The 71,937-nt window shown below is 41.2% G+C and overlaps 4 protein-coding genes across 5 annotated transcripts in view; 2 read left to right on the top strand and 2 right to left on the bottom strand.

The window, feature by feature from the left end:
• LOC118565343 (uncharacterized protein K02A2.6-like) overlaps positions 1-3,492 on the top strand; it is a 4,335-nt gene extending 843 nt beyond the window's left edge. Inside the window, exon 2 of the mRNA XM_036145605.1 lies at positions 1-3,492. This exon is cut by the window's left edge and continues 159 nt beyond it. Within this exon, the coding sequence (XP_036001498.1) occupies positions 1-3,345 (3,345 nt within the window). The 3' untranslated portion in view covers positions 3,346-3,492.
• Positions 3,493-23,783: 20,291 nt separating this feature from the next.
• Positions 23,784-47,386, bottom strand: glcci1a (glucocorticoid induced 1a). Of its 2 annotated transcripts, none has more exons than XM_021310448.2 (7): positions 47,090-47,386; positions 41,225-41,341; positions 27,718-27,884; positions 26,116-26,265; positions 25,813-26,023; positions 24,559-24,679; positions 23,784-24,471 (listed from the first exon to the last, which is right to left on the bottom strand). In XM_021310448.2, exons 4-7 carry the CDS (start codon positions 26,257-26,259, stop codon positions 24,174-24,176), a joined length of 774 nt encoding a protein of 257 aa, XP_021166123.1. In that variant the 5' UTR covers positions 26,260-26,265; positions 27,718-27,884; positions 41,225-41,341; positions 47,090-47,386; the 3' UTR covers positions 23,784-24,173. The 2 variants fall into 2 exon arrangements, with proteins under 2 accessions (XP_021166123.1, XP_012707708.1); XM_012852254.3 differs by having other exon boundaries at positions 26,116-26,268; positions 47,090-47,385.
• Positions 47,387-55,279: 7,893 nt separating this feature from the next.
• On the bottom strand, positions 55,280-62,476 carry umad1 (UBAP1-MVB12-associated (UMA) domain containing 1). Its single transcript, XM_012852257.3, has 4 exons — positions 62,179-62,476; positions 61,944-62,030; positions 58,648-58,733; positions 55,280-57,294 (listed from the first exon to the last, which is right to left on the bottom strand). Exons 2-4 carry the CDS (start codon positions 62,020-62,022, stop codon positions 57,019-57,021), a joined length of 441 nt encoding a protein of 146 aa, XP_012707711.2. The 5' UTR covers positions 62,023-62,030; positions 62,179-62,476; the 3' UTR covers positions 55,280-57,018.
• Positions 62,477-62,566: 90 nt separating this feature from the next.
• Positions 62,567-65,146, top strand: rpa3 (replication protein A3). The gene is made up of 4 exons (XM_012852258.3): positions 62,567-62,780; positions 62,862-62,936; positions 64,757-64,868; positions 64,956-65,146. Exons 1-4 carry the CDS (start codon positions 62,682-62,684, stop codon positions 65,036-65,038), a joined length of 369 nt encoding a protein of 122 aa, XP_012707712.2. The 5' UTR covers positions 62,567-62,681; the 3' UTR covers positions 65,039-65,146.
• The last annotated feature ends 6,791 nt before the right edge of the window (positions 65,147-71,937 follow it).

Here is a 71,937-nt window from a genome sequence, read left to right as displayed (position 1 = left end):
GTCGTGAATACGCAGCTCGACAGTGTGCACTCAAAGCCACAAGGGGGCGTCAGAGTCAAACAAAACAAATGGCAGCCGAATCAGACGTTTAAAAAAACCCGACCCTGCTCAAGGTGCGGAGACACAAAAGGTCACGCATTTCTCCAATGTCCAGCAAGAGAAGTCATATGCAACAACTGCAAAAAGAAAGGACATTTTGCAAGGGTGTGCAAATCAAAGAAAGTGCATGAAGTATGTGTGGCAGCAGTGTCAGAGGATGCATCTTCAGAGGAGATTGCATTTTTAGGAACATTGTCAAGTGATTCTGCAGACAGTCCATGGATGACAGAATTAAAAATTGACAATAACAGTGCAGTGTTTAAAATTGACACTGGTGCTGATGTGACTGCAGTCCCAACACATATGTATGAGAAGGGACAGTACAGTGACCTACAGAACACTAAAAAAGTGCTCATGGGGCCAGGTAGATCACAACTAAAGGTAAAAGGAAAATTCACAGCTACCTTGCAAAGAAAAGACAAACACGTAATGGAAGACATATATGTAGTTGAAGGACTAAATACACCTTTGCTGAGTAGGCAAGCAGCTACTGCACTTCAACTAGTTGCAAGGCTTGACGTAACTACTTTGGACTCTAAAGAGACTATTAAAAAGGAGTTTCCAGAGCTCTTTTCAGGACTAGGCACAATGAAAGGAGAATACAACATCGTTCTCAAACCTGGAGCACAACCATTTTCAGTTTCGACACCCAGGCGTATCTCTCTCCCTCTACTGCCAAAAGTAAAAGAGGAGCTGAATCGAATGGAGCAACAAGGAGTCATCTCCAAGGTGGAGCAACCTACAGAATGGTGTGCACCTATGGTGGTGGTTCCAAAGCGCACAAGTGAACGGGTGAGAATCTGCTCGGATCTCACTCAACTGAACAAATCAGTGTTAAGAGAGAGACATCAGCTTCCTTCAGTTGAAAATACTTTAGGTCAGCTCTCCGGTGCCAAGGTATTTTCAAAGCTAGATGCCAATGCTGGTTTCTGGCAAATTCCTCTAAGTAAGGAATCCTCCTTGCTCACGACTTTTATCACTCCCTTTGGTCGCTATTGTTACAATCGTCTTTGTTTTGGACTCTCTTCAGCCCCAGAACATTTCCAAAAACGCATGCAGCAAATTCTGGAGGGCTTGGAGGGAGTTGTTTGTCAAATGGACGATGTTCTAATTTGGGGATCAAACCAGGATGAGCATGATGAGCGGCTAAGAAGAGCGCTTGATCGTTTGAGGAATGCAGGTGTGACACTCAACGATAAATGTGAATTTTCCATGTCAAAAATCAAGTTTCTTGGTCAAGTCATTGAGGCTAACGGGGTCAGTCCAGACCCAGAGAAAGTGAGCGCGGTGAGAGCCATGAAAGAACCAAGTGACATTTCAGAGGTGAGACGTTTTCTAGGCATGGCAAATCACCTGGGAAAGTTTTTGCCTCATTTAGCGGAAAAGACAAGGCCGCTCAGAGAACTTTTGAAAAAGAGTAATATGTGGAATTGGGGACAACAGCAAATGCTGGCTTTTGAGAGCATCAAACAAGATTTGACAACACCCCCAGGACTAGCACTGTATGATCCTTCAGCAGACACGCTGGTCTCTGCTGATTCGTCTTCATATGGTCTCGGAGCCGTCCTACTGCAGAAAAAAGGCAATGCGGACTGGAAGCCAGTAGCGTATGCATCGCGAGCGCTGACCACCACAGAACAACGATATGCACAGATCGAGAAAGAAGCGCTGGCCACTACGTGGGCTTGTGAGAGATTTGCAGAGTTTTTGATCGGGAAAGACTTTCATATACAAACCGATCACAAACCACTTGTTCCACTGTTCGGCTCAAGAACTCTGGATGAACTTCCTCCACGTATTCAGCGTTTGAGAATGAGACTCATGAGATTTTCATTCACAATCTCACATGTAGCAGGCAAGGAAATAGCCACTGCGGATGTTCTTTCAAGAGCACCAGTTGCACATTCCGGGGATCATCTTCACGAGGAGGAGATTGACCTCTACGCAGATGCCGTAGTCGCAAGCATCCCGGCTACTGAGAAGAGACTCAAAGAAATACAAATGCACCAGGACAAGGATGAAGTTCTGCAACAACTGAAGCAGTTTTGCATAAGTGGTTGGCCAAACAAATTTGACATTGAAAAGACGTTTCAACCCTACTTACCTTTCGCAGGTGAGCTTACGGTTCAAAATGGTCTGTTGTTACTTGGGTGTAGATTAGTAATACCAAAGTCACTGAGACTTGATATTCTGAACAAGCTACACGAGGGCCACTTGGGCATCACAAAATGCAGGGAACGTGCTAAACAATCTGTGTGGTGGCCAGGTCTCAGCAAAGATCTGTCAAAACTAGTCGATAACTGTGACACTTGTGCATGTGAGAGAATTCAGAACAAAGAGACAATGTTAGCTTCAGACCTTCCTTCACGTCCATGGTGTAAAGTTGGTGCAGACTTGTTTCAACTTGGTAAGAATCAATACCTAGTACTGGTTGATTACTTTTCCAGGTTCTTTGAAATTGCAAAACTTTCATCTACCACGTCAGAGGCTGTTATTGACCACTGTAAATCTATTTTCGCCAGACATGGCATTCCAGAGATAGTGCGCTCAGACAATGGTCCACAATTTGCATCTGTGGCTTTCCAAGAGTTTGCACAAAATTGGGGCTTTTCACATGTTACATCTAGTCCTCACTTTCCACAAAGCAATGGTGAAGTAGAGCGTGCGATCAGGACGATCAAGAGTTTACTCAAAAAGTCCAGTGATCCGTATTTAGCTCTGATGGCTTATAGAGCATCACCCTTAGCCAATGGGTATAGTCCTACAGAACTACTCATGGGGCGTAAAATACGCACTACTGTCCCTGTGATTCCTTCACAGCTGGAACCAAACAGAGCTGACTTAGGAAAAGTGAGAAAGACAGAAAAGAGTTATAGATTGAGACAAACACAGAATTACAACAGGAGACACAGAGCTTTTGACATGCCTAGCTTGCAACCAGGAGACCATGTCTGGGTCAAGGACATACGACAGAGGGGAACGGTGGTGTCCACTGCAGGCACTCCCAGGTCTTACATCGTTGAGACACCAGGCGGCAGCCTCAGGAGAAACAGGTATCATCTATCTGAAACACCAGTAGCTCCACAGCTGCACGTTAATGTTCCATCGGCAGAAAACCATCTGACAGAGACTGAAACAACAACTGAGAGACTCCCTGACTCCAGTCAACAGTCTCCACAGCCTGAGAAACGCTATCCTACACGAGTCAGAAAACCACCAGGGTACTTGAAAGACTATGTTACTTGAGTTGGGTTATGGGGCAGAATAATCCTCATATTTGGTTCAGGGGTCTGGACCATCTTCTCCATCCCCTAATCGGTTCACAAAATGTTGGTGTAAAGAGGTTGTTATGCTGGTAAATAGTGAGTTCATCAAAAAAAAAAAAAAAAAAAAGAGAGAATTGTATTTGTATTTTGAGTTGTTATAAATAAAACTGTATTTTGAATACAGACGAAAAAGCAGAAACAATGGTTTACAATGCAAATTAAGACTCATTGTTGTGTAAGAGTCACCTGTGTGTAAAAAGGAATTGCTCTTGTTGAGAAAGGGGGATGTAGTGGTATCAAGGTAGGAACGAATGTGTGAATATGTTCCCAGGGGGAGGAATAAAGAATTGTTCCGTTCCGGCTTGAACTCGACTATGCTTCGTCTCTTTAAGAACCCACAAAAACATAACAGAACACTGTACACACATTCCCACATAACACTCACATCCAACACTGACCAAAGGGGGGGGGGTCACCCCAAATCGACTATACGACTGCTTGTGCCCGACCCCCGGCCCCGGCCCTAGACCAGACGCCCCCCGGACCGGGCCCCCCCAAGAGGGCGGGCCAACACGACCCGCACGAGCCACCCGGCCAGAGCCCCCCCTCCCCCTAAATACCTAATAAACCCCCTCCCTCCCTGTGAGCATCCTTTTCAGCACGATCAAAAAGCTGGTCAGAGTTGATGGTGTTGTGCCCTAATGCATGTATTAAGTTATTTAAATAACTTAATATCAGCCTAGACAGCTGATATTAGGACAATAGTTGAAAGCGTGATTCGAGCACTGGCAATCTTCTAACAGCAAACTCTGCACATGGAATGAGTGACAACTTCTCTTTAAGTATAAGAATTTATTAACAGAAATAAATAAACATCCAGAGAACATTACTATAGAATGCTGTTTATCTGAATTACCACTATATTTCAATCAACAAATCCTCTCTACTTGGCTGGTGAAAGTTAACTAAACCGCTTAAAGAAACTAAGGAGCTATGCACATACAAAAAAACAAAAGGACAAATAAGGATAGTTGAACACCATCATCATAAGAATAATTCAGTGAATCTGGGGTCTAGGACAACCAAAGTTCATCTTAAAGAATATGAAATGTGGGTAAATTAGCTTAACTAGTTTAGAACAACATCTGATATGTGTTCAATCCATTCACTTCAAGTTAGATAAAACATAATTTGAGTAAATCAAATTTTAAAGAATGATTTGCTAAAATTTTCAATTAACAACCTTTAGGACACTTGATTTTTATTAATGTGATTATTTCTCCTGGAAATAATTATTCTCCTGGAAATAATTAAGACTCAAATCAGTAACTTATGAGGCTATAGAGGGATGTGGAGGAGGATCGGTCATGTGGCCATCAGCTTGATGGGTTAATCTTATAGTTATACAAAACACCATTAAATGGACATTAATATTCCTTATTAATGCTGTACTAATGCTTTTAGCACTATAGAAACGATGGCGGGGCTAAACAGTCATAATGTTTAAACAAGCCATAGTCACGTTTACTAGGGTTGCTAGTAAATTATTAGGGAAGTTAATAGCAGCTAATGCTAGCGAACATTCGGAGTTCATTTAAAAAGACTTTTAAGCCAAATTCTGTTGTAATGAGTGGACTGGAATACACCAACATTAATGTCTCATCAGTGTTGAAAACCTTTATGGAAATAAAGTTTGTCATAACTGTAAAACACACCAAAAACACATTAGCATAGCATTGTTTTAAAATTGCTAGCATGACCTTAGCCTGGAAGCTCTAGGTCTTTTTACCTCGGTCAAACCTTAAAAACAAGACCGTAAAAACACATTCAAAGTAAACCATTTGACTTTCCCCTCCCATTTCTCTGCCGAACCGCTGCCTCTGTGTCCGTTCAGTTGACTCTGGGACATCCAGTTGGAACCAGCTGGTTTCACTCGTTGTGAAAACCTGGCTTGGGTGAGTTTTTTCCCCCGGATCTCAGGTGGGCTGTGCACGGGCTGTGGAGGCCGCAGCATGTGGATCTCTGCACGGTAGAGGTGTGGCTCAGCCCTCCGGGTCAGCTTTCTCCTGCACAGCTTAGGTTTGTTTGTCTCCAAACCCCCTTGTGGGTCCATGGTGGCCTTGTCTCCCCAGTGGAGACCTCCTCACGGTCCACAGAAAAAGAGGGAGATGAAGGGGGAGAGCCTGAATTCATAGCAGTGGCACCCTGCTGTGATAGGGCAGTTCCTGAGAAAATTTGCCTATAGCTTTTCACATTTCTTGTGGCTTCAGCCTTAGAGTCATACTGTTATTTCTTTCTAGTCTGATTTCACAACAATGGTTAGATGGATGGTGCTAAATACAGGGCAGCTGTGGGCCAAAGTTTAGGTTCTATGTGCAGTTCTTGTATAGACATTACAAAAGACTTGCAACTCTGTATGGGATGAAAGGTGGTTCTACAAAGCCAGTTTTACGAAGCCAAAATCCTACTACAAACGCATGCCCCACGTTTCTGATTTATTTAGAAAATTATTTGTTGGTCTAGACTCTAGTTCATGAAATCCCAGTAAAATTCATTGAAGTTTGTGGTTGTAATTTGATAAAGCGGGAACAAAGGCACAGTATTCATATCAGTCAAACACAGAGGCTAGCTGCTTGTGTTTTACACATTAAAAAGCCAGACGGTAAGGATACACTGGGTAGTACTGAAACAGGAGTCTTTAGGGAATGAGAGCCTGTCTCTCAAAGAAATCCCTATACAGGAAAAATATTAATAAAATGAGATTTGCAAAATAAAAACTATATTCCTTAACAGTAAGAGTATTTTGTTTAAATGAATAACCAGACTGCAGCTTATTTGGTTTCCAGCACGTCTCTCTGGGCTGTCACCAGGGAAAAACAGCCACTTAAGCATAACGCAGTGCTGAGGACAGATATTGATGCTCAGCCTGCTGCCTGGGTATAATATTGTAAAAGGTCGTTCTTCTTTTCCCAGCATTTTTAGTACAGTTCTATCTCTCACCTCCAGCTCTGCCGAGGGGAGATAGCACCAAGGTGTGCTGTAATTTTCCAGCGTTTTCTCATCTTTATCTCCCTGGCTGCTTCGGTTCTGTATGCGGGGAGCATGTCCGACACAACTCAAAGTGTAATCTCACATTGTGTAGCGGCTTCATTTAAATAGGGCCTTTCTTATGGGGTCGTCACCCCACTCTTCTGCTCAAGCATGGCGCTCAAAAGATGAACTCAGGGCTGTAACCTACCAGGCCCCTCACACATAGTCCACAGCTCCGGTGGGGATAATGCTGTCAGTCTATTCCCACACAGACAGCTTTGGTACTGGAGAGAAAGCGAAGTGGATGTTAAAAATTGTCAGCAAATTTACAGGATGATCCATCAGTCACAGTTTATTTCTAAATCGCTTCTTGTTTAACTGTGCTTCCTCTGGCTTGATTTCTAAATATGTCAGCGGTACTTTTTCCGAGTCTTCCCTCAGCATCGACGTTCACACCAAAGACTGTTGTATTTAGTGCTACATGAGTTGTTTGTTCACTGCTCTGGACACAATTAGAAGTTTTACAGGTCATCACTCAGTGCCGTTCAAGTGCCTGAAATCCACCCAATTCCAGTCAATAGCACATTTCTTGGTGTTGTTCTCTTCTTGGGAATTGTTAGGTCTCAAAAACACTAGCTTACAACAAACATTTCTATAGAATACCAAAAAGAATACAGTCTGGTTTTATTGCTGACATCAACAACCTGTTTGCAAAGTGAGCTGCAATCTTAAATGGAAACCAGAAGTCAGATTCCTTCAAGGAGACATTTGATTACATAAATTAAAAGGGTTTGTGGACCAGTAAATTTAAATTAAAACCTTATGCATCCATCCATCCATCCAGCCTCCCAGCCATCCTCTGAACTTTGTTGTTGATCAAGTCGGTGAAGGGCTGATCCTTCTTCTATTCAGCGACTGTTTGTGCACATGAAGGAAACTGTGATCATATATTCCTAACCTACAGACTGAAACTGTTAGTCTTATAGTTCCTCCCCTCCACACGTACGCATGAGGGATTAGCTGTAGGTGAGAGCGACGATAAACCAGTAAAAGAAGCTGCAGCAGTCGAGCATTAGAATGTGCTGGAGCTTTGTCAACTGGCTTTGGGCCCTCACTCGCAGCAGGGTCCCTCTGCTGGACGGCTCCATGCCACTGGAAGAAAAATCACTTTCACCCTGCATCTGAACCACAAATGATAAGGATTCATTACCATAAGTTTATTTTCTCCTGCTGAACTGGTTGCCGAAACAAAAGGGCAGTTGATTATTTTTTTTCTTGATCAGTGTAGCATTGAAGGGGTCTGGTCTAGGAAGGGGGAGGGGCCAGACAATGAAATCCCTTGCAGGGAGAAGGGGGAAGCTGACACGCACAGAAGGCAGGGAGGACGGCTGGATTCCCGAGGTGGGATCAGGCTGTCCAGCCTTCACAATGGCCCCACAAGATGAGATGGACACACAAAGGCGCGGAATGTGACAGTTCGTCCAGTCGGCCGGCCACCGTCTCCTGAGATGACGAGCTGGCTGCTGCCTCCTCCACCTTCACAAAAGCCTCCTTCAGCATTGTCCTGAACGTTTGACAGATTTGACATATTAGACTCAGTTCACAGAACCAAACACTCCCTGGGAATAAACTCATTTAAATAAAAAAAGCAAAGAGACTTCAGTGTGTTTCCTTCAGTCTTCTTGGGTTTTCTACAAGCTCAGTCCACCACATGAAACATCTTGTAAATGCCTATTTGTGAAATCATAATTGTCATTTTTAGGAGTCAAGTAAAACACATTTAATGCTTTTATGCCAGAAAATATGCTGTTTTTCATTTGTTAGTAGTGTGATACAGTAGTTTACCTACTGGTATTTCCAGATCCTGCACTAACACGGCAATCACTGGTCAGCTGCAGCAACAAAAACGTGCGTTCGTGATTTGGAGACCAAAATAACTGCAGGGAATTAATTCTAAAAAGAATGAAAGGAATTAAAAATAAATTGTAGTTAGCTTTACTTCTTGTTTCTGGGTTCTATTTTTCCTGATAAATAAATATGAAGCAGAGATTCTGTCCTGTGAGAAATGGATCATTAATAATAAGATTTTTTTATTTTTTTATATACCAACTACACCTTTATTGATGTAGGCCTGAGCTTCCATTATTGGGTGAGGGTTTGTGTTTAGGTGTTGCTTTCTCCATTCAGAGAGAACAGCTTGTTGGTTCATCTTTTCTTTCTTTAGTTCTCTTCCATCGTTTTCCCGCTGCAGCAGCCCATCTGTTCTCACACACCTGCTTCCTAATCCACCAACCAGCCTCCTCGTTTATCTACAGCTTGGATCACTCAGTCTTTCTCTGATCATCCTTTTTTTCCTTCCATATTCCCGTGCTACATCGTTTCTTATTATTACCATAGTTAGTAAGCAGCTATATGTCTGTAATTTCCTTTGAGTTTGGATTGATATCCTCATTGGGTTCTATGACAGATTTGTCTTCCTGCCTTCATCCTACTTTTGGGTCCTTATAGAATAAAAACCACAGCCTATGGTACAAGTGATGGACGCCTGTTGTATAACTGTTTCCTTTGCTCAATGATTTACCAATTTATTCTGTAGTTTTCCCCCCTGTTCCATACGTGCATGTTTTCAGGTTGCTAAAAAGCAAAAATAAATGGTAAACAGTAAAATTAAATTGGTCTGACATTACTGTGTTTCTCTAAATAAAGTTAAGATTTATCTACTTTCTGTTTCTGAAGCTTTAACTCGTTACAATAAAAACTGCGTTTATTTATACACCTTTAATATCTGCCTTTAATTCATATTAACTCCTGGCATGATAGATTTATGCCAATAACACCTCTTAAAGCAGAATTTACACAGAATCTAACAATAATTATTTCTGATTTTACTTCTTTTTTTTTACAAGTTGTAATTAAATTCCACATTTCAAACACATCGTGTCTGTTTTTTACTCGCAGGGTTTGTCATCCTTTTCATGCAAAATCATTTAAATGTTTGAGATCTTATGTAACATATGTGGTCCTTCAGATTACTCCAGAAAATGGGAAGATGCTGAAAGTAAACAAATTATATAACTGCAGATGAATAAATTGAAGGTGAGTCGGATAATGATTGCATTCAGAGTGTCTGTTGACTGGACAATGAACATTTACATAGTCTGAAACTTTTGTCCTACACATCTAAAATGTGCCACTTCAACCAGCTCTTCATCTAGCTGCATTTGAAAGAGAAGTTCAGTTTTAAGCATTTAATGGAGAGCTAAGAGCGGTGTGTGTTTTTATTTGAAGGCCATCACAGCTCCATCTTTGTCAGCATGGGTTAAGTCCCAGTTTACACCTTGCGGTTTGGTTTCTATTTTTTTTTTATCTCGTGACAATTATCATCTCAAAGGCACAAACAGAACTATTTAACACGCAGAAATAATCAATACAATACAATCCCCTCATGCACTGCAGACAGATTCTAATTCAGTATATTTCTAACCCATTCTAGTTACAATAAATGTTGTTTGTTATGCCAGTTGGTAAAAGATTGTCTAGTGAAAGAAGGAAGGTAGTCATCATAACGGGTCCCAGTCCATCACCGTGCAGGACAGACAGAAACTCTTAATGGCAAACTGCATGCAGAAAGAGGCCAGGTTGGGATTTAAACCAAGGACCTTCTTGGTCTGCAAAATAACTATGCTGACAAGTGTTACACCATAAAGCCTTCGGTGTGAAAAACAGTGGATTATGTAATGGATTATCACCTTTCCATTGGAGGGTTACTGTGCACAAAACATTCAATGCTTTCCCTTTCACTTTTTCATGTGCTTGCAATTCTGTACCTAACGTTCCCGGGTATGGTGAAGCCATCCGCTGCACATTTCATAGCAAGCACACAATTCATACTCACCAAGGGCACATCTCATACCCACTTTCACAAGCACCTATTCAATATTCTCTTTTCTGCTCATGGTCTACTGTGATGTGCTTATAGGTCAGTAATATTTCACAAGAATCAGCTGAGAGAAATGTGGATTAGAACCTAGAAAAATTAAGGTGCCATGTAATAATACACAACATCTATGGGATTTGAGAATTGTTATGATTATGTTTAGAATTCATGAAATAAATGTCAATGAATAATATAATGGTTTAAGCACATGGGGAAGATTTTTTTCACCGATATCAAATTTAAATAGTTAGGGAGAAAATAGCACATTGGTGCAAATTGGTGAAGTGAACTGACCCAGAAGCAGGACCAGATTACCATGGTTTTGTTGAATCTTATAGAAGACTCTTTGTACACTCAAATAAAGAAAATGTAAGACTGTATAAAATAGAGCTAGCATTATTGTTTTAGGATAGTCTGGTCCTGCTTGGACTCAAATTCATCATCATATAGACATTTAGCTCAGCAGGACAGCCATATTTAGCCAAGCTGAGTGGGCTAAAGGAGCTTTTCTATTGCAGGTACTTTTCCACAGATCCTACCAAAACACCAGATCTATTTCCTTGATAGATCACATGATCCCAGTGGAACCAACCGATTTACAGAGCACCAACATAGCATTTCACAAACAGAAAACACATCAGCCGAATCACACATATATTAGACATGAATCTATTGTGGTAGTAAAATTATCCAAACCATGAATCAGTTTTTCATAATAGCCATCCTTAGAACCTGACTCTTGCACGATAGATGTCCTTCCGCAGAGCTCCATACGGCTCCACACATCCATCTGCAATCGCTGCCATTAGGAGGGATTTCAATACCACATACAATGGACGCACCAATCAGGATTGCCGGGTGGGATTTCCATAGATGTGCTTATCGGAAAAGTGACTGTTTGGATTCAGACAACAATGGCGGCTCACAGAGAGAAAGCAATTGATGTTGCTATTTCATCAGTATTGTCCCTGTGCATAATGTAGCCCTTTGTTTGCAGATTTTCCATGCACAGATGACATCGGTCATTTACCGACATCTCACTAATTCCAGGATGGAGGCTGTTCTGTTTTGATTTTCCCTGCGTCGCTCTTATCAGCGTCACGGTTTGGTTTCGATGTGTGGTTGAAATAGCACGTCAGTAAAGATGACGGACAAGTGGTTTATCAGCCATATGCAAGGATTTTTGATAAGACCCCACCTTCTGAAATACATCTCCAATGGAGCAATCCCAGATGGATGTGTGGAGCTCTGCTGAACACAATCCATCTGGTGAGAGTCAGGTTAACCCTTCTATTCTATCAGCTCCAGAAACACACAGCTGGGAAGGGTGGTGGTGGGGGGGGTAACTTCAACACTTTCTCTGGCCTCTCCTTAGGACTTAAAATTCAATTCAATTCAATTCAATTTTATTTATATAGCGCCAAATCATGAAACATGTCATCTCAAGGCACTTTACAAAGTCAAGTTCAATCATATTATACAGATTGGGTCAGATTATACAGATTGGTCAAAAATTTCCTATATAAGGAAACCAGTTGATTGCATCAAAGTCCCGACAAGCAGCATTCACTCCTGGGGAACCGTAGAGCCACAGGAAGAGTCATCTGCATTGTACATGGCTTTGCTGCAATCCCTCATACTGAGCAAGCATGAAGCGACAGTGGGAAGAAAAACCACCCATTAACGGGAAAAAAAACCTCCGGCAGAACCGGGCTCAGTATGAACGGTCATCTGCCTCGACCGACTGGGGTTACAGAAGACAGAACAGAGACACAACAAGAGAAACAAAAAAGCACAGAAGCACACATTGATCTAGTAATCTGTTCTACATTAGATGGTAGTAGCAGGTGAGTCGTCTTCTCTGGATGATGTCAAAGTTAACAGAACGCCAGACCAGGTGTACCTACTATGAAGAGAAAAGAGAGAGAACAGAAAGTTAAAGCAGAAATGACAACACATAATGCATAATTGAAGAACAGTAGAACTCAATATAGTGAGAAAATTAGATCCTGATATACTCCAGTAACCTAAGCCTATAGCAGTAAAACTATAAAGGTAGCTGAGAGTAACATGAGTCACTAGTTATAATTTTTGTCAAAAAGAAAAGTTTTAAGCCTAGTCTTAAAAGTAGACAGGGTGTCTGCCTCACGGACCAAAACTGGGAGTTGGTTCCACAGGAGAGGAGCCTGATAGCTAAAGGATCTGCCTCCCATTCTACTTTTAGAGACTCTAGGAACCACCAGCAGACCTGCAGTCTGAGAGCGAAGTGCTCTGTTAGGAACATACGGGGTAATCAGAGCTCTGATATATGATGGAGCTTGATTATTAAGGGCTTTATACGTTAGAAGAAGAATTTTAAATTCTATTCTTGATTTAACAGGAAGCCAATGAAGGGAAGCTAAAATTGGAGAAATATGATCCCTCTTGTTGATTTTCATCAGAACTCTTGCTGCAGCATTTTGGATCAGCTGAAGGCTTTGAACTGCATTTTGTGGACTTCCTGATAGTAAAGAATTACAATAGTCCAGCCTTGAAGTAACAAATGCATGGACCAGTTTTTCAGCATCACTCCTGGACAGAATGTTTCTAATTTTGGCGATATTCCGGAGGTGAAAAAAGGAAACTCTGGAAACCTGTTTAATATGGGATTTAAATGACATGTCTTGGTCAAAAATAACACCAAGATTTTTTACTTTATTACCAGAGGCCAGGTTAATGCCACCCAGATTAAGTGTAATCCTGGTTAAATACAGGAACTGCATGACGGGAGAGCTCTGCGGTGTGAAAATTAAAACTTCTTTCAGGCTCAGTTAACCATGATGCTGGTAACACACCGGGTTACCTATGTTTTCATTCAAATCCGAGGAAATGATGGTATAGGGAAGGGGTACAGAGGAATAGTGAACGTAACCTCCTGGCTGAGGCTCGGTGCCAGCTGGACCTGGAGGGCTCTGATTGGGGACAAAGCTCACTAACAAGCTGCTAATTTCAAGGCTTGGTTGATCAGAGTGGGAATGCAGAGTGAAGGGCAAAGCAACCTGTGTGGCAGGCAGCACACTGAACTCTGTCCTCACACGGCCACTTGTCACTCTCATGCATTTTAGCAATCAGCGCTCATCTGAGGTGTCCCATTATCTTTCTTCTTTGATAAATTAGAATTAGCACTTAGCTCTGAACTGTGTTTGAATGGAGGAGCAGCAGCATTGCTAAGAAGGCAGAGGATTACAAGCTGCTTTTTGTGCTGTAATTTCATTTAAAATAAAAGTCTTACCTTTGTTCTGTACGCCCAGATGGGGTGTGCTGGGAGCTTGAGATTAGCACAGAGAAAAGAGTTTGTCACAAAGCCGATTAGCAGTTGAAACAGGGCCAATAACGCTTTTCTTGGTGGAAAATCTGCATTTTTCCTGGCAAGCAGGAGACTGTTTTCATTTCCCGCTGCAGTTTGAGGACAAAATCTAAAAAGGAAAGCACAGCCTGTAATGCCTCACAACTGTAACCCGTGTTTCATGTGGAACAGACAGGTAGATCATTGGACAGGTCATGATGAAACACAAACAGCTATGCTGTCCATTTTCACATTTTCCAGAAAAGAGAGGATGGCTTGATCAGAAGAAATTCCGTCCCCGGCTCAGCTCTCATGGCAGTCTACTGCCATCTGCTGGACATTTAAAGCACTGCATTTCACAGCCCATGGCACTGAGGTCTAAATCCAAGCTGTTCTTTGCATTTTCCACTTTGCAGTAGAGGAGCAAATTTAAACCCAGGATTAAAACAGAGGTTTGGAAATGCAGACCCCTTAGAGTCCAGTCAGAATTAGGCTGCAAAGCTGCGCCAGACTTGGCCCCCGGGTCAACTCCAGCCATCAGGTACCATCTGCTGCCGTGTACAATCCCTCCAACATTTTCATACATGTTGAAATGTACTCCTTTGTGGGGTGCGTAGAAGGTCTGGAGGTGCTGATTCTGCTAAAGTTCTACTGGACTGGTCAGAAAACCATCAGCATTTCCCTTTTTAATAGCTGGATGTCTGACTGTGAAGACCTAAGCATTTCAATCACTTCATAATAGCTAAATCTGAAAATGCATCCTATAATAATGTATTTTGGCAATATTAAGTGTTGTGTTTTACATTTGCTACATCTTTAGTAAATCAACTTTGTGAACATTTACAAAGTAATGACCTACTTGAGGAGTTTCAGTCAGGCTTCAGAGCTCATCATAGCACTGAAACAGCTCTGGTGAAGGTGACTAATGATATTCTCATGGCCTCAGATAATGGACTTGTGTCTATACTTGTCCTGTTAGATCTCAGTGCTGCGTTTGATACAGTTGATCACAATATTCTCCTACAAAGACTTGAACATACTGTAGGGATTAAGGGGAAAGCATTAGGCTGGTTTAAATCTTATCTGTCAGACAGATTCCAATTTGTTCATGTTAATAATAAATCTTCCTCAAACTCTAGGGTCACCTGTGGAGTACCACAGGGTTCAGTCCTTGGACCAATTCTCTTTACTATATATATGCTTCCGATAGGCAAAATTATCAGACAGCATGGGATTAATTTCCACTGTTATGCTGATGATACTCAGCTATATTTATCCATAAATCCTGATGAATCCAATCAATTACTTCGACTGCAGTCATGTCTTGATGACATCAAAAGCTGGATGACTTTAAATTTCCTGCATCTAAATTCTGACAAGACCGAAGTTTTAATCTTTGGGCCAGAGTCCTCAAAAAATAAACTTCTTAACCAATCACTTAATCTGGGTGGCATTAACCTGGCCTCTGGTAATAAAGTTAAAAATCTTGGTGTTATTTTTGACCAAGACATGTCATTTAAATCCCATATTAAACAGGTTTCCAGAGTTTCCTTTTTTCACCTCCGGAATATCGCCAAAATTAGAAACATTCTGTCCAGGAGTGATGCTGAAAAACTGGTCCATGCATTTGTTACTTCAAGGCTGGACTATTGTAATTCTTTACTATCAGGAATTCCACAAAATGCAGTTCAAAGCCTTCAGCTGATCCAAAATGCTGCAGCAAGAGTTCTGATGAAAATCAACAAGAGGGATCATATTTCTCCAATTTTAGCTTCCCTTCATTGGCTTCCTGTTAAATCAAGAATAGAATTTAAAATTCTCCTTCTAACGTATAAAGCCCTTAATAATCAAGCTCCATCATATATCAGAGCTCTGATTACCCCGTATGTTCCTAACAGAGCACTTCGCTCTCAGACCGCAGGTCTGCTGGTGGTTCCTAGAGTCTCTAAAAGTAGAATGGGAGGCAGATCCTTTAGCTATCAGGCTCCTCTCCTGTGGAACCAACTCCCAGTTTTGGTCCGTGAGGCAGACACCCTGTCTACTTTTAAGACTAGGCTTAAAACTTTTCTTTTTGACAAAAATTATAACTAGTGACTCATGTTACTCTCAGCTACCTTTATAGTTTTACTGCTATAGGCTTAGGTTACTGGAGTATATCAGGATCTAATTTTCTCACTATATTGAGTTCTACTGTTCTTCAATTATGCATTATGTGTTGTCATTTCTGCTTTAACTTTCTGTTCTCTCTCTTTTCTCTTCATAGTAGGTACACCTGGTCTGGCCTTCTGTTAACTGTGACATCATCCAGAGAAGACGGCTCACCCGCTACTACCATCTAATGTAGAACAGATTACTAGATCAATGTGTGCTTCTGTGCTTTTTTGTTTCTCTTGTTGTGTCTCTGTTCTGTCTTCTGTAACCCCAGTCGGTCGAGGCAGATGACCGTTCATACTGAGCCCGGTTCTGCCGGAGGTTTTTTTTCCCGTTAATGGGTGGTTTTTCTTCCCACTGTCGCTTCATGCTTGCTCAGTATGAGGGATTGCAGCAAAGCCATGTACAATGCAGATGACTCTTCCTGTGGCTCTACGGTTCCCCAGGAGTGAATGCTGCTTGTCAGGACTTTGATGCAATCAACTGGTTTCCTTATATAGGACATTTTTGACCAATCTGTATAATCTGACCCAATCTGTATAATATGATTGAACTTGACTTTGTAAAGTGCCTTGAGATGACATGTTTCATGATTTGGCGCTATATAAATAAAATTGAATTGAATTGAATTGAATTTAGTAAATCAAACTAGTAATCTGAACAGCTCCATAAACCTATGAGAAAACCTTGAAAACATCAAGAAACATCTGGATCTATGATCCTGGCCTGGAGCAGTGGTTCTCTGACTATTTCTAGTAAATAGTACTGCAGTTTTTCCAAATATCACCGTATTGATAGCAATGAAGGAATTGCTCCTAGAATTCCAGTAGGGACATCAGATGCAACAGATTTAAAGCTATAGTTGATAATCCTGTTCAGACACCCTTGTTATACTTGGTGAAATGGTCCTTCCATCCTGAAAGTTGTTAATACATTATGTATTCAGAAAAAGGAGGTGAAAAAATTAGACCTCTGTGACAGCTGCAGGCCTGTAAAAACTCAAGTGTTAGCCGTTCATTGTAGCTCCGCTGCTCTCACCATACACTTTGAACATGGCTGAGAGTCACATGAAGCAAACCACGTACATGTTTATGGGAAGAAGATGAAGGCTTCAGAAGAAAGAAATAAGACCAGAGTGGATTTGGGAAGATTTATTTCACGTGAAACCTCTGAGGAGCAGAAGAGCAAGGTAAGACCGTCTTTTACACTTATGCAGCTATTCAAAAAGGGACTAGGGGAAACTCTACCTTTAATAGAGAGCAGTGATTTGATTAAATAAAGAGCTTTTGTTTTTAGATTTGTTGAGACTATTTGATTACCTGGAGTTTAGGCTCATTTTTAGACCTACAGACATTGTGATGAAAAATGCGGCAGAAAAGTCAACAAGCCAACACTGCCACGTTGTTCTTACACAGAATAGCTCCTTCAGTATAAAACTTCATTAATCTACCTGAAACTTCACTCAGAATTGCTGTCAATTGAATTGATCGAAATTCTTTTTAGAATATTATTGTAATAAATTATACAAAACAGTTAGGCCTACAAGGATGTCTTGTATTTTAGAATTTTAATTTTGTTGGATAGTTGACTCTTGATGTTAGCTTAGAACACAAATGTTTCAGATGGAGGCACTCTCCAGGCACATTTTTCCAGAAAGAGAAATTGATCGGTGGAATTTAGGGATTTTCTTTAGTGTTGGAATTCCAATTCTAAGCAATTGCTGGTCAAACTCCCAATGCTTTAACAACACGTTCTTTTTTTTTTATTTTGGAAGTTAATGTGAAAACTATTTTCCAGCAGACAACATTTCCATACAGATACATTTTGGTGAACAAGAAATCTGGATAGAAGGATTAAAAAGACAAGTTCCTTTTCTAAACATGTTTTAGACAAAAACCTCTTCTGAAAAATTATTAGAATTGAATTAAAATTTCTGAAAATTTTATGCAATAAAATCCTCTGCATATCTAAACCTGCTAGATCTGTTTTCAACTCCCCCTGAAATGGAAGAGATGCTATTTGAAATACTGATCAGACTCTGATCTGGAAAATGTTGACATGATTCTTTGTTATAGTCATGCTGAGAGGTTGAAACATTTCTTTTTTTTTCTGTTAGAAACGACTTTTAATGCTTTATTCTAAACATGTTATTTGTCTGAACACCGCACTAGAACGTTTGGACAGGATTGCATAACCAAAAATGTAGATTTGATGATAAATAACTTTTGTTCTAGTTGAAAAACATGTTGGCCATAAATGTCTATTATAACTAAACCGCAGCTAAAACACAGTTAGCATTTAAATATTCTTAGTTACATAATGCAAGTCTCAACATGTGTGTATTTTCTGAAGTTTAATGGTTTCCTGCTTAATGGTTTGAAACCTCATTCATGCTTCAAATGATAATTGATGGAAAAAGAAATCTTGCTGGATGCTGTCAAATCTTGCTTTCCATTTGTAAAAAATGTTTTTTTTTTTAAATATTAACTTGAATAATCCACGTACATCTGTACTTCAGTTATGAAACCACATTAAGAGACCTCCATGTGTTGGTAGGTCTGCAGATGGTTCATCTTCTCAATGGTCAGATGATAGATTGAACAGGACTCTGGGAGACTGGTTTAAAACCTTCTTCCTGGCCTGTCTGCTGGGTTCCTTGGTCTTCAAGATTCTGGTTGTTCTTTAAGGAACCTCTGGAGCCAGAAACAGAACAGCCAGGTTTATACTGAGATTAAATCACACACAGCTGGACTCTGGTTACCACTTCAATATCTTCTAAAAGCTATAAGTTTCACTAGATTTTATTTCAGAGTCTCTAAAGTGGTGAAAACATGCACTCAAAACTATTTTCATATTATGAAAATATATATTCGAGTGTGCTGCCCCTCACATAAAACCTGGATAATATGTGAAAATAACTGAGGTGTGTGTACCACCATGGTGTAAAGAACAGCCGTGAGACGGTGAAGTCCTCAGTAGTGGCAGTCTGCAGCATCAGGAATAAAAAAAAAATGAGGAAGACGTCTTGTTGATTGTGAGGAGGTTCAGAGCGTCGGGGCATTTCTGGACCTTCTAAAAGATTGGGCCGAACATTGGACAGGTCAAGACTGGGACCTGCTGCATTAAGAAGTCCTGCCACATGGTGGGACGGCCATCGCTGTATGCAGTGAAAAACTTCTGGTGCAAATTAAACTCCTCGGTTCCACAAAGACTACACATCTACCTTTACTTACTACTTAATGGGTGGAGAATTTATGGCCATGCTGCCCCTCCAGAGATAGAAATTATTCTGCAACTTAAATTCATAACAATAAAAACCTATGAGACACCGTGTTGTCCCCACCCTGATGAAGGCTATAAGCTGAAATGTGCTGGTTGGCAACTAAAGTTATCTGTTAAAAGGAGACTAAACAAAAACAAAGTTTCCGAGTTTACAGTTCAATAACTCCCTATGAGGCTCCTGTTCAGAGGCAACCTGGAATGAAGATAACGGGGAGGAGATGACTCCAGGAAGTGGAAGACGCCCTACAGGCTTGTTTTCAAGGCAACAGACTGGGATGCTGTGTGCCAGCCACATGGAGGGGACATCAATGCCATGACTGAGTCCATTACTGACTAGAACGTTCTGTGTGGACAACCTGACCTCCACCAGAACAGTAAGAGGGTTCCCTAAAGGCAAACCTTGGATCACCAGTGACCTGAAGGAACTGCTGAATGAGGAAAAAGAGCCTTCTGGGAGGGAGATGGGGAATAATTGAAGAGTACAAAGAAGGAACTTAGAGCCAAGATAGGAGACAGCAAGGAGGCAGACATGTAGAAGCTGGAGAGCAAGCCCCAGAGGACAACCTGAGCTGTGTGCTCAGGGACGAGGAAGATAACAGGCTCCCAGCAGGAGGATGAACTCAACCCATTCTTCAGTAGGTGCAGTACGGGACTGAGCTCAGCATCCCCCCATCCTGCCTCCAGCCAAACAAACCTCCTCCCCTCTGCTTCTCCGGATTAAAATCAAAACCTGCTGGTGTTTCTTTCAGGTTTTACCAGTCTCTTAAAAAACATTCAAGTACATTTTCATTTCCGGGACATGAATTCTCAGTCTAATTCAAATTAATCCTAAATATTCCTTTGTCCAAATATGTGAGCATCTATGACTATTTGCTGAAACTGTAAGAAGGAACCCTGAGAGACTCGTTTTAATTTACGTTTGCTGCATTCGAGTCATTTTGCTGTTATTCGTTTTTCAGCGAGGACTAAAGCCCTCGGCGATCTTCCCTGATGAAGACACACAACAAAGTTGGGCAAAACAACCAAGATTTTATTGCCATTGTGCATGAACTTTGACACTGCAGGTTACACAAGGAAGTATCATGTAGTGAGCTGAGGAACACCCTTGACCTGCCGGTGATGTGCTCTGGTGGCTCTCAGTGCTGGTTCTGGAGATGGCTTTAGCAACAAGCTGCTTGCTGATCCAGCCTCTGAACTCAAAACCAAAGCAATGCAAAATGTCAAAGAACGGGCAACATCCTGGATGACAACACCTTTGTTTTTTTATATGTTTGTTTTTCCCCCAAAATTATTGCACACACTTGTTTACCCAGGTCAAGCATATGTGGGATACTGGGAAAGCTAAAGCTCTTGGTAAGGTGCTGAAATGTCCTTAGAAACCACAACATTGCATTGAGCCTCTGAAAGCCACATATATACAAAATAGGAATGGAACGTCAACGCAGGAATTCAACAAGCACACCAGATATTAAAATAAATGTTGATTATGTTTCACTCTTGCACAGAATAAATAAGATGTTGAGAAGGTTTGGTTGCTCGGCGGCAGCATCACTGCAGCAACAGATGAACAGAGACGGAGGCAGGCCAGCGGGCTCCTGTATCTGATGAAGGCGCTACTGAATCATCTCTCACATCTCCATGTTACGCTCTCCCAGTGATTAAACCCAAACGCTGAGAAGAACTTCAGGAATGAGTCATCTGTGTGTCTTGGATGGTAAAATCTTCAGGAATGTAATTAATGGATCAGGATTATTTTGGAATATCAGAGCATTTGCAGTCATGTCCTGAATGAAGACTGGAGGTATGTTTAGTAGATTTATCTAACATGGCTAAACGCCACCTAAACTGTATGGAAAATGGTTTAGAATCTGTTTGGCCGTTTCCTCAGAGCAGCCATCACATCTCAGCAGTTGTTTTTTCTGCAAGCAGATCTTGAAGCTGGTGGGGAGCAGTCACTCACATCTGAAATGAACCAGTTGCCTGAAAAGGATTTTAAAACGGGCCCAAAGGGGAAGCGCTGAGTAAACACTTCACCTATACACTCCTCTTAATCTCTTCAGTTACCAGCTGCATCTCTGGGCCACACTGTGTTCGGTCCCCTGGTCTTTTTGAAAACAGAAATGAGCAGGCAACCCTTTACTGACAGCCTAGTTGTTGGAATTCTAAGATGAAATTCCGTTACATAGGAAACATCCTTGATGAAACACGATGAGAATCGGTCCTGTAGCACCTTGTAGCTTCAACCACCAAAGTGAACTAGCGAACTTAGCGCTGTTCCGATCCATCGGCCACCGATCATTATTGGCCGATCGCCTGAAAGAGTACGTGATCTGTGTTTGTCATCCTTTGCTGCCTGGGGTTTAGAACAACGGACGGAGTGATTTTGTGCTCTGGCATTCTTAAACAGCAAGCACTATTCACATATGCAGAACTGACAACTTCCAGTTAAATTATTTTGGTAAACAAATTATTTAAACTAAGGTAGTAACCTTCAAGTAAACTAAGTAAAATGAAATAAGGAAAACTCAAACTATGGAAAAAGGAAACAGATTGAGACTTAAACTAATCGATTATGCAGCGATGTAAAAACTCGTTTGTCTATGTTACAGTGATTTTAATGTTTAATTTTTCCAGATCACGTAGCAAATTGCACCTGTAACTAAATCAAAACATTTACAGCCAATCCGTGTGATTGGTGATTGCCAGTGGTGGGTGATCGGTTTCGGCAGCGTAATTGTGTACCATTTTGGGTTGGTCTTTAAAGTGACAATATGTGGAAAAGTTTAAACGGGGTATGAATACTTTTGCAAGCCACTGTATCTCGTAGTTGAATCAGACCAAATGACCAGCACTTAGCAGGTCCAATAACCGTGGGACATGCTGCCTAGGAGGCCTTCTGCACGGTGCTGTAAACACTCCCACATCCCACTGGGTTCTGAAGTAGTCCGCTTTGACCTGATCATTTGCATCATCCCCATTGGTTACATCAGCAAAGTTCCACACTGTCACATCTATTTAGTCACTTCCTGTTTAAGTCAATTAAGTATTTAAAAGTAAGCACTTTCTCAGCCAGCAAGATGCTGCTTAGTTCCAGTTCATGAAATATATCAACCTCATCAGAACATGCTGATGCAACATAAACAATCATGATTTGTGTATAACTTACGAGGGAAACTGGAAAAAGAGATTCTGTTCTTTAATTTAATTATTTGTAGTGATTTACAGAAAATAAAAATCTAACAGGAAACTCAAACAGGGGTTTTTGTCTCACCTTGGGCAGCTGAGATGAACAAGTCATGACATTATCCACATTGTGCCTTTTCCTTCATCTCATTTTTTTTAAAACATACTTTACCAATAACTTAAATGGATTTAGATTTAATACTCAGTGTTTAAGGTTTGTTGCATGACATCTTATTTATGATAAATGAAAACTAAGTCTTACTGATCAGGATCTAAACACCAGTTTTGACCAACACACTTCTTTATTTAAAAGACACAATATAGAATATAGTTATTCACAGTCAAATCTGTCTTTATGATGAATATAGAGTTCTAGATGGCACTAACTCTTAGAATATAGTTAGTGCCATCTACACAAATACATCTGTGTGTTTGTTAGTTATAGATTAAAAATATCGGGGGTCTAGGTCTCTCATGCATTTAATGTTTTTAGTTTTTTTCCAGCACCTGAAATGCTGAGTAGGTGGCTGTTTAGTTAAAAGCACATTTGACGCCATTTTGTGGATTATTTCCTTAACAATCATAATGTTAAAAGTGGAAAGATTTGCTCACCAACCACTAGATGGAGATGATGCTCTGATCACTTCTAAATTGAAATTGCTTGTTTATCCAACTTCAGGAAATGATGATCAACTGCAGCAAACCTCAAAAGGTCAGAAATGAGTCAGATGTAAACCTTGCTTCATTTGTTTAACTGAGGGTTTGCAGCAGGCTCATTCTAACCTAGAAATCAGAGCAAATGTTTGTATTTCTATACCTCCAGTCTGCATTTGGACAGGACCAAATGTTTCCGTTTGACCCAACCTTCAGGTGATGGTCCACTGTCAGCAGGCTCAGAGGAATCTGCCCCACACTGAGCTTAAATACCAATCCCTGTGCTTTCTCCAAATCCTGGCGGAAATGCTTTCCTCAGCACACACACACCTCTGCACGTAGGATCGGTCACAGTGTGTGTGGTCCCTACAGTACTCCACCTTTAGCAGGAGAAGGCAGCTACGGGTCGGGCCCAGTGTCTGGAACAAGTCTGGACTCAGAGCGCACTCTGGGACACAAAGGAGTGATCTGTCTGGGAATGAAGAGAAACTAGGAATACATGACAGGGAATCACTTCTGCTTTGTGGAGCTGCAGATACTTCGTATGGACACACATTCCAGATTACCTGAGTTTAGAATCTTGATTGTGAAACACCTGGAGCGCCGCCCAGATGAAGACACTGTGCAATCATTGTGGCCGTGTTAACAGTTTTCTCTCAGCTACGCTCAAATTCTGTTCTTGTTGCCTTTCTGGGAGTCAGGCTTTCCCATGTGACCTGATAGTGTAAACATAATCCTGAATAGTGCAGCTGACTTTTCCAGTAATACACAGGTCAGGAGTTATCAACAACCACTCTTCTTTCTTCTTATAGAGCTGTACGATTATATTATATATATATATATATATATATATATATATATATATATATATATATATATATATATATTTATTGTTTAGAGCTTATTCATACTGTGAATGTTGAAACAGAACACAACACATAATTTAATCTGAATTATACTACCAGTTTAAAATGCAAGCCCCTCCCCCCCATCCATAGAGTTCCCTCTGAAGCCTGTAGTGTAATACCTCCAACCATCAGGTCCCTGCACACAGCTCAGAGCATTTAGGTGGCCGGTCGGTCTGTCTGTCTGTCGGTGGAAATGAAGGGACATTGTTGCTACGTCATGCAGTAATAGAACGGGATTGAGGGGGTCAGCACAGAGAGACAGAGGCTCCCCTGGCGAAGCAGAAGGAGGTGTTGGTGGGACAGTCAGTTGTGGTGGGTGAGGCCTGCTCTGCTCGGCTCTAGCTGTCTGTCTGGGGCTCTGCAGTATCTGACGGGGAGCTGGCCTCCTCTGGGGCATCATCTGTGCTGGTGCTTGTGGAAACCTGAGTGGGGATGGCGTAGAGCGAGGTGGCCCCCTGGTGCTCTGAGTTGGAAGCGGCCTCCGCGTTGCTCTCGTCTTCCTCGGGCTCTGAGGCGGCGGTGAGATGCAGGGAGCCGGGGAGTTTGACTGGGCAGAACGCAGAGCCCGTTGGGATGAAGTTGACTTTGTTTTTGTCGGGGCAGGAGAAGTGGGGGGCCGACGCCGACTGCCTGGAGCTGCAGAGGAACAACCACAGTGACTGAGAGGGGAAGATTCAGGGAGAAGCAGAAAGGAGCTGAGTACAAGTGTTAAGCAGGCTGCACCTCATCTCCTCAAAGGCTTTAATCTTCTCACAGCCCTCTGGGGGCTCGCGCTTGAACATGTAGCTGTTGTTGGGTTTGGGTGAGGAAGCGAACTTTGGGAGTGGTGAGCTGCTTCCACTGTCTGAACAAACAAACAGGATTTTATAAATCACTCATGGTCCGAGCTGATCAGCATCCTACATAGTCTACATATTTCAAACACAGCTGGGAACATCTGCATCACAGTCAGGATCAATTCAGCGTATCCATGCTTCCTATATATAGTTATTATGTCCAAATAATAATATTTCCAAACGAGAGAAATTTCTAGAGTGTTAACTATCTAAATATGGAACAAAAATAACTGGGAGAAAGTAAGTGATAGATGACTGTCAGATGGATGCAGCTTGTAGTCAAAGACATGGTAAGGAAGTGTAGAAACACATATTTTTCTATAATCTACTTTCTTTTTCCATACCTTTTCCACACAAGGAAGGAAGTATTTCCCTCTTTCAGACAACCTAAGAACCCGGTATTGCCTTGAATCATTACACCTGAAAGAAAAATCCTGACCAGCAAACGCCCTTAAACCACACAAAAACATCATCTTGGCACTTCCTTTTTCTGCCTGCAGAAAAAAAACAACTAATCATTGTATCTGTAGCTTTCAGGCTAAAACATTTTACTTATTTTTTGATTATCGAGTCCACAAAAAGACAGTAAAAGCCTTCAGCTGATCCAAAATGCTGCAGCAAGTTCTGAATTAAAAAGAGAAATCATATTGCTCCTATTGTGGCTTCCAGTTAAATCAAGAATAGAATTTAAAATTCTCCTTCTAACGTATAAAGCCCTTAATAATTAAGCTCCATCATATATCAGAGCTCTGATTACCCCGTATGTTCCTAACAGAGCACTTCGCTCTCAGACTGCAGGTCTGCTGGTGGTTCCTAGAGTCTCTAAAAGTAGAATGGGAGGCAGATCTTTCAAACCGAAATTGATTTGAAACCAGCCTTGTTCTATTTAATTAGGCTATCTTCATCTCATATTAAAATATTTTCAATTATCTAAAGCGGAAGAAACCCGTTTCCCAGCTCTGCATGCATATTAGGACTTAGAAATAAAACGGCGTGCCTTTTGTAGCAATTCAAGCAGTTCTTTCTAGATCTTCTAATAAACACGTAACTACTGCCATGATCATCATCATTTTTTTAATCACACCGAGCAGTCCTGAACTGACTGCTGAAAGCCCGAGCTGTGCTTGCTGACACTCCTGACCTTTATCCCGCTCATAGAGCAGGTCCTCTGTGGAGTAGGGACTGCCATCATGCGATCCTGGAGGGCAGGCAGGTGAGGGACACGGTGACAGGCTGGAGCAGCTGCTGGATCGCCCGGGGGCTGAAGGAGTCTGCGTGTCCACGCTGCGAGAACTGCTGCTGCGCTGCTGGGGAGGGAAGGGTGCCCGACGTCCATCGGGAACCTCCAGAGACTGCAGCGTGCCAGAGGGACGGACACAGAATGAGAATAAGGTCTGAGACCAAACAAGCCAGCGGACAGATGTCGCGCCCAACGGGGAAGCACCTTCAGCTCCTCCTTGTCTCCGTTGTCTTTGATGAAGACTTTCTCCAGCTCATGGTTGATGCCCTCCATGCTGCTCGGCACCCTGGAGATGGAGGGCTTTGGCACTGTGATGTTGGACAGCGGCATCTGGGCCGACTTCGACATGGAAAACTGCTGCAGCAAAAAGAAAGACACACTTCCTTAAAACGGTTGGGTTTTAGAGACGATTACGCTCCTACTGCCGTCTCAGCCAAACGTCAGCTGTCAGACTGATGGCCTCGATGTTGTCAGGCCCATATAAGGCCTAGGAGGAGCCAGCACCGTTGCTAAATGTCAGTGAGATACCCGCAACATCTAATGGTTGCCATTCTTTACAGCCAGGAGAATCCACAGCTCGGGTGGGAGTACGAGTGGACGGGTCATTATAGAAATTTGGCAAACAGAAAGGCCCAGTAGACCCTGTTTGCAGTTTGATGATGGAAGCATCATACTTGAAGATATTTTTCTTCAACAAGGACAGAGGAGCAGGTCAGACTTGATGAGAAGATGGATGAAGCCAAGTCCAGGAGAATCCTGGAAGAAAACCTGTTAGAGCCTGCAGAACTGGGCTGGAGGTCTACCTTCCAGCAGCAGAACAACCCTGAGCATGGAGCCACAGCTACAAGAGAACTGTCAAAGTACCGACCAAAATCCAACGTAAGAAAACATGAAAACTCTTCATCCGATCTGATTAAAATCAGGCTTCTGTACAAGACACCTCAAGCTTTTACCCTACAACAGCTATAATCCCAGATAAACATGGTTGCATAGAGTACTGGAGGTGAATACAAGAGCACAGCACACCAGGTTTTGATAGTAGAAAATAAAGAGATTTAAAGCCAGGGATATTTTTTCTTACATGGATGGAAAGCGTCATGAAATAAAATCTGTCTGGTTCGGTTCTCCTCTAGGATGGGTATGCCACATCCAGGTTAGTAAATGCACTGAAACAGTCATGTGGCTGCCTGTACCAGCTACAGAACCTCCCAAAGCTTGACCCAACACCTCACTTCAGCCTTGTTTCTTCTCAGGACATTATTCCAGGTTTGGACTCAGGAAGCCTGTAGAACTCGCTCTGAAACCTGATTATTGGCTCCATGTCCCTGGCCATGGAGCCATCTAGCCTCCAAACATCAGTGAAATGTCTTCTAGATGACACAACTATATTCTAACACCATAAAAACAGATCTAACCATGAATGACTATAGTCTGAGCATTAATTTATGGCAAGCAGATTTAAACCGCTCTGCTAAAAAATGAGAAGCATTGTTACATTAGCATTTCCCCCCATTCTACATTGCGCTGATACAATGACATGCACAATGCCAAATGCAGTCAGTCTTTTAGTTTTTAGTGTTGACAAAATAGAAGAGAACAGGTGAACCGAACCCAAAAGACTGACCCAGTGGATTCTGCAAACCATTTCTACCTCCCTTCACTGATGCCTTTCACCTTTTGTTCATTTCAGTATATGCCGCATTAGACTTGTGTCACTGTATGCTTGTATTTTCTTCCTGCACAATGGACAGAGTGGCGCGGCACACAAGAAGAATGAAGCAGAGCTGCAGGTGTAGGTGCAGATACCTGGATGTGGCTGGCGGCTGTGCGGCTGTGGCTGTCGGTGCTGGGCAGGAAGGAAGCTGCTCTTACGCTGAGGGAGGAAGGCTCCTCTTTTCCTCTGGAGCCTCCTTCTCGTTTCCTGGATTGAAGCTGCTGATCTTTGCAGGCGGAGGGAATCTAAAGAGAAATATCTGACCAGGGGGGGAGAAACTGAATCAGATGTTTGGACACGTTTCCTCAGCAGTTTATTTCCCGCTGATTTAGCAGCGGTCACCTGAAAAACATCTAGTTATTCAGTGATTTACTGCACGGAATACACTGTCAGGAGAGAAACCACCCATTATTAAAATATTTGCTTTTTTTGGTATGAAAACCTTGAAACCTTTGGTATACAGGTGAAACCCTGTATTTATATAGTGTATAAAAACCTGTGACCTTTTCTTTAGTCAGACATGCAATCAGACTAAACCTTTCCTGTTTAGGTCAGTTAGGATTAAGAAGTGATAAAATCCAGATTTATGACTTTTTAAAACTTCAAAGTCAGAAGTTTCTATAGACTACTATTGCTAGTGCAGTGCAGGTGGTGGGAGACAGAAGGACTAATAGACCAGTTCACGCGTGACTTTAGCGCTACATCCGGGTCCCACGGGTAGGCAGAAACAGTACTGTTCTCGTCTACTATCATTACAAAACGGGTGATTTAGAGCGTGCTTTTAGTTAGTTTATTTTTGGAATCTAAACAATGCCTACGACTTGTTGTGCTCCCGGTTGCACACAGAGGCATTCCAAATCGTCGGATGTACGTTTCTGTCGTTTACCGAAGGAGGAAGGACGAAGAAAGAAATGGATATTTTCAATGAAAAGAGCGCAGGCAGACAATCGCAATGGACTGTGGGAGCCATCATACCACGACAGAATTTGCAGTCTACACTTCATCTCCGGTAAATACAACTTAATTCTGCTCTAGTCATTGTTCTACTTAAATAGCGGCGGAGGGGAGGTGGCGATCGCTACACGGGGCTGGGAGAAGCGGAGTCGATGCTCTGCAGCAGCAGCACGCCGCATCATTTTAGTTTTCTTCGTGCAATCATTGTGCAATAATGTTCACCAGACAGCGGCTGCATTACGCCCCTGTTCTATGTCCCGATATAAAATAATTGTAGCCGTCCAGTGGCTTTCGTGCTCTCTTGTCTGTACTGGCCTGGCGTGTTTATAAGACAGCTGTATGTCGCGGTACAGAACACCTGGCCAGCATTTCACAGACTCGCTCCGTCCCTTCAGGCTTTTGCTGTGTGGATCTGGTAATCTGAAACCATCAACCATCAACTTACTCTTAAAACGATCTTCTATCTAAAGAAGAAAAATACGTGGAGAACTCGTCGGTTTCTCTGTTTGCGTCCGCCATTGTGTTCACCTTTTGCCTACCAGTCAGGCGCGCATGCACGAAAAACTCGCATCAAAACAATAACAATGAACTGGCCTATAACATCACTGTTGGTTAGACAGTGTGTCCCCCATAAATGAAGCAGTTGCAGAGCTCCTTCAGTGACAGAGTGCTGCCTCCTAAATGCACAAAGGAGTGCCATCATAGATTATTCCTCCCTGCTGCTGTAAGACTTTACAACCATCACAGCCACAACTTGGTTGAATGAGTGCATACACCTCTAAACTAATACTCTGATTTAATTTCAGCATTCAGTCTCGGCCTTTGATACGACTCCATTAGCAAAAATAAACTTTGTTTTCTACTTTGTTTCATTAAACCCTTGGATGTTTAACTTATTCCTGAGCAGCTAAAAAGGAAAGAATTCCCAATAAATGTTTTTAGTCACCTAAATAAAACAAAAATGGCCTCAGAGTGGTTTCAACTTGGCCTACGACGCAGAAAGTTTAGACACCACTGGTTTATAGTGTCTGTTGATGCTGTTTTAAAGTAAGGTCTGTCTCTCCCAGCAACATGATCTTGGTCTCTAAGTTTAACAACTGGAACCGCTATGAGATCAAATAATCAACTAATACCACTGCTACCGGTGTTGGTGCTCTGTCCCTTTCTGCTGATCAACACCAGTAAACCACTCTGCCAGCTCTGTTCCTCCCCTCCAGCTCAGTATCATGCATGGACACATGGACTGGGTTGTTTGGTAGGCCTGCATCGCTTCTTTTGCTGCAGGAGGCGAAGAAGCTCTGGCACAGCTTGCCATAAATTGCAGTGGCTCAGGCCACTGAGAGGAGGGTAAGTGAATACTCAGGAGTGAGCCGGTGTTATCTGGCCCCTCCTTGTTGCTACCGAGGATCAGGGAACTGTAGCCGAGCCAGACTGTGGGGCTGGGCTGAATGCAGTGCCGTGCATTTCTACTTACCTGTTTCGTATGCTTTTAAAGCAAAGTTGAACCAAAGCCAAATTCCTTGTTGTATGAAGCATCTGGGCGATTAAAACTGACTCTGCTATACTGTCGGAAGCTCAACCTTTCGTTCCAGGAACAGTTCCGGTGTCGTTATTTCTGTGAGGAAGCGTTTCTAGGTCGTGCTTCGTCAAGCCTTGCTCAGGATCATTGAGCCTCAGCTCTTTGTCACATCTGTAGATGCCCTACTCAGGAAAAACTTTTTAATGTCTTGTGACTAGGGTAGTCAAAAATATCCATACTCTGACACTCAAATGCTGCATCCGGATACAATACTAATTTGGCATGGTATTGATACTAAATATTTCAGCATACTAGGCAAACAAAGAAGGTTGTTATTTACACTGTGGAAAAAAAGCTTGTTTCTAACAACTTCTCATGCAGCTAAATCCATGGTATGTTCTTCCTTCAAGGATTATTTCTGGATTATTTGCACATAAAAATACCTCTTAAAATATTTTCAAATTGTGTTATATTTGGGTTAGTTTTGCATTTATTTGCACACTTATTTAACTAGCATCTGTGACTCTGTTGAGAAAGCATGTTCCGTGCCGAGATCGAAAAAGGTGAGTTTTTCATGCCGTTTAGTTTTTGGTAATGTTTTATCCCAGTGGTATCAAAAATCCTGTGTATCGATATCAAGTTAAAATTTTTGTATTGTGACAACCCTAGTGACTGGCTGTTGTTCACATATGCTGACCATGTTAAACAGCTGGTACCAGGGCAGTGTTAGGAGACAGCAGAACTCAGAGCCTTGCAACAAGGCTAACACTGGAATAACAAGGTTAACAAGGAAAACAGACTCAGAAAGGAGCTCAAAGTCAATTTTTTATCTTTACCTATTTGTACATACACTCAGCTGTTAACATTTCATCATGTCTACTTTCACTTTGCACCTGTAAACACATCCAGGTGTCTATATAGTGAACTTCCAGGAGAAATAAACAAAATCACACTTTTCAGTATTCTTGATGTATTGTGACCAAAGAACCAGAGAAAGGCTCAAATCTCACTTGTATCATATTTTCTTCCGCATTTCATATTAGGCCTTTGTGGTTCTAATTTAATTTTTACAATTTCTTTCCAGAATCAGAGATTCTGATCGCTGATCCGATAAGAAGAAAGTTTTAGATGGTGTTTAGGAAGTTCTGTCATATTTGTGTCTACCTGCCCCTCTTGATCAGCTTTAAAAGCCACTAAACACAAACTTAAAATTCACCACATTTTATTCTAATCATGACTGTTGGTGTTTGACAGCAGCTCTTATTTTCAGAATCAGCTGTGACTATGTTTAGGCTTTAGTGCTGTTAAGATATCTCAGGTCTCTAGAGCTTACGATATTAAACACTGGTATTTCCTGTTAAAGAGAAGCTGGTGCTACATAGTGCTCTGGAATTGATGTAACTCAACAGCTCTCTCATCCACCCCTCATACTCCTGAGCAGGGTGGGTGGCTCTTCATTTCTCAAGCTCAAGGTCCTGTACAAGAGGCCTGGGAGCTTAAGGGTTTTCCTCAGGATCTTAGTTGTTCCTGAGATTGTGCTCTTCTGGACTGAGATGTCTGATGTTTCTCCAGGTATCTGTTTGAGCCACCTCTCCAGAGTGGGGTTAATACTGTTGTCTTCACCTTCCAGGCCCTTTCTAGTTCCTCCCAGAGCCCTTGGTATTTCTCCAGTTTCTCATGCTCTTTTTCCTGATTTCCATAGAAGGATATTAATTAGTTTCAACGTCCCCACAGGTAATAGTGTAATATTATTGAGGACAAATAAATAAAATAAGCTAAAACCCTCCCAAATTATATTCAATATACTAAAATAAATTTGCTTCACTGAAGAAAGATTGATCATTTAATGAACACAGAAAGGTCTGATTTTTTGGCAAGACAAAAGTTTTGTCGTCTACAGAGAGTAATGTGAAAATTTAACAAATCATTTATTTCAAATACTACAATGTGTTGCGTAACATCGGTAAATTAAGTAATGGTAATGTGAGATCCATAATTAATATCTTGTATGACTTCCATGAGCTTGAAGGACTGCATCCATGCGGTTCGACAATGATTTGTACAATTTATCGATGAAGTCATCAGGAATAGCAAAGAAAGCAGTCTTACATGCCTCCCAAAGTTCATCAAGATTCTTTGGTTTTGTCTTCCATGCTTCCTCTTTCATTCTTCCTCTTTCATTCTACCCCAGACGTGCTCTATGATGTTCATGTCTGGTGACTGGGCTGGCCAGTCCTGGAGCACCTTGACCTTCTTCGCCTTGAGGAACTTTGACGTAGAGATGGAAGTATGCGCTGGAAGACCATTCTGCTGCAACATTTGACCCCTTTTGTGGTTGGGAATGTAAAAGGTAGCTAATACTTCTTGATATTTTAGGCTATTGATATTGTCTACCACCCTGCAAATCTCTCGCACACCCCATACTGACAGTAACTCCAGACCACAATTTTACTGCCACCAAACTTAACTGTTTTCTGGGTGAATCTCAGATCCATGCGGGCTCCTGTAGGTCCCCTGCAATATTTGCGGCGGCTGTGATGTAATTCAACCGAAGAGTTGTCTGAGAAATCCACCTTCTGCCACTTTTCCAGCATCCATCCTTTTAGTAGGCTGTGGGCCTTGGCAAATGCAACACGGTTTTTTAATTGCCTTTTGTTTAATGCTGGTTTCTGGGCACTAATTCGACCATGGAGGCCATTTCGAGACAGAATTCTACAAGCTGTTCTGGTTTACATGGGGACTTGAGGTGACCAAGCCTGGTTGAGCTCTGCTGCAGTGGAAAAGGGGCTGGCTTTGGATTTTTGAGCCAACAAATGGTCCTCCCGAGCAGTTGTCTTGCGGTGTCTGCGGGACCTGGGCTAGTCATAAACATCTCCAGTCTCTTCAACTCTTTTTCTTATTCTTTGTACTTGACACAGACACATTGAAGGCGTCAGCCACCTCAGCAGTGGTTCTGGTCTTCAACCTCTTGATAATCAATGCTTTGGTCTCAGGGTGAATCTTAGGCATGTTGTCAGAGTTGTAGTTGATGTGAAGGTCTGGTGTGTTGGGGTTGTTTTTATACACACCCACTAATTGATTGATCAATTACTGATCACAGGTGAGGCTGTAATCTAGCATTGGGTGCATCATATGACATGGCAACAAAACTTTTGTCTTGCCAAAATCAGACCTTTCTGTGTTCATTAAATGTAATGGTAATTTAGTTTTTTGACAATAAAGGGCATTAAAATAGGTGAGATATTCAATGAAAAATGGACATCTTCTTTAATGGAGAATGTTATCTAGAACACTAGGTACCAGCCATGTTCTTTTGCTTCAATGTTATAGCTACATCAAGCCTAAATGGATCTCTTGAACATGCAAAAGTGATGATCATCAAGGATATTACAGCGCTTGATCTATATAAATGATATCCAATAGCCGATACCTGGATCGGATATTGGTTTTGATATTGACTAGTTAGCTGGATCGGATATCAAATAAATGAAGCTGATCCAGCACTCCAATCCAGTCATTTCATTCTTTTTTATTATCACACAGCAATACAGTAACAGCAATCTAGTCATTCTATGCACAGCAGCTAGTAATGAGCAAACACAGAGTAACATGTAACAAGCACCTGACCGAGCCAAATCTGCTATTTGGAAACATTTCAAACTTGATACGGCAACAAGTCTGACTGCAACATGCAATATGTGCAATGTGAAAATTGCGAGGGGTGGTGATAGCATTGGTAAATTCAACACCACAAACTTAAATAAGCACCTCCACTATGCTAAAGAACACGCAAACCTTTTTTTAACAATGTTTATGTCAAGCCGGATGTCTTTAATCACATAGCAAGGTATATGGTTCATTCATTTAACAATAATATCGGATAGTATCGGCCGATAAGCTCAGCCCAGGTATCGTATTGTATTATAAAAAAACGGATCGGTGCATCTCTAGATATAATACATTCTTTAAAAGTTGAAACTGTAAAAAGGTGGGGGAGTAGATTGCTCAGAATTGGATAAGTAAAATTGTTAGAAACACCTAACCTGACTCTCACCAGATGGATGTAGTTCTGCGAGCTCCACACAAGTGTGTAGTTCTTGAATGATTCATTCAAAAGAACAAATCATTTGAGAGAACGAACTGAACCGAATTCAGTTCATTAACGGATTCGTACATTTCTCATTACAGTTGAGAAGGAGGTCAGCGCACATCTCGGTCGGGATGGGAACTTCCGTGTTCTGTTGCGCTCGTGACTCTGAACATTCACTCCCCAGAGTGATTCATTCTACAGTGTCCTCTTGCAGGGGATATGTTGTCATGCCACAGGAAATGATATCTGTTTCACTAAACTAACAATCACGAGTCAAGCCAGATGAAAACAAATGCACGCACACACACACACACACACACACACACACACACACACACACACACACACACACACACACACACACACACACACACACACACACCTGTCGCCCCAGTCTCCCTCATCTTAACAGAGACAGAGCAATGAAACCGCAGACAAAGGAGACAGGAGAAGAACGAGGAATAGCAGGGAAGAGAAGAAAGATTATATAATACTTGATAATGATAATGATTTTATGGGATTCTTCATAAATAAAATTGATGCCATTAAAAATAAAATAATTGGCATCCTCCCAAACATGATTACCTCGTCCTCAGTAAGTGAGGCAGCATTGGAGGAATCCTTAGAACCTGCGCAGTGTCTGAACTGTTTAGAAGCAGTAGAGCTTTCTGAGCTATCTAAAATTTTAGCTTCATCTAAACCTTCTACCTGTATGTTAGACCCAATCCCAACCAAGTTGTTTAAGGACATATTCCCTTTGATCAGTGGCACTATTTTAGACATGATTAATCTATCCTTAGTAAATGGATATGTACCACAGGTTTTGAAAGTAGCTGTTATTAAACCTTTACTTAAGAAACCTTCTCTTGATCAAGATGAGTTAGTAAATTACAGACCTATATCTAATCTTCTTTTCTTATCTAAAATTCTTGAGAAAGTAGTTGCTAATCAACTTTGTGAACATTTACAAAGTAATGACCTACTTGAGGAGTTTCAGTCAGGCTTCAGAGCTCATCATAGCACTGAAACAGCTCTGGTGAAGGTCACTAATGATATTCTCATGGCCTCAGATAATGGACTTGTGTCTATACTTGTCCTGTTAGATCTCAGTGCTGCGTTTGATACAGTTGATCACAATATTCTCCTACAAAGACTTGAACATACTGTAGGGATTAAGGGGAAAGCATTAGGCTGGTTTAAATCTTATCTGTCAGACAGATTCCAATTTGTTCATGTTAATAATAAATCTTCCTCAAACTCTAGGGTCACCTGTGGAGTACCACAGGGTTCAGTCCTTGGACCAATTCTCTTTACTATATATATGCTTCCGATAGGCAAAATTATCAGACAGCATGGGATTAATTTCCACTGTTATGCTGATGATACTCAGCTATATTTATCCATAAATCCTGATGAATCCAATCAATTACTTCGACTGCAGTCATGTCTTGATGACATCAAAAGCTGGATGACTTTAAATTTCCTGCATCTAAATTCTGACAAGACCGAAGTTTTAATCTTTGGGCCAGAGTCCTCAAAAAATAAACTTCTTAACCAATCACTTAATCTGGATGACATTAACCTGGCCTCTGGTAATAAAGTAAAAAATCTTGGTGTTATTTTTGACCAAGACATGTCATTTAAATCCCATATTAAACAGGTTTCCAGAGTTTCCTTTTTTCACCTCCGGAATATCGCCAAAATTAGAAACATTCTGTCCAGGAGTGATGCTGAAAAACTGGTCCATGCATTTGTTACTTCAAGGCTGGACTATTGTAATTCTTTACTATCAGGAAGTCCACAAAATGCAGTTCAAAGCCTTCAGCTGATCCAAAATGCTGCAGCAAGAGTTCTGATGAAAATCAACAAGAGGGATCATATTTCTCCAATTTTAGCTTCCCTTCATTGGCTTCCTGTTAAATCAAGAATAGAATTTAAAATTCTTCTTCTAACGTATAAAGCCCTTAATAATCAAGCTCCATCATATATCAGAGCTCTGATTACCCCGTATGTTCCTAACAGAGCACTTCGCTCTCAGACTGCAGGTCTGCTGGTGGTTCCTAGAGTCTCTAAAAGTAGAATGGGAGGCAGATCCTTTAGCTATCAGGCTCCTCTCCTGTGGAACCAACTCCCAGTTTTGGTCCGTGAGGCAGACACCCTGTCTACTTTTAAGACTAGGCTTAAAACTTTTCTTTTTGACAAAAATTATAACTAGTGACTCATGTTACTCTCAGCTACCTTTATAGTTTTACTGCTATAGGCTTAGGTTACTGGAGTATATCAGGATCTAATTTTCTCACTATATTGAGTTCTACTGTTCTTCAATTATGCATTATGTGTTGTCATTTCTGCTTTAACTTTCTGTTCTCTCTCTTTTCTCTTCATAGTAGGTACACCTGGTCTGGCGTTCTGTTAACTGTGACATCATCCAGAGAAGACGGCTCACCTGCTACTACCATCTAATGTAGAACAGATTACTAGATCAATGTGTGCTTCTGTGCTTTTTTGTTTCTCTTGTTGTGTCTCTGTTCTGTCTTCTGTAACCCCAGTCGGTCGAGGCAGATGACCGTTCATACTGAGCCCGGTTCTGCCGGAGGTTTTTTTTTCCCGTTAATGGGTGGTTTTTCTTCCCACTGTCGCTTCATGCTTGCTCAGTATGAGGGATTGCAGCAAAGCCATGTACAATGCAGATGACTCTTCCTGTGGCTCTACGGTTCCCCAGGAGAGAATGCTGCTTGTCGGGACTTTGATGCAATCAACTGGTTTCCTTATATAGGAAATTTTTGACCAATCTGTATAATCTGACCCAATCTGTATAATATGATTGAACTTGACTTTGTAAAGTGCCTTGAGATGACATGTTTCATGATTTGGCGCTATATAAATAAAATTGAATTGAATTGAATTAATACATATGTGGTTGTATCACAATATCTATTTCTTTGTTTAGTTACTTGATTTTCTTTTATATTTGTTTTCTTTTTTATATTCTGAATGTAGACAGAGTTTCAAATCTGTATGTTGACATTTCTTATTCTTTAGTTAATATTTGATTTTCCACTAAACATCAACAAGACATTTGTTTTACTTTAGTGGCATTAAAGATAATATTTAATTAATATAAAACTGTAGAGTATTTATAGTTTTTCTCATTTTGCTTTTTTAGTTTTCCCACTTTAAACATTTATTGTTTTCATTTGAGTCCAACAAAACTAATTTAAAAACCAGACATTTAGTCACACTAAATTTAAGTTCTTTCACTTGCTGGAAATTCGTGTTCATTCACATCAAAATTCATAAGCAGTTATTGGCAGCAACAGCGCCACCACTTCCCTCACAGTATTAGTTACTAAGTCACTCACTCCTATATTGCGTTAATCAGTATAGCTTATCCTGAGATTCTCGACTCTCCTGGACACGTCTAGTACAGCACTGATTCAGTGATAAACAGGCTTATCAAATCAACTGAAGAAAATAAAAGTGTTGTACTGACAAGACAAATATCCCCAGAGGCTCTTCAATCATTTAAAAGTGAATTATGCAAAGATAACTGGGATGAAGTTTGTGTGGATAATGTGAATAAGGCTTATGAAACATTTCTAAAAATCGTCACCACTTTTTGCGCTAAACATTGTCCTGTAGTCTTTAAAGTAAAAAAATGATAAATTATCTGAAAAGCCTTGGTTAACCCAAGGTATTTGGAATTCTTGTAAGGAAAAGAATAAATTATACAAAGACTTTCTGAAAAAAAAAGGACAAAAGAGGCTGAGTGTATACAAAATATACAGGAATAGATTAACAAGCATTATAATATCAAGTAAAGTATTTTTTTTCAATATTGCCCTGAAAACAATTAAAATATTAAAAATATGTGGAATATTTTTAATAAATTAATAAAAAATGTAAATCAGACTGCTGACATTCCATCTCAATTTTTAACAAAAGAGAAATGACTCTACAACTAAAGAAACTGCAAATCAATTTTATGATTATTTTATTTATATAGGACCAAACTTGGCTAAAGGAATAGCAAACTCCACCCAAGAGGATGAACTTTTAAGAAAAATACATAATTTAGATAAGACAATATTTCTTCAAGCTACTGAGGAAAGTGAAATCCTTATAATTGTAAGGATTTCTGTTGTGGTCAGAATCTAGGAACATAGATATTGTTGAAAAACAATTAATCATGCAAAAGAAATGGTTTTACTCAAATAAACTAAATTATTTTTTTTTGGTAATTGAGACATTGATTAAATTTTATTGACATACGGGTGAATGAAATCAAGTTCCTTGGAATAATTATACAAAATAAACTTAGTAGGAAACCTCTCAAATTATATTAAGTCAAAGTTATTTAAAACATTAGCAATAATATCAAAAGCTAAAGATTTCTTGAATGAAAAAACAAAAAATTCTATTCAGGGTTTCTGCTACATGTATTTGATGGTGGCGTACCACCACACCAAAATAAAAGCCCCCACACCTTCAGAATTAATTAAAAAAATTATTAAACAATGTAAAACATATAATATAGCATAGCTACTGTATATTTGCACACTTATTCTAATTCTAAGAGTTTCAAATTAATTTAAATATCATGAATTGTTAAAATTTACTTTATTTTGAAAAACCAACCAGATTGATTGGTGCTTTCACGTGAAGTCGCAAGTCGCCAGTAGAAAAATGTAGGTAGATTTGTCGCTAGTCACTTTTTGAAAAAAAGTCACTAGAATACGGTGACCAGGCGTCACAGTCCCCATTTTGGATGACCTGTCCGCAGCAAAAGCTGTTCCCGGAAATGTCCCCGATTTCAGTGCATCATGATGGATTAAAAAAGTTCATCACAACAAGAGGTATTTACACGGCCCTGCCGGTGTCCCAACTTAGTAGAAGAGCTGAGCCGAACGCCATTTACCCACCCTGCCAGCGTCAATATGCTTCAAAGTCTGCCTATTTGCACTGTGATCCAGGGACCACTTTACCTTTCAAACTCCTCTATTCTCCTCCAGTTCGGTTTTCTCCACCTTTATTTCTCCATTTTATGTCAGCAGTTTTGTCAAATCCAAAACTTTATACAAGCAGGCAATCCCAGAACAATGCTGAGAGGTGACTGCAGATTAATATCAAATAGATAAAGTAGTAAATTGGCTGGTGAGTATGAATAAATAACCAAATCAAAATAATGATGATGTAAATTAGAGATCGACGGACACGGGCTTTTTAAGGCCGATACTGATTGTTTTAACATCAGGCAAATTGATATCCGATACGTGGGGCCGATTTTTTTTGGCCGATTCTTTTAACCGATATTGCTTTTTTCTTCTTCCATTTACAAGATAAACATTAATCATAACAAATGTAACACATGTGTTAAGTTAAACAATTATTATTTTTTTTTTTAAAAGCATAGCATAGCACAAGTTGCACAAGTTTTTAGAGAAGTTTCCCCCCGTCTGGCCAGAAGTTGAGATGACACCAGTGTTGTGTATGGGAGAAGAGGAAAATCATGCATGTCTTCTGAGGTAAGAAAGCTATAAATATTGAAGTTAGTCCAAGTTCACTTGCTAATGCATCAATGGTGATGGAGGCTCAACAAAGTAGCCAGGTGAGTGAGAGTACACCGTGTCACACCCACACCCAGGGAACAGGACCCTGATCACTCTCTCATGGACTGACTATTGAGGCAACTGAATTAAACAGAGGTAGACTCATTTAACATGTCAAGCATGTATGAGAAAGAAAGAAAGAAAAAAAATTCAAACGTGCACAATGCTTCTTTTAAAAACCCATAAGCATTGCACTTGTGTCCCGGAGGTTCTGGGTTCAACTCCCACAAACTGCCACTCTGGGTCCTTGAGCAAGACCCTTAACCCCATATTGCTACCAGGGCACCGCCCACTGCTGGGTTAAACGCACAGAACAAATTTCACTGCTCTCTGAACTCTTTGAAGGGGACAGAGCTTGGTGACGGAGTGTTTCCTGGCACTGCGTTTCTGATTGGTTGGGAGGATGCAATGACTAATATTAACCTACATAGTTGCATAAGGCAGCAAAACCTTTATTCTATTGAACTTTTAATTGATAGATATGGCCTGTGATGATAGATATATGTCTATCGATTGATATATATTGTTATTGAATTATCGTCCAGCCCTATGTGAACGATCTGGATCTTGGTGTTTTTCTTACACCCAGTCATCAATCAAACAACTTTCCTGAGGTGGGTTTGTACTATAAACCAATGACAGCTCTTAAAAGACAGCATCACACCTAGCAATGGCGTCAACCACACCTCCTCACTAAGATAAGAATTTCTTTTTAATTTTTTTTACTCAGAGTCGCTCTCAGCAACTATCTCAATCACTCTGAAGCTAAGACTCCTAGGTAGGAATATTCAGGCTAAGATTAGAGCTCTCTGAGAGGACTCAGAGTCTTTGTGAACAGTGCAGGCACTGGTTTTCTAAATCTTAGATTTAATGTTTTAAATTAAAAGAGATTCTAACAGTTGAAGTAGGTCTAAGGACAGGCAGTTCAGGTTTCCATTCCAAACCTACAGCGATGCCTCATTATGGCCAGCTAGATGGCCTGCAGGCTGTATTTGATGATAGTTCTGTCAGTGACTTGTGATTATCTGATAGATCAGTGAAAATCTTAATCTGCTTTGAGCAACATTAAAGTTCCACTGGAAGTCTTATCTACAGGTGTTTTTCTAAAATGAATAAGCTGTGATAAGATTGATGTAATTCGGTAAAGAAATGGGAAAATAACCGTTGCTCTGTTCAAATCCCTTTTTCACTGAACTTTCTGGCATCATATGTTTGGAAAAGAGTTGTGAAGGGAACTGGGTGGTTACTGGAAAATGAACCAGCATCGACTTTTCTTCAGTTCAAAGGAAATGATTGTCAACAGTCCTTTAAGGAACGACACACCACGATAATAAAGGTCCTCTCATCTTATAGGAGACGGCTACGTTTGTCTCTACGTGACGATGGTCCCCGCTGTACAGGCTGGATGTGATGTGGGCTCTGCTCACCTGGGGACATGAATCTTTCAAACACACATGGGTGCGATGGAGCCAGCGGCCTGGGAGGTGAGGCCCACCAGTAGTGTTCTGAAGGGGATAGCACCAGGTGCTACGTTGTTCCTTTACCTGCAAAGATAACAGAAAACAGCAGAGCAGAATTAGCCTGGCGTCAGCCACCAGAAACCTTATTTTCTGCCGTTTAAGTTTTACTCGTAACGTCACACTGGGAACAGCGCCAATCAATGAGCTCATTCCTACTACAGGACATAAACTGGAGTTTTATCCTAAGAACGGACCTACCGAGCTGAGGGTTCATAAACTGAGACATCCAGAACTTCTAAAATCACTCTCTATTGATGGCAGAAGAATTTGCACTGATTCAATAGGCACTTACATGAAAACAAGAAAATCTTTACACAAAGGAAAAACCCTAAAGAAAAAAAATACATTATACTTCTCCAATAATGGTTAGCCAGGTCAGACTCTAGGTCATATTTGTTATTCCGGGGTTCTAGGAGTCTGAAATGTTTCTATCAGGTTTATCACCGGGGCTGGCCAGTACTCCATGACTGTTAATTGATTGGTCTCTATAACTCCCCTTAGATGAGTGTGTGATGGTGAAATGCGTGCAGAATAATTCAGTCCAGGTTGGTCAGCAGTGTCAATCTGAATGGTCCTGTGTGTGTTTTCCTGTGACGGAGTCTCAGCATCACCCAGGACGTAGCCCGCTTCTCACACAATTACTGCCGTTGTCAAGAAGAGAACAGCCGGGTATCATTTGTCATCCCTTGTCATCATGTAAATACCATTAAACTGGTTTTGGCTTAATTCCTATATTTTAACAACAAATGAATCAGAGGGGTAAAAAAGTGGCCCTTAACGTGAACGGTGTGGCCCCTGTTGGAATCATGATATGAAAGAATGTAAGGGCATTCCTGATTTGTTCTTTTATTAGCAAGGTGCACTAATATATAGTCTTCCAATGATGTGACCCAGATTCGCTTTTGTGTTACAAAGTCAACAAACCAGCATTTTCCATAGAAACGGGTCATGTGACAAGGCCCGTCTGTCCAGCGCCACCTTGTATCGATTCGCCTTGGAGAGATGCTCTTCTCAATAAAGACGTGTCTATGGAAAAGATAAGGTGTTGCCTTAAACCTGAAGAAGCTGAGTAGTGATGATGATGATGATGATAATAATAATGATAATAATAATAAATGCATCAGTATGCTTTCTGGCAAACCCACAGAGATAAGGACAAAAGAGTAGCAGGGAAATCTGAGGAGCGGTACCTTTCTGGAGAGTTACAAAGAAGTGGAAGACATAAACAGGGAAATTATGGTCTGCTGTGTCTGATAACTGAGCATAACTTCAAATGTTTGTAGTTTCAAGATATTTTAACACATTTAAACCAAAAGCTGATGACTGCCCTAGCCCACTGTGTTCAAGTAACCAGCTGCTGTGAATATGCAGTGTCTCCCAGATATTAAGGCCTTCATTTTTCTTTATTTGTACAGTGTTCTTATTGAATTATCAGATTGTTTTTCTTTTTAAATGCAGTACTTTGGCCAACGGCAGTTGTTCTTAGATGTGCTATATCAATGAATTTGATTTGAAACATCAATGCGGCTTCTGTACAAAGCCACCAGAGGATCTGACTTGATATTTGACACCATGGCTGGTGATGATTTTAATTTTCTTTAAAGCCTACAAGTACACTACTATCGCACGACGCCGCAATCCTCGCGTGATCTGAGTCCAGCCACGCAGCGGCGCTCTGCACTGAATCACTCCCGGTGGAATAGGGTGTCCAGCACAACTTCCACATTCAGTGGAAAGACGGACAAGAGTAAATCAGGTCTCTGGGTTCGTCAATATGTTGACCAGTTAATGTCGTCTACGTAACTGCCGATTTAATAAAACAAAAATTAACCTGTTAAACTGCAGTGCTAAATGTGATTCGGGTTCAACTAAATGTTGTGCTGGTCATTCATCCGATATCTGATCCAGCTAACTAATCAATATCGGAGCCGATATCCGATCCAGGTATCGGATCGGTGCAGCTCTAGATGTCTCTGTTCTGAAATGTTTGATATCCTCCAGCCAACATTTTTTAAGAGGTACTGTTAATGTAAGTTTGGTCATTGTAGTGATGCTTAAATGTTGTCTAGAGTGCACTGCTGCACAGTCTAACTGTACAACTGGCCTCAATGTTTGATTATTTAACTATAGACGTAGCATAATAATTGCAGTAGGTTGTGGAAGTTCAACACAACATAGTTGATTCTATTTTTCTATTTGTCCAGACAAAGTTTTACTTTGTCAAGTTATTTTTGAAAAATGTTTAATTACTACGGAAAACATTGTTTACCAGACACTGTTTATGTTCAATAAATTCATGTTATCAAAGTTAGTTTCAATCAAATTTCAATCAAAATGATTAGAATGCTATAATCAAGCAGCCCTAGTGGAGAGTACAATCTCTTCTGCTGTAGTGAAAAGAAGGATGCTTCATAAACAGAAGAACAGATTCAGCAACCCAGAGCTCAGACCAATAGATTCATCGCATTTATGTGACAAAGCTATGGTTGTCTGTAGATAAATGATATTAATTAATGAGGCTGGGTTTAAAAAAAAACAAAAAAAACAGTCAATTGATTTGAATTGATTTTCCTTGAATGGCCTGATATCGATTAATGAAACCTTTTAAATCCATCCTTTTAAAACATTTTTAACCCCAAATGCCATGTGACTTCTCACATGACGCAAGACCTCAGCACTTTGCGGGTAGCGTGACATTGTTTGACAGAATGGTGAAAACGCCAAGCGACCAGTTGCAGGTGATTAACGGGAAAGATTCATCTTGTTTGTGCTCGGTGTGAACGGACCTTTACACTGTGCGATTTTAGCGATCTTATACAACTATTCCATGACGCTGCACGAGGTGACATTTTGGTATAACATCAAGTTTGATGTGTGCACCTTGCCAGATCAGCGTTTAGTACTAAACCACTTACGATGCACGACAATAAGCAACTTCATCAGCGTCGGCCTCATCAGGTTCTGCCATCCATCTACAGCACTGGCTGGATTTAATAGAAACGATCTAAGCCAGCTGTTCAGCCGCATGCGCTACTCTCCCATCCCAAATCCATCCAAAAGCACAATCAAATAAGTAATAAATTAAAGAGTTCTTTGGATAAATCAGTTTAATTAAATGTCAATATCCTTTCATAAATAATGTAATAAAAACATTCTGCAAAATGTTCTGGTTCGGCACACCAATGCCACTGCCTGTTATTCATAAGCCATGGTCTTCCATGGCTTATGAATAACAGGGCTTCCACAATTAGAGGACAGTAATGAGAGCTGTCGCCGGGTTGCGACTGGTGTGCAATCCCACGTGCACACAGCTGGAGACGCACCTGTTCACAGCCCTCAGTGCTCTGTGGGGCCGTGTGTTTGCTACGACAAACTTGTCTGGTCAGAGCAAACAGGGCAGGCTGTCCCTGACGAGAAAGACAAAACTTGTTCATTTTTTTTTCTTTATTTGTGGGGCAGCAGGCTGCATAACCTGTGGAGCCTCTCCTATGGTAACGGCTGTGGTTGGACACAGCTCGTAGCAGCTGCCACACCGTCACATATTCTTTCTAAATATCTGACACTGCCAGATATTGATCGCAGGTTATCTTTTTAGGAATGCGTGTGTGTAGAAGGGGCCATAATTTATCATTACCCGCGATGGTGTTGTTTTTTTAACAAATATATTTCCTATACCAGCTAAATGTCCCTCTTCTACATGGCGTGAGATCTATCAAAAAAAAAAAAAGCTATCATGACAACCATTTTTTTTCCACAGACCACATAGACCAATGTTACTGCATCACAGCGATGATGTAATGAACAAATGCAGGTAATCCAGTCATCATTATCACAGTCAGCAATAACACATGTGGACTTCAGTTTGGTTGCACCAAAACGGTCCTCAAGAAGAAGAGCTTTGTCACTTAAGGATGATGAGAGGGGCCCAGAATGCCTGCCACACTTCCACTGTGTTCCATTGGCAAGCTCAAATTCGGAAAACGTCAGCCGCTTTGCAACTTAGAAAACTGGAGGTATTTTTACCAAATCTGACCTCAACATCGAGTAAAACGCGATGTGTGCGTACCACACAGTGATATCCGCTGCTGTTTCCTGTCGCCGATAAGGGTTGGCTTCTGTTTAAATCGGGGGCACATGTGAAACGCTGCAACATCTTTTATAACTGTGTGCCGCTGCAGTGCACGAATGCCTAAAACGACAGGAAATGTCAGGTGATATACACACTTATTGTCAAATGGCAATAAACGCAGCACATGCCACCGGTTTCCAAAGTTGCAAAGAACATATGCTTTAGTCAGGTCTGATGGTTGTGATGTCGTTTTTCAGAATCACTTCAAACGTATTAGAGCAATTTGGGTCTAAAACAGCAACAGCAACAAACAAACAGGCATGTATGTTACAGCAATAAAACCAAGATGGTACAGATGCAAAGTCCATTGCATATGGCAGCATTCACATCCTGATCAGCAGGAGGGCTGAGTAAGAAAAGGTGTCAGCCAGGACCCTTGCTGCGCTGCTTTCTAAATCATACAAGGGTCACTGTAGCCTTTGACATGTGCATGATGTAACCAGGATTCTGGATCATATTCTACTGTGTGTTTTCAGAGCCTGGCCTGATTGCGCAGAAGGCTCTGTTTTTTTTTTTTTTTTTCTCCGGAACTGCTAGGCCAAAATGTTACCACAGGAGCCACAAACCTATCGGCTGGCGGCCAGCTATCACGAATATAAGGGCTGTGCGTGTTTTAAACCAGGAAAACAGCCTTAATGGCACACAGTATGGACATTTGCTCGGTAGGCACTGCTCACTACGAGAATCCGCCTTATTATCCATGTAGATCTGAGGCTTGTTTATGGACGACAGTAGCTGCATCATCACGTCAGACGCAACCATAACCAGCAGTCTCTCCCTCACCAAGGGCAGCTTGTTGTTATGCTCTTCTAGTAACTACTGGAACACATATTGTTACATTTATTCGTTGCATTCATTCGGTAACCCGCACGGCTGGGGGGGGGGAAGAAAACCACCATACCCAATAAGCTGTGTGAAAATAAAGACAGAAATCAAAACAAATAAAATGAGAGAATGACGGCTGCAAATCAAGCCGAGGCGTAGGCTCGGCCTCGGTGTTTTTAGCATCAAGCATCAGCTCCTGATGCGTTCTGACCTAATTAGACAGCTAGTCGGCTAGCCTAGCGCGTGCGAAACCCAACCACAGGTAGAGGGCTTCGGCCGGCCCAATCTAGCTTGAAAATGTCCACGATTCTAAGTTATCGGTCATAGAAGGAACATTTATTTGACATTTCGTATCATTATATCGTCTATGTATAACGAGTAATGGCCCCCTTTACAATTCGGCGTCAATGTTATCCACATAGCGTCAAGTGCAAGCATGAAAATGTGGTGTTTTTCGCTGCTTCGCAGTTCAGCTCATTAGCCCGACGCACCAAAACACAACGTGGCGCTTGCTGGAGAATGGGGGGGAAATAGCCTGAAGTTTTAATTTATTGATATATTAAGGGAAGCGGTGGAGCATACATACGACGAACGTTAGATTGTGGCCTAAATCACATTGTCATTTGTTGTGTTTTGTTTCACAAACAGATCATTGCAACCATTTGCTGTCCAAAGCCTCCAATAACTGTGTTTTTAAGCTAGACTGGCGTAGGAGTCGCTGTGGAAAACAGAACCGTCCTTAGCATACCAGCGTAGCATCTAAGCGTTACATGGGTGGCTTTTAAATGACATGGTCGAATATTAAAGAACGAAGCTACCTCTGTAGAGACGTGGCCAGGTAAGGAGCTCTGTCATCCAGCCTCCCGTCCGAGCCGCTTCCACTCGGGTTGGCGGGACTCGAGCAGCGGGATGTAATCGGTCCGGTCCAAGGCTTCGGGGAGGAGGAGGAAGCACAGCAGGTTGGCCTGTGATGATTGTGATGATCAACACAGGCTGATACGACACCGTAGCGCCGTGGAGGTGTCGCTACTAAAGCAATGGTGGGAGGCTGGAAAGGTTCCGCTGCGCTGATCACCTGCTGGGATGAGCTGTCAGTCCATCCACATTCAGTTCTTCCTAAATGTTTGAGCATAAGTAATGGTAACACTGCAGGATTCTGTTGAATGATACACAAATGAACAGTTGAGTCTTCAGTATACCTTCGGGTGCTATCAGAAGTTTTCAACCACTCATCATAATCACGAATATCGCATTCATTTAGTATTTTTTTAAATAATGGATTCGAATGGTTACGTTTCCAGGGTTGCAGTTTATAGCCTACTTAATTGATTCATTAATTGGAGCGGCTTTGATGTTCCTTCTGTATTTTCACACAAAATGATACACCCCTACTCAACTGTCCTCAGTTTTATTAAATGTCAAAAGAAAGTTGCACCACTATCGCATTGTTTTTGCACCCATCATCAACATTCTGCCATGATTCTGGCGGGATATATTTGATATTTGACTACGCTTCTTTGCTTGGCAGAATGTGTAGAGTTAATTTACCGTGCCACCCAGTAATTTGCGATTAATTGGGATTCTATGAGACAGATCAGCACAAAGGTGTGCCTAATTGTGAAGTGAATGAGTAGCATTGGTGAGCATCACTAATTTCCTTCCTTTTTTACTATTACAGCTGAAAAAACTGCTGTGCCACCAACTGCTTTCAGAACGCACCTAAATAGCAAAGTTCAACCGTTTATCGTTTAATCTGGGTTATAAGGCAAACTGTTCTGTTTCTGGCCTCAGAACTTTACAAACATCATCATGATGAATACCAAGACAAAGTGGTGGCCTAGTGGTCAGAGCAGTTCCCTGATTCAAATTCCCCAGACTGCCAAAAGACTCCCTGGGTGCCACACAGTGGCAGCCCACTGCTCCCCGACAGCTGGGTTAAATGTAAAGGACTATTTTCAGTGGAATGTACAACACTGTAATGACACATAATTATTAGAAAAAGGAACACAGCAGACATTTAAAACCAGGTTAGGTTCTAAAACAATATCCCAAGTTCTAAACATCTTACACAGCTCTGTTTAATCCTTAAAAATGAAAAGGGCAAGACACAGCTACGGATCTACATAGGTATCCACTTAAACTGACACAACGTGCAAGGAGAGCACTAGAGAAGCAGCCAAGAAGTCCACAGTATCTCTGGAGGAGCTGATGAGATTTACTGCTTGGGCAGGACACTCTGTTGCCAGAACAACTGTTAGTCATGCCTTCTACAAACTGATGCTGGGCCCAGCCATGGGAAGGAACAAAGACCGAACTGCATACAGAGAACTACAGAGACTGGTAAAAAAAAAAAAAAAATCTGAATACCAGAATGCACAGCATAACCTATTTCCATCACACCTCCCAGGAAGGAGGAGACACAGCTGGGATGCCCGAGACTTCATACAACCACTTATCTGTGCCTCCAGCAGCTCTCTACAGGTTGAAGACACACACCTGAACGTCTTGATCTCGCTGGCCGAGTAAAAAACTACCTTGGTGATCCAAAGTAAAATACAATCTTTATCTTTTTCTTTATGACCAGTTAACACCTCAGCTGAAAATTTCACTTGCCTCCTGAGCACGGCTGTCTGAGCTTCTGCAGAAAGACTTAGACAAACTTTATTGTCAGTTTGTATGCACAGAGTGCATACAAAACAAAATTTTGTTGAGTACAGCTTACAACAGTGTAATGAGATTGCGATTGAAATACGATAACATTACAATATAAAGTGCAGCAGTGCTAAGAATGTAACAATGGAGGAGACAAACAGTTTTTGAAAAAAGTGTGCAGAAGGATGTTGTTCAATGTTGACAGTGCAAAAAGATAATGTGCAAAAATGCAGTGAACGTCCAGTTGTGTTCTTTTAAATTTAACTGGATTACAAGAGTTCAGCAATGTTGATAGAATCTGAGAACAGATTTCCCAAGAAGACACGCTTTTGATTACATCAACAAAGCGGTTTTCTCCCACCGCCTGAAGAAGACAGCACTGAAGCGGCAGCGTAAGTGTACCTGTGTCCTGTACCGGGCAACCGCCCAGTCCTCTCGCTACCAACTGCAGCAGCCACATGGCTCACTGGCCCATCGGATGCTAAGCCCTCTGCTGTTCATCAGAACGGTCACGGTTAGAGGTTGTGTCTGGGCAGAGAAAAGTCATTCAGTGTAGGCACATTTGAATTTTGTTTATTTCATTGTGTTTTGCTGTGTTTGTGGTGATTAACTGCTTGAATGCTAACAGACCACTGAGCCTGATGCGACAAATCTGGTTTGTAAAGTTAATGTTTGGTAAGGAGTCAAAAGAGTCACTTCACTCCTGCAACGTAAGCCTATTCTATTCCATTTTTATTTTCCCTTCATCTCCTCTCACCTGCATTAAATATATCAGCATAGTTTTTATAAACATGCTACAATGTATCCCCATTATCTCAGCTTTTAATGCTAATGCTAAAACTGTTCTGCCAGCGCTCACACTCAATATTTGCATTACGTCCCAGTTCCACTGGCTCATATGCAAATGATAATGATATTCAGCCAATTAAGTGAGCAGCTGCTCCTGTTTCTCCCATTTACCTGCGATGATTCCACCTGCGACTCTGCCCGTACATAACTGCCCCTCCCAACAAGTCTCCGGCAGATGGTTGAAAGACATTGAGTGAGGAGCTGTCCAGCATTCTTGTCTGCATTGCCAGGGTTCTTGACCCAGCTTTCTGTACACCTTGCCCTCACTCGGACTCTTCATCGGCTCTGTGACTTCTGGACATGACCTGGACTTGTTTTCGACCCCTCCTTTAGCCATGCCCTTTTGACCCGTCTGTCCTGTATGACCCAGTCTCGTCTCATGGATCCAGTCTCCTGCTCTGTCCATTCAGCCTGTCGTTCACCCGCTGTGTGCAGCCGGCTGTCAGCCCTGCTGGTCTTCTGCTCATCTCACGATGTTTGCCTGACTACATCCAGTTTTTGTTTTCTTTTCTTTTTAATAAGCCTCTTAAGCACGATACAGTGTCTGGTTCGAATATCGGGTTCATTATCGCGTTACACTTATGCTTCGATCGTAGTTGTTGAATAACTACGGCGGTCCAGTTGACTTAATAAAATATTACACACTGGTTAAAAGTTGACCGAGCATTGTGCAAACCATTCATAAACAGCAGCTGGATTTGGCATGATGGCTACTTGCTAGGCTAGTGAGGAGAAGCAACGGCTGACCTGTTCATTCTTGTGACTACAGTTTGTTGACAGTCTGGACGCTTATCGCCAAATTAAACCAAAAGAGCCTGAAATAGAAAACGAGGTTAAAAAACAAAGGTCCCTGAAATAAATAAAGCAGCTTTACTAAATAAATGTCTCAAAATAAAAATTCCATTATGAAATAAATAAATAAATGTTAAAATAAATAATTCTTGAAGTAAATAAACGTTGAAATAATGTCATTTTAAATGAAATTGAACTCCATACTTGACTGTTGATGCACTCTTTTTCCTTTGAGGACGGAGCTCATCGCAGAGGGAACACCCGCCGTGCTCATGGCTGATAGGCTTAGATTCTTCAATATAAAGGGTCTGGTCATTGCTCACTGCATGGCGCCACAAAAACTGAGCGGCATGGAATCTGCACTTCAGTGTCAGTCTATTGTTAGATGAGGCTAATTTGCATATAAGATAGGATATGCAGAATGGCAACCCCTGCTTGGGAATTCTCCCTCACTACATATGAATCGAAAAAGCTCTTTAGACGAAGAGTCAAACGTCTTCAACTACAAGAACAGAAGTCCAGTTGTTTTAGGTTTTTTTTAAAACCTTTATTTGCACTAAGTTAGGTTATGAAGTAATCTCCCAGTCCTGGAACAACTGTCCAGTTACATAAAGCCACAGTTCATGTGACCCTACTTGGTTTATCTCCGCACGGTTTGTGTTTCAACCGGCCTAGAAGGGCCTGGAAGAGGGAAACACCTCCTGGGGGTGGCTTTAGATCCCAGGAGGTGCCTCCATAAACTGTAACTCAGACTGGTACAGCATCTATGGTGGGACGAGATTTGAACCTCACTCTGAACACAGAGGTAAACAGGCTCAGCAGATCTTCTGCCCTTCACAACTTGCAGTCAGTTCATACATTAAAGCAGAAAATGACAGACTGCGGTCTGTGTGATGCCTGGTGGTACATGAGGCACAAATTTATCCTGTTTCCTTAAGCAACCATGAAGCAGTAACTAGGATGGCGATGAAAACATTAACACCACCTGTAAAACTTGGGAGTTTTAGTACATCATTACTTAAAGATGAATGTTTTACCAGGTTGTTTCAGAGAGAGTGGACAGATTTTTTTTAAATATTTCAATTCTCTTCTCTGGGAAGCAGTAAAAGTTTGTAAGCATGGCAAAATAATTTCTTATTCATCATAAAGGAAAGGAACAAAAGACAGTGGAAGGTACAGAAAATAAAAAAAACAACTTATGCTACATGCAAAGAAGAAAATCTGTTAAATGAAATAAGAAAACAGAAATTAGAACTTCATGAGAGGCAAGAATACAATTCCATATACAGATTCCAGATGGAAAACTTTGATCATAATAATCTAGAAACTTCCTTAAAACTGATTGAAAAGCAAGAAATAAAAGGTAACAATTTTAACAATAACTGACAGTAACATTGTACCAACATCCTAAAGAATTTCATGTTACTTTTAGAGATAAAAAAATGATGCTTAAATAATATTGACCCCATCAGTTATGAAAGAGGATTTTTTAAAAGAAGTTAATTTCCTAAATTAAATAAGAAAAAGGTTCTGAGCTTTCTTTAGCAGCAAGTGAACTCCATGAAGAAGTTAAAAGTGGGCCTGAAGGCAAAGCTCCAGGACTTGATGGCTTCCTTGCAGATTTCTGGCCCCTGCTGGCCCCCACCTTCCAGCAGATGGTCACATGATTCAGGAAACCTTAGTACGCTCTCTAAACATGAATTTTTCTGACATAAATCTGATCTTCAATTTGAATAAAGATCCCACGCTTCCATCGAGCTACTGCCCAATGTCATTTATACATGCAGATCTTAAAATCATCTGCAAGATTTTAGCCACAAGGCCTGAAAAGATAAACCCTCATGTTATACAGCGTGACCAGGCTGGATTTAATTAAAAAAACTGGTATGCTATAAATAATATAGTATAAGATAATAACAGACTCATTAATCTAAAAGACTATTGCAACATCCAAAATGACAATGTAAAATTGTCTCATTAGATGCAGAGAAATCTTTTTACAAGGCTAAGAAAATGTCTTTTTGCCAGCCTACATCATGGAGCGTGTCATGGATCAGAACATTTTGTAGTTCACCCAATGATTGTGTGAAAACAGATGATTGGATTTCTCAGAGCTTCAGTTTGGAGAGAGGCACCAGACAACGCTGTCCACTCTACCCGTTCCAGTTTGATCATTGAACAGCTGGCAGCTGCAATTCGTCAAAGAAAAAAACAAACTAAACAAAAAAAAACTAATGAAATCTAAACAGCAAACAGAATCCACAAAACTTTAGAAGCTGATCATGTGTGGCTCTCTCTAGAGAGACATTGTCCAGAGACAATAACCCCAGTGAACACGTTCTCAACAGACGACTTCAAATGTCATCTAACTCATCTCACTTCAACCATTCATTTACAGAGGGGAAACATCAGGGCATTAAAATTTCCACCAGGCTGAACGAGATTTTTCAGACGATCGATGTGTAGACACTGAACGAATGCTGCGTGTGGAACAACCCAGACGTCCGGCACAACAAAAGGACCCTTAACTTTTCAACATGGAATGGTAAAGGGAGAAATCACTTAGAGAACATATTTGATGGGAAACATTTTATGCCCTTTAATGTGTCAGAACATTCAGATTTCTACACATATGCCCACCATCCACACGCAAATAATCATAAGGTCATACAAACAATGGTGGCCTGCCTACTTGGATGCTGGATCCATTCTTAATTTAATAAAGTAAATCATGTAAATAGGGTACTGATTTGAGATATTGTTTTTGTAGAGCAAATCTGCCCTGGCATATTCAGGACTTTTAGTTGCAGGAATTTTATTTTTGTACAGGTTTTATCCTAATTAATTTCTTACCTCCTTTTTATTGACTGTGTGGTCATTGCATTGCCTTCTCTGCCGGATTAAGAACATGCGTCCCTGGTTTAACACAGAGACAAAACACTGGCTTAGAGTTTTGGCAGTTTACTGCAGCAGTTAAATGCCACGGTGTCAAGAAGCAGTTTTAGCATAAGCAGTTAATGTGATTGCCAGGAAGGTTTAGAATTTATCTCTGACCCTGGGGCGATTGTGGCCCAATGGGTAGTGTAGTCAGTCACCCTGCAATCAGAAGGGTTGTGGGTTCGATTACAGCTTCCCCCTGGCACATTTGATGTGCCCCAGGGCACACTTATAACCCCAAGTCAGATGATCTGTGTATTGGTGAGTGAATGTGATTGGATGAATGTGGCTATAGTGTACAGCTCTTTGAGAGGCCATTAAAAGCACCATACAAGTTCAGTCCATTTACCATTTCTCTACCTGACTGGGTCAATGATGGCCCTAAACACAGCAGCAAATCTACAACAGAACAAATAAAGAAAACAATCGAGGTGTTTTTTTTAAGACTAATCTTAAAACTTTCCTTTTTGTCAAAGCTTCTAGTCAGAGTGGCTCATGTTACCCTGAGCTACCTCTATAGTTATGCTGCTATAGGCTTAGGCTACTGGAGGACATCAGGGTCTATCTTTTCTCACTCTGCTGATTTCTACTGTTCTCTAGTTTTGCATTGCATTATATTGAAATGACTGTTGTCATTTCAGTTTTTAACTTTTTGTTCTCTCTCTTTTTTCCTAATAGGTACACCTGGTCTGACGTTCTGTTAACTGTGACATCATCCAGAGAAGACGGCTCACCCACTACTACCATCTAATGTAGAACAGATTACTAGATCAATGTGTGCTTCTGTGCTTTTTTGTCTCTCTTGTTGTGTCTCTGCTCTGTCTGCTGTAACCCCAGTCAGTCAAGGCAGATGACCGTTCATACTGAGCCCGGTTCTGCTGGAGGTTTTTCCTTCCTGTTAATGAGGAGTTTTTCTTTCCACTATCGCTTCATGCTTGCTCAGTATGAGGGATTGCTGCAAAGCCATGGACAATGCAGACGACTCTCCCTGTAGCTCTACGCTTCTCCAGGAGTGAATGCTGCTTGTCGGGACTTTAATGCAATCAACTGGTTCCCTTATATAGGAAATGTTTGACCAATCTGTTTAATATGATTGAATTTGACTTTGTAAAGTGCCTTGAGATGACATGCCTCATGAACTGGCGCTATATAAATAAAATTGAATTGAATTGTAAAAACCGTTGCTGTGAAAGAGGTTTCTACAAGCAATGAGTTTCTCCACCATGACACAGAAACAGTTCTTGCCTCCATGTCTATCAGACGTGCCTCTGGAATGCTAGATTAGTGGACATCATCTTTTGAGACTTCTACTCCCAATTCTCTTACACTGCAAAATGGGAACTAAAAGTAAGTAATTTTTTCTTGAAATGAATGTATCTGTCCTTGGTTTGATCATGTAAACAAGATTATCTGCCGAATAGGATTTTTGTACTTGAAATAGAAACAACTCATCGAATTATCTTAATTTAGGGGTCAAAATACCCATTCCATTGGCAAATAATCTTATTTACCTGCTCAAATCAAAGGCAAATGCACTCATTTCAAGAATATTTTGCTCATTTTTAGTTCAGTTTTTGCAGTATACTCATTCATCCTAAACTTCAGATACTAAGCTGGACTTGTGGGAGATGACTGCAGGTGTTGGTTTATCGGACAGAGGTATAGACCTCTAAAACAGGTTCATACAGATGTTTTGTTGCCCTTTAGCATTGTTCAAATGAAAATGAATTCATCAGCTATAGTTACAACCAGGACCAACGTTATCTTAACACACAACATCAATTGGTACAAGGAAAAGATTTTATTGGGTAGCCTGCATGTTAAAGGCACAGGTGGTAGAGGAGTCTTCATTTGGAAAGAAACGGCTTGCTGAAGATTGCTAAACTCATCCACCAGAGAACAACATTTCTCTGGCGATTTCCTTTAAAACGAAGGTTTTAAAAGGAAATCGCTTAGCATGAAAACAATCTTCTCGCTAAAATTAGCTGAAGCAGGAGACTTGAATAAAAAAAACAAAAAAAAACGGTACAGCTCTGCTGTTGACGTCAGTTAAAGTGCCGAAAATAATCATCATGATAGTACAACCCAGTTCCACTCCTGGAGTCCACATGCTGCCATTACTCCACGACTGCAGAGATAAACCTGGGCCTGAACTAAACAGCATGTGCATTTAACTAACTTCTCCTGGAGATAAGCTGGTGCTCTGTCAGAACAGCATACGTCGTCAGATTGGCATGCGTTTCTCCAATGCGTTATTCACCAGATTTCAATTTGAGCAGCAGCATACCGACCAGCAAAAACGGAATACATGAGGATTATTTTCATTTTTGAAGGAGAAAATCAGTTTTGACTGAAATTTTATTTTTTGAAAGTAGAAATTGCCAGACACAAGTGAAGTTTCAGGGACATTGAGAGAAGAAGCCTCAATAAATAAAACATTATAATGCTAAATTAATTTATAATTCAAGTTGCTTTTTGTAGTAAAAAACTTTTGTGCGAGGATTTGCTTCGATTTACTTTTCAGGTTTAAATATACCGATGCCGTTCTGACAATGTATGCCGTCCTGACAGTACACTGGCCTTATATTTACAGGAGAAAAGCACACAAACGAAAAACTTACAACGCTGGATAATAAAAAAAGACTGCAGAGGGAAAAGGTAAACATCAGTGGGAAATAAACCTTCATTTTGCTACATAATTCACTTTAAATATAACATGATATTTTTTTTCGTTATTATTCCAGTGTTAATTTGCATTCTCCTCCGATTTGTTTGACAAGTTTTTGTGTAAAAATATTTGCAAGAAAAATATTTATATTTTTCTTTTTTGTATATTTGTACTAAAAGGTCTTCATTGAGAACAAAGTGGAACCAAAGTCATTAATTGTTGCATGAAACAACTTGGTGATTAGAGCTGATTCAGACTTTTTTTAAAACTAATTTATTTACCTACAGGTAACAGGTGGATAACAGCTTGAATGCATTTCCTTTTTACTTGCCCCGACATCTTGGGACAGTGGCGTGTTTGTAGCACAAGGACCAATACTCAAACCTTCACATTGCTAAAACATGAGTCGAGATCAAATCTTTTATCAGACAAGACGAGGACAAAGTTCACCAACTGCAGCCAGTGTTTGATTAAACATCACTTTTTTTTCCTGGAACAAATTAGACAGCAGCAGTGAAACATGCTGTACAAAGTGTCAGTGAAGCGCCTGAACCATCAGACCATATGATTGCATCAATTGTGGCCCATGCCAACGTTTTGACCAAGGTAACTTAACTGTTAAGGAAACTGAGCTTCTCTCAAATAACCTTGTGGGAAAACCCAAACCGCTTATTTTCTATTTTAAGCCTAAAAAGGAATAAGGAGCCATCTAAAGAAATGGAAAGCTCTACAGTTCTCTGCAGCTGATTGAAGATGTTTAATTTTACTCTTGGATGAGTTTAACTCTGAAGTGTGAATCAGCCACTTTCCCAAAGTGGGAACTCGGGATGATGTCAACACCCAAACAGACTAACTGTTGTGGAGCACAGAGTTCTCTAAAGTGAAGTCATACTGGAAACTAGCCAGGTTGTAGTTTATGTCTCTGGACAGCAGGACATCGGGGACCCTGTTGGACCCGGCCTGCATGGCCAGGACATGAGGGGCTAACATGAAGGGGACGTCTCCCAGCAGATCTGGGAGGGCCGAAGTGACTTCCACAGCTGGAGGGCCGCCTGCTGGCCCCACATGAAGCAAGGCTGTTGGGGGTTTGTTTTCAGCTGGTTGAGAAGGAGCTGGATACAGTGACTGTGGGGCAAAGACAGGTTTGTTACTTTTAGATCCAAATCTCATTCACACAAAAAGCCAGGCAGTCACAAAAACAATAGGAAAACCGTATTTGGACCAAAGTTTAACAGACAAATACAAAGAAGATAATGCTCCAATTTTACAACAAGAATGACAAATTTATCATTTGTAAGGAACATAATCTCTCTCAAAAATTTACACAACCCTATTAAAATGTAAAAAGTGAGAACATGACAAACCATTTTAAACCTTTTTTGTATGAATGTCACATTTCTTCTGTATAATAAAAGTGAAAAATAAAAGCATCTGTTAGAAGGAAGACAGTAAAGGGTGCGATAACTTGATTGAATTAGTGTGGACAGCCTTTAACTCCTACTTTATAAAAGCAACTTCTGACTCAACTTCAGCATTAAGTTGTCTTTGGTAGGAGACAGGTAGTATCTAACATCTACAGCATTAAACAAATGCAGAGAGTAATATATATATATATATATATATATATATATATATATATATATATATATATATATATATATATATATATATATATATATATATATATACACACACACACACACACTGACTTGGTCACAATGTTCCTGTAGCTATGTTTACATGCACAAAATTTCACGATCGGATTAAAATGTGTTAATCTGATCATAATGTGTGTGTATATGTACCTGGCTTTATTCAAAATGAAACCACTCAGACATGCACAGTTAACACATTACCCTAAAAAAAACAAAAAAAAAAAAACAAACAAAGGAAGAAGTATTTCCATCTTTGGTAAACAAAGCAGGATTATACGAGTTTGGTTGTCTTCCAAGAACCCAGGCTGGATTTGCACGATGTTCTGATTACGGTTGAAACGTTACTGAGTAAGCAACAATTTTTAACAGAAAGGTTGCATCGGTAGCCTCAACAGTTTTGTTTACCCACACATTTCTGCCACTCAACGCGGACATACGTCACGTTTACGCCGAGCACACATGCTCCATCGGGTAGGTTTGCCACATTCGGAATAATTTGAGCCTGACAAGTGTTTCCATACATGTTGATCAGATTATCAATCGGCATAAACCACCCCTCTCATTAGGATTACGATTGCATTTTGATTGCGCTTAATCCGATCATCATATTCCACTTGCCGTGTTTACATGATGCATTTTTATGCGGATGGGCTCTTTATTCCCATTACTTTTGTCTGTGCAAACATAGCCAGTGATAAACTGACCAGAATTACTGAGGAGCAAACTAAGCTGTGGGTCTCGGTGGACTGCGCAGTCCTACTGAGAATGAGCGTATTGTTGCAGGCTTAACATTTCTCAAAGTATAAAACATTGACAAGCTCACCTTTGATGGTTGGACTATGACATTTGTTGAGGGCTGTGCAATGTTTACGGTCTGAATCCTCTGCTTTTGTTCGCTAGCGATCTCTCCTGCAGACCAAGGAAAAGATGCAAAACAAAATGCTGGAATCAAATGTATTAGCATCATAAAATGTCACAAAAGGTTCTCCTGACGGATCTCTCCATTTGGAGTAAATCAACAGCAGAAATTCTAGGACAACTACCACATAAAGTTCAAAACCCAGCGGGAAAAAACAAGGGGAGCAGGGGTTGGAATCGGCAACCCGCTGGTTATGGGACGAACTTCCTAGGTAGTGTTTTGTTTAGCTGCAGAGGTAGCTCAGACCTCTGACACTGTCCAGGAGGGCGACATGGGCTGAGCTACCTCTGCCAATAACTTCATGTTCTGCTACAGATGATGCAGCTGGCCCTGTCTTTCAGCCCTGTCCCTCTCATACACATAGCTACTGGCTGAAATTTTGCTGCAACTGTCTGTGCTCGCTTTCATCCTCTAAACCTGAAAACTGTCTCAGAGCTTATCTGCTTCGCTGTGCTTCTTTCCTAGATGAAGTCACTAATGGAGCTACTACAGCCATTAACTTTTCTTTCTCATAGAAAGTATTCCTGGATCAGTGCTTCTTTGCTGTTTTTATGTCTCTGCTCTGTCTTCTCAAACCCCCAGCTGGTCGTAGCAGATGGCCGTTCACACTGAGCCCGGTTCTGGTTCTGCTGGAGGTTTTCTCCTATTAAAAACGGGGAGTTTTCCTCTCCACTATTGCTACATGCACACTCGGTACGAGGGATTGGTGCTAAGTCAATGACGACTGTCCCCTGTCAGTATATACTCAACCAGGAAGAGTGAGGGCTGCAAGTCAGTGACTCGATGCAACTTGCTGGGTTTCCTTAGAAAACTTTTTAACCAATCTGACCAGATTATTCAATAGAATCACCTGAGTTTGTAAAATGCCTTGAGATTGCATGTTTTGTGAATTGGTGCTATATAAATAAACTAGTACTAGATGATGATGTCTCAAGCACCAATTAGTGACAATCACTTTGAAATTCTTCAGAAATGTGTCTAGAAATTCACCAAATGGATCTAAAAGCTGAAACTGATACCCTCGCATTGTTAGTTTTACCTGGAGTTTCATTAACAAACGATGAAGCCTGGTGGAAGCTGTGCCTAAGAAGCCTGCTCTGCTTCCATCATCAAACAGCAGGTATTGTGACAGAGGTCCCAGCAGCCATTCAGGTGTCAAAAGCAGCGATTATACATCTGATTTTTACTGACAACAGTCTTTTGGTTACTTTCACAAAACCCCTAATATCTAAAATGCTGCAACCAACACAATCATGTGAAAGGTTGCTGCTAACAGGCCCCTTATTTCTTGTATCCTATGAACATTTTCTATTCCATACATAAGGCCTTTAAAGCCTCTGATGCAAAGACTTTGGCGCCAGATACTACAGCACACCTTAATCTGTCTAGTGGAGCCCATATCATGAGAGCAACACACAGGTGGTCATAAAGCTATGCCTGTTTGGTTTGTTAGTATCAGGCTTATAATGTTGGTTTGGATGCGGTAAAGAAACACGAACATGTCAGTCCAAAAGCGACTATTGTTTTGTTGCTCCAGATATCTTGAGACAAGAAAGGAAATCTTGTGAAACGGGTATTTGTAGCTGAGCCCTGCCTATTGTTAGGTGAAGCTGAGTGCCTGTTGTTAGGATGCTGTTTCAATTACAGCTGCTTTGTAAGGTGGTGCTGAGTGAACAAGAGGTTTAACAAGAACAAACCTACTCATTTGTGCACATTTCTTCAGCATCCAATTTTTGATAACTGTACAAAACTTTTTCTAATTTTGGTGCTGGTAAACCTGAAGATCCCTACTCAGGGACAACAAAGGATCTTCCTACTGTGTTCTAATAAAGGTTTGACGTCAACAAGAGTCTGGGGACTAAAATGTCCCTTACCAGCCGTCATCGTGTCAGCTTACAGGGGTCAGAGAATGTAGTCGCAATGTGTTAACAGGATAAACCAGAGCCATATTTGTTGCTGCTAATCTGTACAAAATGTCCCAATAATTGGTTCAAGAGTAACTGCAAGAGTTTTTCAGTTTTTGAGACATAAAAGACTGGCCTCTGCTCACATTTGGAGGAGGGAGGGAAGTGTGGCTGAGCCGCTGGATGCGTGAAAATGGACGGTCTGTGGTGTGCTTGGAGACAGAAGCGCAGCAGCACTGCAGTTAGCTTAGTATGCCTCGATGCTTACCTGCAGGAAACATTGCTGCTTTCTGCCCTAGGATCATTTATAGCTGCAAGAACTCAGGTGAAGGTACATCCACAGGTAAAAAAATGGAGTTTTGATTTTCGAGTTTTCTGACTGTCTACTCAGTAAAACACCACAACCAGGCTAGCCTGGTAAGTGAACTTCTCGTTCTCATCTCCCCATTAGCCCTGATGTGGATATATACAATTATAGGTAGTAACTCTCACTGAATGATTACCTTGAGTAAAAATATCAGCAAGGCTTGGCTTGCTGCCAATTTGCCATGGGAAAATAGACATTTGCTCTCAACTTGATGAAGGCTACAGGGTAAGGATCTGCAAGCATAATGAGGAGGTTGACAAAAACAGGCACATTCTATCAAAAATAATAGACTGTGTCAAGTTCTATGGTGCATTTGAACTTGCCTTGAAAGTGAAAGCTCAGAAAATCCAGGTGTTTTTAGAGGATTGGTGGATTTTGTAGCATCACTGTCAAAACCATCCCTTCATCCACAGAGTTATAGAGAAATTTGCTTCTCCCCAAGATAGAAGGGGACAGTTTCTTTTGTTGCTTTCATTCATGTAAATACACTTGTGTGATATCTTAGTACCGTATATGTTTTGGTATATATTGTGAATTGGCGACATATAAATAAACTAAATTGAATTAAAACTGAATGTCTATTTTGAAGTCATAGCCCGCCCTGGAGAAAACGCCACCAGCCGCCACTGCTGTGCTGTAATAAATATGATCTTCAGATTGAATAAAAGGACTATTATGTGTCTCTTTAGTCATATTTCCTGTAACCACTAAAAGGCAGGACATGCATCACGAGTTAGTGCTAAATGTTGTGTGGTAATATATATAATAATAACAATAACAATAATAATTAAAATAATTTTTGGTGATTTAGTCACAATTTTTCACAGCTACCTGAATAAACCAAACGTGTATAATAAATACCGAACCGGCTGTGACTGACCCAAACAGGCTTCTGTTCTGGTGCCGTCATGTGATGCCACCGAACTTACCCACAATCACAAAGCCTCCATCCGCTTCCTTGTCAGATGGGGACTTCTTTGAGTCCTTGCGTCCGAAGAAGCTGAACATGTTTTTTTCTTCATCAACACACAATATGAAAACATTTTAGTTTAAACTTTGTTTCATGGCAGCCTAATAAAAAGAAACAGCATAACGAGTTTACCTGATATTCTGTTTATCGCGGCGATCTAAATGTTTAACTTGTTTTTGTAACGTCAGTCTTACCGTTGAGCCTGCTGAGGTGGACAAAGCGCAACCAGGGGGTCAGATGATCATGATTCCTCTGAATGTTAACTTCTTTAAGGGCCTCCTTCTTCCTCCTTGGTGTGGATGCACCGACTCTCCAGACAGTCCGTTAGTACTTTTTTCTGTTGCTGCTGTCCTGTTTTTGCTCTGTGGCGTACTGCTACCTGCTCTGTGCTTTGGAGGGGGGGGGCTTCTTCTGTTACAAACGAATCTTTTATCGACATTAAGCGGAACTATTTATTGTTTCTGCGGATTAAAATCGTAGGACACAACGGATGTGTCGTAACAAAGATTGAAAGCGCTCGTTTGTACCAATAAGTAAGCCTCCACTCCAAGCCTCTTCGGGGCAGCGAGCGCTTCATGTGGACGCACCGCCCGCGCGGGCTGTCGCGGCGTAAAACACAAACCACACAAGATTTCCCGCGCGCCGTTGTCTCGCGGCTTGCCCAACTGAGCGGCGTAGTAGCAGCCAACCCGCGAAGATGGCGAGCATCCTGGACGTCCCCAAGCCCAGAGTCAACTGCTCCATGCTGTCGCAGTTCGTCAACCGAGCCGTGTGCTTCGTCGGGCGGGTTGAAAAGGTCAGGAGGGCGTGCAGGGCCGGGAGTGATGAAAGGGCTGTTTTACGGTTAGAAGTCTGGACAACATGCTTTCTGTTTTAGGTCCACCCAACGGGCAAAATGTTCACGGTGAAGGACGGAGACGGGAGCTCGGCGACGGTGGAACTCAACGAACCTGTGAGTACATCCCAGGCGAGCTTCGTGGAGCCCGTGGCTGTGATCTCAGCGAGGCTGTAGAAGCTCCTCCGGCTCTGTTTAAAAGCTGAGACAATACCGAGAAACGTCCCAGCATCAAACCTGTCCTCCCTGCTTATTAGCCTGCAAAGTGGAAACAGCCGTATAATAAAAACAGGTAGAATAAACCACCCTGCAGCTGCTGGGGGAAAGGATCGGCGTCATACAGCCTTTTGTCTCATTAAACGTGTCAATCAGACCGAAATGACCCCAAGATATCAGAAGCAGTTATCAGAAGATGGTTACAGAAAACAAAACCTCCCTGTTATGTGGAAAAGCAGTTCTGCCATGAATCAGATAACTGGCTAAGCCTGGAACATTCTGGCCCACTGCTCTTTGCAGAATTGTTTCACTTTATCCACCTGGGAGTAGGTCTGGATAACGTCGGGATTTTCTAAAGAGAGATGTAAGACGAGACTATATCTTTATGGAGATGGTCTATGCTGCATTATAATTATGATTTTATGTATTCCAGCAGGTCATTTTTCAGCCGTTTCTCATATTTATCTACAGCTGTTTGGTCAAAAATGTTCCTGTGAGTCATTCGAGCTAAAGCTTTTATTTACAGACGCCTTTTTTTGTAATTTCTTTATCAAATGAAAACCTATGCAGATTTGTATTTAGCTTAAAGATGCCTGGGAGGATTTTCCAGCCTGAACCCTGCATTCTGTGGTGCTGCGTTTTGGACCATTTTTCTTCTACGTCACCCGATAACTCTTCTCTTTTTTTCTTCTGGTCCAGTCTGCTTTTCATCCAAATAATTCAGTCCAGTCTGACGTGTAACAGAAGGACAGCCTCATTGCCTCCTAGTCTAGAGGAGAGAAAGGCGTGCCCAGCATGGATGGACTTATTTTCTATAAACTAATCATAGTCTACTGCATGGTAATAATCTTATGAATTCAATAAAAATCCATCATTAGGAGGCCAGCCAGAGGTACTTTGGGTTGGTTAGGGCTTATGATGACTCAGATTTAATTTTTTTAAGAGTCAACTGGACCAAACAGGAAGCACAACCAAAATAGATGGAAACATTTTATGCATTTTTAATGATTTATCTGCACACCTCATCATAAATGCCTCAAAAACCAAACCAACACATAATGGTGTGGATATGAAGTAATTTCATTACAAAGAAAAAAAAATGAAAGTAGGTGGGATAAAACGGCAGTAAGTGTAAAACCCCCGGGGGTAGAAGAACAGGACACAGGTTGTGACTCGCAGCGTGGTGGTTTTAAACCACATGTGGCAAACTCAAGGCCTGGGGGCCAAATCTGGCCGGTCAAGGCAATTTATCTGGCCCTTTAGATCCAAAATAAGGCAAAGCATGTCATCAAGTAGAGTCATATATCCTTTTAATATGTATAAAGTGGCTAAAACTGTGCCTCATAGCGAATGTTGATTTTTTTTTTTTGTTACTGTGTAGTAACAGCATCCTGCCACTAGATGTCAGTTTTCTCACAACACATTAAAACAACCCAGAAATGTCCAAAAAGTGATGCAGAATGATGAGTTTAAAGTGTAACTCATTCTAATATCAACTTTATTTGTAGATAAATTTAATAAACTGGGCCTAAAGATGCACATTTTATGATACCTTGCATTTTCTTTTTATAATTCTATGTGAACTGACAGGAAATTATGAAATCAGAAGTATCATCTATACACGTGCAAACGGCCCCTTTAATGACTTCATGATGCCAAAGTGGCCCAATATAGAAATGAGTTTGACACCCCTGTTCTAAACCCTTCCTGTCTGTTTGCAGCTTGAAGAAGAGCTGAGCGGAATTGTGGAGGTTGTCGGGATGGTGTCCAACAAAGGAGAAATAATGGCCAGCACGTACAACATGCTGAGAGAGGACAAGGGTGTTCCCTTCGGTACGTCCCATCTGACCAGGGAGCACGGCTGCACGACGGCAGGTCTCAGCAAAACATTACCAGTGACCCAATTTTTCTGTCTGGCAGATCTAGAGCTGTACAACGAAGCGCTGAAGGTCATCCACGACTACCCCCAGCACTACCCGTTCCAGGTGGCTGCGAGCGGATGAACAAGGCTGCAGGGATTGAGTTCATTGTTTTTGTTTTTCTTTCTTATGTGTGTTGGGAGGTGAGGATTGTACAAAAGCTTCTGTAATAAAATGTATATAAAAGCAACAGCAGCGATGGTTCTGATTAGCTGTATGGTGTCTTGCTAGAATGCAAACACCCCTTGAACATTTTCACATTCGTTTCACATCACACCATCAGCGACATGTTTTATGTGACAGAGCAGCAAAGTAGTGCTTCATTATGAAGTGTAAAAACATGAGGCATGGTATTCAGGTTTAATACAAATAAAACTTAAACGTGTGGCATGCATTAGTAATCAGCCCCTTTACTCTGATATTTCTTTATTAACATCTGGTGCAACCCACTGGCTTCAACAGAAAGCTGATTAGATGGAGTCCAGTTGTAATTAACTGGAAATAGAAACGTAGCTGTTCTGTTTCTGGCCTCAGGTTTAGTTGGAGAACAAACAGCATCATGAAGATGTGGAATGTATTAACTTTGATCCATTTTTATACATTTGTATGAAGGTTTAACATGTTTTTAGATGCTTTCATGTGCTTCAAAATAGAATGAGAGTAGATTAGGATAAAATGCGCTGGTCGTACAAGGTACCAGAGGAGAGTCCCAAGGCCAGGGGCCCGTTCTTCGTACGTCGCTAACTCGGTTAGCTGGATTTAATTGTTGACGATTTGGCATGATCTTGGATCGTTTGGTTCTTTGAAACTCATCTCGGACTTATTGTCATAGCAACATGTGCGCCTGTTTAAGCCTGCTGGCGAGCAGGTTTATTTCATGTAAACAGGATTAGATTGCAGGTTTATAAGCGAAGGAGATAGGGAAGTCTGTCGTAGACATGTCCGTTTTTACGACAGCAACCTGTTGCGGAAGGTGCAAGAATAATTTTAGAGTTTTTCGAATTAATCGCGTATTGCGCAATAGACAGGATCCTTCAGCGCAGCGCGACAGTGTAATTGTAGAGAGATTTTTCTTGGTGGCTGTTATAAACAGACAAACACATCATTTAACATTGGCTTTTAAAGAGGAAAAAGTTGTTAGAGACATAAAGTTATTTGTATGATGGTTTGCTTTTTATTTATCATATTCAGTAAGAAGATTTGTTCAGGCCATTTTATTGTGAAGTTTAGTTTTACTTTGAAAAGCTTGCTTCCTGTCGAGCCATATAATGTAGTAGAAAAACTATGGATGGATTATATAGACACGGAGCAATACAGTTTTACCATGTAAACTGTGTATGACTTGGAAAAGGAAAAACGTAATTTTTTTTATAGATAAAGATTTTTTTTGTTAAAATTCCAAGTTTGCACGCATCCTTTACTTCCAGTGTCTAAGGAATGACACCGAAATTGGGATCTCTTGACATAACAAGTGGCTTTTTAAAATAAAGTATAATAATTAAAGGCTACCATTTTGTAGAATATTCTTGTATTTCACTTTTACTTGTCCCCATGTTCTAGTGGGTCCCGTGGAGGCTCTGACATAAAAGAACAAAGTAAATATCAAATTATTAAAATGCAAACATTTATACTGTAGAAAGTGAAAGAAACATCTACCATGGACAGTATTTACGCATTAATTTGTCTGCTACTTATTGCCAGCCCTCTCTCTGGCTTTAGCAGATTTTGAGGTGTTCCCTGTCGTTTTAATTAATGACTCAAATTCGGCATAACCTTCCATTAAAAGCTCGTGTTCTGCTGGGAGAAAAACTGTGGGCGTTCTTTGGCCATGCTGAACAGCCAATAGCAGCGCTGCTGGTCATTGTTTCTACTATCGACACATTTCCCCTTTTAAACAAACGCATGAACGCGCAGTTATCTCAGATAACTCAATCCAGCCATACTAATCATAAACAACAGGTGTGTTCGAAGAACCCAATCAGTCGGATGAAATCATCTTGGATGTCTCATTTGATCTCGGATGTTTTAAGCAACGTACGAAGAACGGACCCCAGGTCAGCAATTAGCAGAGGAAAAGGTTTTCAAGACTACCACCAAGCGAACCAAGAGAACAACAACTCCAATTATGGTATACCAGATGTTAGGGAGTATAACGGAACTGTATGCATCACTTTGTTCGTGTGACTCTTTTGAAGTTAATAAAACAAGCTGGAACGGCAGGGAGAGGCAGAGTCAGAGTCGCGGCCCACAGATGCGGTGGGCGCACCTGCTCTCCCTTCGCGAAGGTGAAACTAAATTATGCGTCCATGGCTGAGTTTTTTTGTTCTAAGTTATGCACATGAATTAACGAACCCGGGGAAGCAAGACGGCTTCAACAAACACCAAGGAACCCCGCAGACAGCTCTGGGCGAAAGACATCACCAACATCCCAAGCTTTAAACATCTCCCAGAGCCCTGTTTAATCCATCACCTGAACATGGAGAGGATGGACCACCTGCAGATCTATCAACACATGAGCTTCATCTAAATACCTTTAGTGCATAAGCGGTCACCATGATCAGTGTTGTCAGTAAGGAAGGAGATAGGAAAAGTAACCTGTATGCTCCCTCCCGTGGCTAGTTTTGCCTAGGAACCCCACAACGTCCCATAATGGCGCTAAGAAGCCTTAAGGTATCCCACAATCCTTTGCGTGATATGACGTATAAGCACAGCCTCCTCAACGAAAATGTCAGGAGAGAAGAGAGCGCACACTTTGTAGTTCGGAAGGCTGTAGACACAGATTTGACTCGCATCGTCCATGTGTGCTTCCATCACATAATGACGTCGGAGTTAAAGGCTGTCCGAATTCAGCACAGCAGTCTGAAGCTCCTTTCCTATCCACTATAGAATTCTTACTGTAGACCCCATGACAGGTTAGGGAATAGGAGCTAGGAGCTATTATGGGTGTTTGGATGGAGCCATGGACGTCTACCTAGACTGACAGACAAGGAGAGCATTAATCGGAGAAGCAGCAAAGAGGCCTGGGATAACTGGAGGAGCTGAGTGAATCCATAGCTCGGGTGGGAGAGTGTTGACAGGACAACTATTAGTCATTTACTAAACAATGGGGCTTTTATGGATGAGTGGCTAGATTAAAAAAAATTGTTGAAAGAAAAATGGAAGACGGCCTGTTTGCAGTTTAACAGGAGATGCAGCAAACATGGAGGCAGATCAGAACAGAACTATGTGGACTTGATGGTAAATGCTGTGTGGCAGAAAGCAGGCGGTACACCATTCCCACCATGAACCATGGTGGTGGCAGTATCATGCTGTGGGGATGCTTTTCTTCAGCAGCGACGGGGAAGCTGGGGCTAAACATTGGACAATCCTGGAAGGAAACCTGTAATGTGCTGAAAAAGTTCAGTTCAGTGAACAAGTTAGAGCAGAGGTTCCCCTTCCAGGAGGACAACCCTGAACACACAGCCAGATGGGGGTTGGTAGAAATACTTTCACAAGGCATTGTTAGACATGCACATTTAATAATAGTCTCATTCTGTCATTAAAAGATAAAGTCGGTTTCACTTTTACGTCATATAATCAGATTTAGTCAGGATAGAAGTCCTGTAGAACACCTAAAGCACAACATTAGTAAAGTTACTTTTTTTGTTGTTGCAGCTTTGGTTTCAGGGGATTCCTGTTGGAATGTTGCTTTCGCAAAATTGCATTGCACCCTGTCTGCCAGCTCTGACATCAACTCCCTTAGCTTAAAACAAAACTCTCACGATATCTGAAGGTTTTATGCGTCCAAACAAAAAAATCTCACATTGTTCTTCCCAAAGAGCTTTTTCAACAAAACTAGAAATCAGTTACAGGACAACAGAAGAACAAAATGGATTAACGCCCATCACAGCATCCAGACTTGATTAGATTCATCGACATCGAGCCACGCAGAGGAAAGCAACTCAGTCAAATCTTCTGACATGAACAAATTGGGCCTCTGACCTCACTGAGTGAGCATCCGCTCATGACAGATGATTATCAGCGTCTAAAAGCCACGTGATCATGTGTGAAAAGACTAAGCAGGAACAAAACAGAGGAGAAAACCTGCGTAACAGAATAACTTCCCCATCGTTGGGAACACCAGCATCCTGTAGAGTTGAGACTGAGCCCAAAAATATTGAGTATTAGCTAATACATGAGATTTGTTCTGTAAGATAAGCAGCATTTAAGTACTGACTTTAAACATGTCTGTTACTGACAGAGCTGTGTGTGTCTGAGGAGGAGTTACAGTTAACCTGCTGATTAATCATCCTTACCTGTAGAAAGTTATCTCATCAGGATTGAAGAACAAGCTCAGTACCTGGGATTAAATCTGTCTACCAATGCCGAAGAAATAACATACCAAGACCATGGTGCTTTCTGCGGTTTTAGCCAGCAGGTGTCACTGTTTGCTATAGCTGGTCGTTCTTCTGGTCAATGTGCTGCAACATTGGAAGAGACCCTCTGGAAATCCACCATTCATTCCCACATGAAAAATACTGCCACCATGGATCCCTAAGCAAGACCCTGGGCCCCAGATTGCTCATGATTTAAATGCAGAAGACTCATTTCATTAGAATGAACAATTTCAATGGTAATTAAAGTTTTTATTTGTCAGATATGATCAAATGAGAATCATAAATTCTGGACATTTGATCAAGACTGGTGTTCCTCTTCGTAAATACTGAAAACCAATCTTCCCCAGACATTTTTCTCCTGTTCAGAGCGGTGTGAAAAGTGATTGTCCCTTCCTGATTTCTTCTCTCTTTTTTGCCTGTTTGCCACACTTATGCGTAATCCAGGCTCAGCCAGAACCGAACCTCTCATCTTGTAGTTCTTGTTTTTTTCAAGTGCAATGTTCTAAGAAGCAGTTTCCTTCCAAGGAGGAGGCCACAGCAATAGACTGTAATTGTAGTTGTACACATTTCCCTTTCTGTTTCTGCATTTTAAAAATATGTCTGACTATTACTCAAACTAACTGTTACGACCAGAAAACAGGCAAAGTGCTATTCAAGCCACAATGTTGTGCTTTAAAACATTTACTTACTCACAGCTAAAAGTGATCAACAAGATGACAGAGGCTAGAATCTGTTCAGTGGGAAATGGTGTAGGTAGTTAAGAGGCAGGCAGTGACAGGCAGACAAATCTGTGGGTCAGATTGGGCCCAAGGTTGTAAACAGTCCAAGTCGTAGTCCAGATTATTGAATATTGAAAAATCAGTGGGAGGGGCTGTGGTCATGAACATGGAATCAGGCAAGGAAACCGCTGGACAGCTATTGGCTCAAGGCTTTCAATAATCTGGCTCTGTCTTGCTGTCTGAGATGAGTTTATAAAAAGCCTGAAACAAGTGAATGAGATGAGCCTATTTGCAAAGTAGCAGAAAAGCATTCACACATGGGAAGTCCATGAGGCTTAATTAAAGTGGATATATGCTTTTCAGTTTTCCTTCCATCCTTCCATCCATCCATCCATCCATCCATCCATCCATCCATCCATCCATCCATCCATCCATCCATCCATCCATCCATCCATTCTTCGTCTTCCGCTTATCTGGGGTCGGGTCGTGGGGGTAGCAGCTTCAGTAGGGAGACCCAGACGTCCCTCTCCCCAGCCACTTGGGCCAGCTCCTCAGGAGGAATCCCAAGGTGTTCCCAGGCCAGCCAGGAGGCATAGTCCCTCCAGCGTGTCCTGGGTCTTCCCCTGGGCCTCCTCCCGGTGGGACGTGCCCGGAACACCTCTCCAGGGAGGCGTCCAGGAGGCATCCTGACCAGATGCCCGAGCCACCTCAACTGGCTCCTCTCGACGTGGAGGAGCAGCGGCTCTACTCTGAGTCTTCCCCGGATGACTGAGCTCCTCACCTTATCTCTAAGGGAGAGCCCAGACACACTACGGAGAAAACTCATTTCAGCTGTTCAATGCAGTTTTTTGAATTTATCATTGATGCATTTTTGTGTCACATCTGCAGCTGCAGTAGAAGGAGACTTATGCACCCTGGGTTTCTTTCTTTAGTAACAGCATGTATTCTGGCTATAAGAGCACTATTTATGATGCAACAGCACACACAGACCCACACACACAAGCCAGGATCATGACATCACGATAAGGCACTGTAAAAAGTATGTTCGGAAATAAAAGACAAATATGTTCCTAAATCCTTAGTCTGCTGCCTGATAAGCAATGCTCAGGTAAAGGTTTATGGTTATATAAGTTGATGACCATGTTGGGTCATGGGCCATAAAATCATGTTCTCATATAATGCATATAATCCAAAACAAAATGTGTTAAATTTTTCCAACCAGACTCACCACCTGACTGTGGGATTGCAAAATAATTAAAAACAGCTTAACGTCCTATTTTCTTGGTCTTTTGTGTGAAATCCCAATCCAGTCTCACTGAAAAACATGTAACACGGTCCACAGGGGTAAACGTAGTATTATCACAATTTGTCTCCTCAATATTTTTCAGTCCTACGTTTCATTTGGCCTATTCATTTGCATTGGCTTGTAACCAGGTCACGTGACTATCGGGTTTCTCCCAGAGAAAAAACCCAACATGGCCGCCTTCCTCCTACTTTATGTAGAAAACTCAACATGTGAAGAAAACATCTGCATTTATACGCATTTTGAAGATGTTTCAAGCAAGAAGTATGCATAATATGTTCCTAATCTTCATTCAGGGATTGTGGACAATCTTTAAGTTATTAGTTTTGCAAAGATTTCAGTGAGTTATCAGTAAAATGTGAGAATGGTGCATTTTCAACCACTGTTAAGGTGAGTGCTAGTATGAATACTGAATCACCGACCTGTGGCAACATTCCCTGTACAAAACATAAACGTAAAAATTTCAAGAAAGCATCTGCAGTTATATACAGTTTGATGATATTTCCAGCGTATGTGAAGTTCAGGATGATAAAAATGTATGTGGGGAGTAGTTTATGAGCGTCTGTATGAAATAAAACTGCTTGT

Source organism: Fundulus heteroclitus, chromosome 13 (assembly GCF_011125445.2).
Source record: "Fundulus heteroclitus isolate FHET01 chromosome 13, MU-UCD_Fhet_4.1, whole genome shotgun sequence".
NCBI classification, from domain to species: Eukaryota; Metazoa; Chordata; class Actinopteri; order Cyprinodontiformes; family Fundulidae; genus Fundulus; species Fundulus heteroclitus.
The sequence above is the reverse complement of the archived record's forward strand: the minus strand, read 5'-3'. Positions and strand labels throughout refer to the sequence as shown.

Coding starts and splice junctions, on each gene's coding strand:
- rpa3 (XM_012852258.3), top strand. CDS start 62,682: ATGGCGAGCATCCTGGACGTCCCCAAGCCCAGAGTCAACTGCTCCATG. Junction 62,937..64,756: donor CGGTGGAACTCAACGAACCT/GTGAGTACATCC, acceptor GTCTGTTTGCAG/CTTGAAGAAGAGCTGAGCGG. Junction 64,869..64,955: donor GGACAAGGGTGTTCCCTTCG/GTACGTCCCATC, acceptor TCTGTCTGGCAG/ATCTAGAGCTGTACAACGAA.
- glcci1a (XM_021310448.2), bottom strand. CDS start 26,259: ATGTCGAAGTCGGCCCAGATGCCGCTGTCCAACATCACAGTGCCAAAG. Junction 24,680..25,812: donor GCTCTATGAGCGGGATAAAG/GTCAGGAGTGTC, acceptor TTGTTTGTTCAG/ACAGTGGAAGCAGCTCACCA. Junction 24,472..24,558: donor AAAGCCTTTGAGGAGATGAG/GTGCAGCCTGCT, acceptor GTTCCTCTGCAG/CTCCAGGCAGTCGGCGTCGG.
- umad1 (XM_012852257.3), bottom strand. CDS start 62,022: ATGTTCAGCTTCTTCGGACGCAAGGACTCAAAGAAGTCCCCATCTGAC. Junction 58,734..61,943: donor TGGAGGCTTTGTGATTGTGG/GTAAGTTCGGTG, acceptor CTTGGTCTGCAG/GAGAGATCGCTAGCGAACAA. Junction 57,295..58,647: donor TCATAGTCCAACCATCAAAG/GTGAGCTTGTCA, acceptor TTTGCCCCACAG/TCACTGTATCCAGCTCCTTC.